Source organism: Homo sapiens, chromosome Y, assembly GCF_000001405.40.
Source record: "Homo sapiens chromosome Y, GRCh38.p14 Primary Assembly".
NCBI lineage: Eukaryota > Metazoa > Chordata > Mammalia > Primates > Hominidae > Homo > Homo sapiens.
The window spans coordinates 22,364,189-22,425,136 of NC_000024.10; the positions used below are offsets into that span (position 1 = coordinate 22,364,189).

At 38.4% G+C, this 60,948-nt stretch overlaps 1 protein-coding gene and 2 pseudogenes across 4 annotated transcripts; 2 read left to right on the forward strand and 1 right to left on the reverse strand.

Annotated features, from left to right (window-relative positions):
• RBMY2VP (RNA binding motif protein Y-linked family 2 member V, pseudogene) lies at nt 17,378–23,908 on the forward strand (annotated as a pseudogene).
• Nucleotides 30,386–38,632, reverse strand: TSPY21P (testis specific protein Y-linked 21, pseudogene; annotated as a pseudogene).
• Nucleotides 39,222–60,682, forward strand: RBMY1J (RNA binding motif protein Y-linked family 1 member J). Of its 4 annotated transcripts, XM_047442739.1 has the most exons (13): nt 39,222–39,394; nt 41,256–41,368; nt 41,837–41,940; nt 44,964–45,141; nt 47,057–47,209; nt 49,220–49,334; nt 50,290–50,400; nt 50,841–50,951; nt 51,386–51,496; nt 52,420–52,530; nt 52,617–52,705; nt 56,439–56,585; nt 59,179–60,682. In XM_047442739.1, exons 2-13 carry the CDS (start codon nt 41,260–41,262, stop codon nt 59,187–59,189), a joined length of 1,350 nt encoding a protein of 449 aa, XP_047298695.1. In that variant the 5' UTR covers nt 39,222–39,394; nt 41,256–41,259; the 3' UTR covers nt 59,190–60,682. The 4 variants fall into 4 exon arrangements, with proteins under 4 accessions (XP_047298695.1, NP_001006117.2, XP_011529802.1 ...); NM_001006117.4 differs by lacking the exons at nt 56,439–56,585; nt 59,179–60,682 and adding an exon at nt 53,117–53,693; XM_011531500.2 differs by lacking the exons at nt 52,420–52,530; nt 56,439–56,585; nt 59,179–60,682 and adding an exon at nt 53,117–53,693.
• The last annotated feature ends 266 nt before the right edge of the window (nt 60,683–60,948 follow it).

The window sequence follows — 60,948 nt, forward strand, 5'->3', positions numbered from 1 at the left end:
GCATATATTCATACTTTCCATGGCAAATTTCTGCTTTCCTGTTGCTTGTTTCCTGTTAGGGGCCAATGGAATGCTCAGACATGCGAAACAAGGAAGGTCTTGAAATGTGTTTGGCAATTGAACTTATCCTTTGGCCTTCCTGCTCTTCTTTACAAGTAGAAAATAACTTAGCTGCAGGTTTAAAGAGAACACATCAGACTCTACTGAGACAAAACCAAGTCCAACTAAGCTTAGAAGAGTAAAAAAATCCCTCTTTATCTGCAATTACAAAGGCAAAAAATACATGCTTACTAGAAAATGCCACCAAGTTTCGTTAAGGGTAATTATGCAGCATTATTGATACACTAACTTTTATACTCTTTACCTAAAAAAAAAATAGTTTTGCCAAGCAAGCATTTGGTACAAAAGTGTTAGACTAAAGCCTATACAGGAAAATTAAAAGTAGGCAATATTAACAAGAACAGTGATGACCTCAGTAGCAATAACAATTAAAACAGAAAATTAAAAGTAACATTAACAAGAACAGGGATGATAACCTCAATAGCAATAACAATTAAAACAGAAGTGTCTTGCTTACATTATCTCATTTTATATAAAAAAGACTCAATTCACATTGTGAATTGGAATGCTTAAAACTTCAGCTTTTTTTATTTTAAACTACCATATTTCCATTTAAATGGAGTCCTGCGTTTTTCATTCAAATTAGTGTAGACATCCATTGATTGTGTTGAGCAGCTCTTACCTATATACGTGGAAATAAATCTTGTCCTAACTTTCAGTTTCTTGAATGAAACAGCCGTAATAACAAAAACAAGATGTCTTCGGCCAGGTGCAGTGACTCATGCCTGTAATCCCAGCACTTTGGGAGGCTGAGGCAGGCAGATCACGATGTCAGGAGATCGAGACCATCCTGGCTAACACGGTGAAACCCCATCTCTACTAAAAATACAAACAATTAGCCAGGTGTGGTGGCAGGCTCCTGTAGTCCCAGCTACACGGGAGGCTGAGGCAGGAGAATGGCGCGAATCCAGGAGGCAGAGCTTACAGTTAGCCAAGACTGCACCACTCCACTCTAGCCTGGGAGACACAGCAAGACTCTGTCTCAAACACAAAACAAATTAAAAAAAAGATGTCCTCATCACTGATGCTATGTATGGCTTTTTGAAAAATCAGTGTTAGTTTATTTTTTGATTGGGCTGTTCTTAGCTCTTCAAACAGGCAATATCTGTTTTAGAGAACATCGATCTTTGTGTCATCCTTTTGCTAGCATATAACATAAAGAGTGGGGGCGGCAGGGAGAGAGAGAGGCAAATAGAGAAACAAGAGAGGGAAACAGAGAAACTGAAAGAGAAGGAAAGAGAGAGAAACAGATTCTTCAAAGCAAGAAATTATTTCTGCATCTTAAAGTAAAATTTACAAGTGAGTTTGAACTAGGGAATGAAAACTTTGGTCCTGTATGTTTAATTAGTTTCTAATTTCTCTGTAATCTCATCGTGAGTCTCCAACAGGAAATAATATTGACCATACATCTGGTACAATTAGGTGCTCACATCTTAGATCATTCTCAAGGGGCTCACTAAATTATTTACTAAGCCTAATGTATTACTAACGGAAGTTAAACTCCACCTCTAGTGTAATTCTAAAATTCAATGAGTAAATAGTGCCCTGTGAACATCACGGTCTTATTACAGATAAGTGAATAAAGTGCCTAGCACAATGTCTGTTAAGTGTGTCCGGAATTGGTGGGTTCTTGGTCTCACTGACTTCGAGAATGAAGTCGCAGACCCTCGTGGTGAGTGTCATAGTTGTTAAAGGCAGCGTGTCCGGAGTTTGTTCCTTCTGATGTTCAGATGTGTTTGGAGTTTCTTCTTTCTGGTGGGTTTGTGGTCTAGCTGGCTTCAGAAGTAAAGCTGCAAACCTTCACACTGAATGTTACAGCTCTTAAGGCAGTGCATCTGGAGTTGTTCGTTCCTCCTGGTGGTTTCGTGTTCTCCATGCCCTTAGGAGAGAAGCTGCAGACCTTTGAAGTGAGTGTTACAACTCATAAAGGCAGTGTCGACCCAAAGAGTTGGCTGCAGCAAGATTCATTGCAAAGACAAAAAAAACACACTTTCCCCCCTCTGGAAAGGGCACTGCTGGTGCCCACAGCCTGCTTTTATTCCATTATCTGGCCCCACCCACATCCTGCTGATTGGTCCATTTTGCAGAGAGCTGATTGGTCCATTTTACAGAGAGCTGATTGGTCCATTTTGACAGGGTGCTGATTGGTGCGTTTACAATCCCTGAGCTAGACACAAAAGTTCTCCAAGTCCCCACTAGGTTAGCTAGACACAGAGCACTGACTGGTTCATATACAAACCTTGAGCTAGACACAGGGTGCTGATTGTTGTATTTGCAAACCTTCAGCTAGACACAGAGTGCTGATTGGTGTATTTACAATCCCTTAGCTAGACATAAAAGTTCTCCAAGTCCCCACTAGATTAGCTAGACACAAGAGCACTGATTGGTGCATTTACAAACCTTGAGCTAGACACAGGGTGCTGACTGGTGTGTTTACAAACCTTGAGCTAGACAGAGTGCTGACTGGTGTATTTACAATCCCTTAGGTAGACATAAATGTTCTCCAAGTCCCCACCAGATTAGCTAAATACAGAGTCCTGACTGGTGAATTTACAAACCTTGAAGTAAACACAGAGTGCTGATTGGGATATCTACAATCCCTTAGCTAGACATAAAGGTTCTTCAAGTCCTCACCATATTACCTAGATATAGAGTGCTGATTGGTGCATTTACAAACCTTGAGCTAGACACAGGGTGCTGATTGGTGCATAGACAATTCTCCAGCTAGACATAAAAGTTCTCCAAGCCTACACTAGACTCAGGCACCCAGCTGGCTTCACCTAGTGGATCCCACACCCGGCCGCAAGTGGAGCTGCCTGCCAGTCCCCTGTGTGCCTGCACTCCTCAGCCCTTGGGCGGTAGATGGGACCAGCTGCCATGGCGCAGGGAGCGGCGCTTGTGGTGCTCATTTGGGAGGCTTGGGCAGCTCAGGAGCCCACAGCGGGGCCAGGGGAGGCTCAGACATAGCGGGCTGCAGGTCCGGAGCCCTGCCTTGCAGGGAGGCAGCTGAGGCCCAGCGAGAATTCCAGCGCAGAGCTGGTTGGCTGGCACTGCTGGGGGACCTGGTGAACCCTCCGCAGCTGCTGGCCCAGGTGCTAAACCCAGCTGCTGGCCTGGGGCCAGCAGCACCGGCCAGCCCCTCTGACTGCAGGGTCTGCCAAGCCCACGCCGACCCAGAACTCCTGCTGGCCTGCAAGGGCGGCGCACAGCCCCAGTTCCCACAGGCGCCTCTCCCGCCACACCTACCTGCAAGCTGAGGGAGCCAGCTCCGGCCTTGGCCAGCCCAGAGAGGTACTCCCACAGTGCAGCGGCCGGCTGAAGGGCTCTTGAAGTGCAGCCAGAGTGGGCGTGGAGGCCAAGGAAGCACCTAGAGCGAGGGCTGCGAGAGCTGCCAGCACGCTGTCACCTCTCATAGGGTAATACTGTATCACCTTACCCTACTCCATTTAAAGCAATAAGGGTTTACATCATATTCCACACAAGGAAAAAATTTTTAAATGCTTCATTTTCCTTAAGGTAAACCACAATGACAACAACAACAACAACCAAAACAGACTCATTCTGTCTAGTTCTAGTCCAAAAATTAAATAAAACCCTGAGCTTTTCTGTAAGTTACTGACTCCCTAACAAAAATAACTTTATCTTGGCCTTTGAAATGTTGATATATAGAAATGGGAGAATATCATCTAATTTGGCAATTCAAAGAAGTTATTGTCTATCATGAACATTACAAATTTGATAAATTAAATATCTAGCCATTTTTTTAATTTTAGAGCAAGTTCTGTTAAAATCTGAACTCCAATTAATAATTTTCTGCAAATGAATTTATTTTCTTTTCTAAATGACTTAGTCTCCGAGTCTACCTTTGACATTTGATTTCCAGCAAATTCCCACAAACTTTTATATTACTGTTATTAATTATGCAGACATTTTCATTGTTCATAAATATGCTTAGATTCAAATATATACTCTCTATGATAAACTTTTAAGCTGCAATTATTCTGGTGACTTTAGCAGAGCCAGGAGACACTAAACAAACAATTTACTTCAGTTATTTTTGCTATATAAATAGTGATGCATGTTTCCTCCAAGGTTCAACTGAGCATTCAACTGAGTATTCTTATGACTACTCCATGAAGAAACGATATGATCACATGAAAACAAACCCAGCTGAAACATGTGGGAAACACTAATTTTGAATATATGATTATCATTTATTGCATATTTATTCACTAAGCACTGTCTTGATAAATACTGTAAAATACATCAAACAGCCTTAATAGACTGACCTACAGGAGTGGCTAATCACTCCCCATAGGTAGCCCCTTCTTACCTGGACACACTGTTTGTTCTGGATATGCTAACCACTTTAAAGACGTTGATGATTCTAAACACTCATTCAGGTACCAGCGCATGATCTGTTAGGAACTGGCTGCACAGCAAGAGGTGAGTGGCTGGCAGGCCAGCAAAGCTTCATCTGTATTTACAGCCACTCCTCATCGCTTGCATTACTGCCTTAGCCCCACCTCCTGTCAGATCAGAAGTAACATTAGATTATCATACCCCGTGGTGAACTGTCTATGCGAGGGATCTAGATTGTGCACTCTTATGATTATCTAATGCCTGATGATCTGTCACTGTCTGCCATCACCCCGGGATGGAAAACAAGTTCAGGCCTCCCACGGATTCTACATTATGGTGAGTTATATAATTGTTTAATTATATATTACAATGTTGTAATAATAGAAATAACAGTACACAATAAATGTAATGTGCTTGAATCATCCTGAAACCATCACCTCCCCACCCATTATCTGTGGAAAAATTGTCTTCCATGAAACCAGTCCCTGGTGCCAGAAAGTTTGGGAATGTCCACCCCAGACCAACCACTACAGATAAAACATAACGACTGAGATAAATGAGCCACCTGAGAAACTAAAAAATCTAAAAACCTGAACCAATCTGCACAAAAGACTATTCTCACAACATCCCAGGAGAATTTCACCTGCCCTACATTCTTACAGGGATGAAAGGGCCCATCCAAGTAGAAATGTCAAACAATTTCTAAGTAGGTTACCACTATCTTTTGTGTACATAAAACGTGTACATGTTCTTAAGGTTTACTTCAGCATTGTTTCACATTAATAAATCCAGTGAGTACTCAAGCACCCTCTGACCTGGTAAAAATGCTACCTTTTAACTTATCAATGTTGTTGCTAACTAATGAAGGATAAGTAATAATTGTTTATAAAATTTTAATACTTGTCTTAGTGTTTCTTTATTTAATCTTTTAAAAATTCAGTCAGCTAATGTTTATAATGTGTACTATTAATATGTCCTCTTTTTGGAACATCATAAAAAGAAAACTGCACATAAGAATGCTTTCACTACTATGGTTTTCATAAGGATAAACTTGGACAGAAACTATTTGTACATTCTAAAGCATATATTTAGTAAAATAATATGCTATCACCAAAAATTTTATTACTGAACTAATTAAGTGTTGTATCTAAGATGAATGGGATTATCTGAAATTATTACTTAAATAAATAGAATGCATTCATGTTTTAGTATGAACTTTAGTATGCCAATTTTCTAAATAGTTCAGTTAATGTTCCTCGTTCCTCATTCTGTTCCACAGTTTGTTGAGCATGTACTGCACATTTGGAAATTGGAGATCGATAGGTTGATGCACAATATATGAAAACTACCTTATCTGATATAAAAAATATGTATTTTTATGTCAAACACAAGCATGATATGAAAGCATACTTTTAATGACACTTTTAAAGTCTAAACTCTCCTTAAACTGACATTCATTCAAATTTCTCGATAAGCTTACACACAAAATTTTTATCCTAGCATTCCTTGTTTTCTATACTATTCTGCAATTAAAATATTTCATTGCAAAATCTACTCAATATTTTATTTTCCTCTGAATTATTTTCTTCATACCAGAGAAAATAAAGTAATGTAAGGAAAAGGTGCAGAAGATTAGAGAGAAAGTGTGACATGAGCTGAGCCCTGAAAGGAGAATAAAACTCCAACGAATTGCAGAAGGGACTTGACTTTCAGGCAAAGGAACTTAGAACCGATTTCATGGTAACCTCAGAACGTTCATATTTTCTCTTTCTGTCTTACTTTCTTCTGTGCAAGTCCTTCCTTAGTTTCCAGGTTTGGAAACATTGCTTACATTGTTACTTTGATTCAGAGGTCATCAAAAAATTTTAAAATGACTTTTCATCCAGCGGTTAAGAGATGGAATATGAACAAGAACCTAGCAAGGATTGTTTTATTTTATTTCATTTTATTTTTTCCCACTTAAATAAAGCTAAGTGAAATACTTCATGTTTAAGATATTCTCCTCTTTCCTGGGGCAAAATGAAGCTTTAAAGTTCAGAGGCAAGTAGAAAATCAAGCATCACTTCCCCTCTGACTACAGACAAAAGAAAACAAACCTTGCAGCCAGGATAGCAGGAGTCTGACTGGGCAAAACCACAATCAAAGCTGCTCTGTAGGTCAGCCAGCAATGCATCTCAAGTGGTAATCTGGGAGCATGCCAACACCATAATGCTTTCAACTCTAGTTAGCAAATACCCACTTCTAAGATAAAATCTGTCATCTATGAGTAACCATCAGGGCCATAATATTGTCAAACCCAAAGTAAAATATCTTTTCTTATCCTACTCCCATTATAAATTAGACATGTTTTGTAAATAAATACTGTTTAACATTATCTAGTTTTTAACCAAATACAAAAGTTTTATAGGTTCAAAAGTTATGTGTATTCTGAGGTAGGTATATTAATAGGAAATATATCATGATACGCTGTTCACCTTTTCAAAGGTAAAATGAATATATAATTACAGAACCATATATTAATCTTTCAGAGCCATACAGAGAAATGCAGACACCTACAACTAAACCCATGACAAATATAAATAAATGAAAAAAGGAAGAAAAATCACAGACTGTAGTGATATGATAAGAGTCATAGTTGTTATCTTTTTCTTTCATGTTTGTAAAAACATAATAATTGTTGAGTACCTGAATATGTGATGCTAATTCCCTTAATTACATGGTACTAAATATTTTCTTACAGGGTTTTTATAGCCTTTAGTTGAGACAAAATTAAGTTTAGCCAATGCAAATTGTTTTAAGGGAGAATTTATTTAGCAAATACTACTCTGGAATGGTAGGAAAACTTTTTTTTTAATTATAATTTGTTTACTTTGATCAATATTAAAACTAGTGGAAATTTTGAATAAAGACAATTCCTGTGAAAAAAGAAAACAGCTCAGTGTGTATTATATCTAAAATGCTACTAGCTTGCTTCTCCTTCTAAAAGAAATAAATTTTAATCATGACAAAGAATTTTTAAATATACTCTTAAGAAGTACAAAAATGATGTTGAGAAAACTGCCTAGCCATATGCAGAAAACTGAAACTGGATACCTTCCTTACACCATTTACAAAAATCAACTCAAGATGGATCAAAGACTTAAATGTAAGACTTAGGACCATTAAAATCCTAGAAGAAAATCTGGGCAATACTATTCAGGACATAGGCATGGGCAAAGAATTCATGTCCAAAACACCAAAAGCAATGGCAACAAAAGACAAAATTGACAAATGGAATCTAATTAAACTAGAGAGCTACTGAAAAGCAAAAGCAACTATCTTCAGAGTGAAGAGCCAACCTATAGAATGGCGGAAAATTTTTGCACTCTATCCATCTGACAAAGGGCTGATATCTAGAATATACAAAGAACTTAAACCAATTTACAAGAATAAAACAAACAACCCCATCAAAAAATGGGCAAAGGATATGAACAGTCACTACTCGAAGAAATTTATGCAGCCAACAGACATATGAAAAAATGCTCATCATCACTGGTCATTAGAGAAATGCAAATCAAAACCAAAATGAGATACCATCTCACTCCAGTTTTAATGGCAATCATTAAAAAGTCAGGAAACAACAGATCCTGGAGAGCCTGTGGAAAAATAAGAATGCTTTTATGATCTCGGTGGGAGTGTAAATTAGTTCAACCATTGTGGAAGACAGTGTGGTGATTCCTCAAAGATCTAGAACTGGAAATACCATTTGACCCAGCAACCTCATTACTGGGCATCTACCAAAGGATTATAAATCATTCTACAATAAAGACACATGCACACGTATGTTTATTGTGGCACTATTCACAGTAGCAAAGACTTGGACTCCCGAAAAAGAAGGTGAAGAAAGGAACCGCGCGGTAAACTCAGTGAGTAATCATTAAGTCATTGATTTGCACTCAAGGTCACCAAGCTCTGGGGGAAGTTGGTTCAAGCTGAGTTTTCATTATGGAACAACAGTTATCAGCACCTGAGAAACAGTATATAAAATATTAAAACAGTTACTTAAGGCTAGCAGAGATTCCGTTTCCCAGGTTCAATTAAGGAAATTAATGTAAACTGTGGTCTCATGTAATCCATGGTCCCAGAAGAAGGAACACTAGACGCAGAACTCTGGGAACAAGTAGGGAGAAATCTTAAACAATATTATGCACAGGGGCATCAGGTCCCAGCATCAGCTTTAACACGGTGGATTTTACTAAGAACGGCTTTAGTCCCATTATACACAGAAGAGCCTAAAAAGGAGAAGGAGGGAGAAACATCACCTGCCTTCTCACCACCTTTTCCTCAGTACCACTATCACTGGGCCAAAATAGCAAAGAGGAAACGGAGGGTTTGCTTGAGCCCCCTCTTACTATAAGTAGAAAAAAAGGTACAAAATATAATTCAGCTATGGGACCTTGTCTTAAACAAGCAGCATTAGAAGGAGAGCTCTTAGCCTGTCCAGTAATGCAGACCGACATGGTCATCAAGTGCATGAACCCATTTGCTTTCACACTTACAAAGAACTAAGAAAAAGCATTAAATAAAACAGAGCCGCTAGACCATTTACAAAAGGAATGATTGAGGTCTTAGCCGACCACTTCTGTATGGCCCAATGGGACTGGTCAACGCTGGCTAAAGCAACTCTGGAGCCTAACCCATACCTCCTCTGGAAGGCAGAATATGATGAGCTGTGCAAACAACAAGCCAACCAGAATCAGGTGGCCTGGAAAAATATAAGAGTGGATAAGCTGCAGTGGAGGTGTCCTCATGCTGATGTACAACAACTAAATTTTGATCCCCAGGCCTATCCTCAAGTGTCTTTGTGTGCTTTCAGAGCTTGGGACTGAATTCCCAAGAGCAGAGTTCAGCAGGGACCTTTTGTAAATGTTTGACAAGGGCCTCAGGAGCCATTTGTTGAGTTTATGGATTGGTTAACTCTGGCAATTAAGAGGTAAATTAGTCACACCCAGCCCACTCCTGTCTTATTGTTGCAATTGCCTTTTGAAAATGCTAATGTGGATTGCCAGCAGGCAATGCAGGCAAACAAAGGAAAGGCAAGCACCTTCAGGGAGCTGATGTAAGTGTGTCACCTGGTAGGAACTGAGACAAACAAGGCCAGAATATTAGCTATGGCATTAACACCTCCTAAAGTGAAAAGGGAGAGAAACCAAAATTGTTTCCTATGTGGAGTGAAAGGTCATGTGAAGAGGCAAGGCCCTGATAGTGATCTGAAACTCTCTTCTTCATGGCTGTCTTTCTTTACAGGAAACACATTTCGTTGCATGTAGGTTGGATATCTATTCTTCCTGACTCTCCTGCTAGTAGAAATTATTTTCTGCCTCACTGGGCTTAAGTCAGGAAATCCTGACTTCCTGATATCCCTTAGTAGGGAATTATTTTCTTACTTCATAGGATAAAATGTTTTTTGTTTTGCTTTGTTTTCCCAGTAGGGATTATTCCCTAACTCTGTGAGCTTAAAGTGTCTTTTTTCACTATCACCTCTTGGTAGGAATTGTTCCCTGACTCCTGGAGTGAAAGTCTCTTCTACCTTTTCTGCCCTTACCTAGTAGGGGTTATTCTCTGACTCTGTGCTAAATGTCATATCTCTTCGTTGTTGTTTTATTAGTGATTAATCCCAGGCTTTATGGAATAGAAGTATCTTTTTAGTTTATATCTTATCTGAATAGAAATTATTCCCTGATTTCTGGGCTAGTACTCTTTTTTCTGGCTATTTTACTTCAATGGGAGGTATTCCGTACCTTCTGGGGTAGAAAATTCTTCTTATCTTCTTCTTAATCTTGTTTTTCTGATTGAAGACTTTTCCCTGGACTCCTGGTTTGGAAATTTCTGGCCTTCTTTCCTTAGCAGGAAAAAAAAAATCCTGCCTCTATTTCCTGTGTAGAAATTTCCTGACTCCTGGAGTAAAAACCTGTTTTTCCTGGCTCTGTTTCATAAGAGAAATTATTTTCCTGATTGGACATCATGTCTTTCCAGACCTATTCCTTGAGTAAAATTTATTATCTCACTTCTTGCTTTGAAAGACATTCCTTCTGGCTCTCTTACCAAATGGAATTTATTCCCTGGCACCTGAGCTGGCACTTATTAGCTTCCTTTTCTGACTCTCTGGCTAGATATCTCTTCTTTCTGGTCTCTTTGCTAATGGGTAAAATTTTCTGACTACTTGATTGTCTCTCTCTCCTAAGTGAGAATAATTCTCATGTGATTCTGAGCTCAAAGTCACTTCTTGGTTCTCTGTCCTAAATTAATATTATTCTCTGAATCTTTGGACTGAACTTCTTTCTTTTCCTTTGTTCTTTTCTCTGAGGTAAATACTAAATGAGCTCTGTGATAAAAGACTGTTTTTCTATGTCTTTTCATGATTGAGGATTATTTCCTGGCTCGCTGGGATAGAAGTTTGTCATCCCTCACTCTTTTTCCTGATGTGAAATTTTTATCTGATGTTTAGGCTCAAATTTCTTCTTTCTGACTCTATTTCCTGATGGAGATTATACTCTGACTTCATTTAAAATCCTTCCTACTTGCTCTTTAAAAAAAATAATGATTATTGTAACTTTCCTAGGTAAAAGTTCCTTCTTATGGGCTCTGTCTTTCCCGAGTGGCATTTATTCTGAATGTGCAGAAAGTACTTTCCTCCTAGTGTTTCCCTTACTAGGGATTACTGTCTGACTCCAGGAAATGGACATTTTCTTATTTTGTTTTGTTTTTCTTAACTTTTTTTCCCTTATTACAGTTTATTCCAATTTTCTGGGGATTATTTCCTGATAAATTAGTTGGAAATTTCATATTTCTGACTCTTTTTCTTTATTGGGTATTATTCCCTGTCTCCTAGGGTGACATTTTCTTTTCCCAGGTTACCGTTTTTCTTATGATTATTCCCTGACTCCCTGGGGTTACAAGTCTCTCTTGCCTTTCTCTCTAATCTGACTGGAAATTGTTTCCTGATTTCTACGTCTGGAACTCTTTTTTTGTCAGCTTTGCTTCATGTTTGAGATTGTTCCTTTAGGTTCTATGTTGTATACCCTTCTTCCCAAGAGGGGCTCATTCTCTGACTTTGTTGGCTTGAATTGTCCTCTTTGGTGTCTATTCTCAAGTAAGATTTTTTCCCTGATTCTCTATGCTAAAGATGTTTTTTCCTTGCTACTTTCTGAGTGGGGTTTTCCTCGATGCCATTGGCTGGGTTCTCTCTTTTCTAGTCTCTTTCCTGAATAGAGATTATTTCCTGATTCCCCATGTTGGAGATCTTTTTGCTTAATGGGAATTTTCCCATCTTTCCAGACTGTCAGGAAGTTTATCTCTATCTTTGCCTATCTCTCTCTCTCTCTCTCTCTCTCTCTCTTTCTATCTTGCTGTCTCTATCTCTAATCTCCATTGAATCTCTTTGATACCTCTCTATTCTTTATTTGGATTCTTGCCTCTCCCATGGAAGTCTCATAGCCAACTAAAACCCATCTTCTTGAACCTTTGTGGACTTTAGGCTTTGCTAACTCTACATCCTTGTTGTTGGCATGCATTTTTCAAGGATAATTTGGAACTTAATGATCTTTCAGAAACTTAACATCTTCCTATGCTGGTGCCTCTTTGACATCTTCCTTCTTATTACTCATGTTTCTTGTTTCTCCTCTCATCACCTTCAATCTTCCCTTTACCTTCCTTGAATCCTTTGACACATCCTCCTTCCAACCTCTCATAATCCATTCTTCTACCTACCCCTAAACAAACCTTTCCCTTCCTATTTCAGCCTTTCAACTCTGTACAGCCAACAGAAATTTAGGCCTACTAAATCAGAGGCTCTTGAGGGACTTGAGTATCTTCCCCAGCCTCCAAAAAGTTATTGGCCTGAAGTTGAAATGAAAAATGGCTAATGAATTAGAAGAGATTGAGTATTTTATCTACCCAGCCTTTGGAGACACCCAGACTGCAACTAGATGTATTCTATGCCTAAAATGTAGTCCTCTGGCTCAACAGATTAAATATTAGGGCAAAATAATATCATAAAAGTCTTCTTCACCAATACAAACAAAAGGTATTAGATCTCCTACTGATTATACAACCTTGTCTCATTTCCCAGAAGAACAATTTAGATACAACATAAAATGGATATAACCAGTGAGTTTTATATTACTCTATTGTCTCATTCATAACTAAATTTTAGGAGAGCTATAAAATATGTTTGCCTCTATATTTTATGCAAATATGCTATGTGTGTGATATATTTCTAACTCTGGATGTTATTACCAAGTTAATTTTTAATATCATTTAAAAAGGTGCTATTCAAATTGGCTTAGAGATAAATGAGCACTATTGTGAATTACATACTCCTAATAATCCTAGAAATATGTATTCAAGTTCACATGACTCATGCAAATATTTAACTAAGATTACTTTAAAATTCTTTAATACAGACAACTACATATTATGAATTGTTGTTATTATTAAGTATAAAAAGACATTTGTGGGCCAGACATGATGGCTCATACCTTTAATCCCAGCACTTTGGGAGGCCGAGGCAGGTGGATCATCTGGGGTCAGGAGTTTCCCAGCCTGGACAAAATTATGAAACCCCATCTCTACTAGAAATACAAAAATTAGCCAGGAATGGTGATACACAACTGTAATCCCAGCTACTCAGGAGGCCAAGTCAGGAGAACTGCTTGAACCAGGGAGGCAAGGGTTGCAGTGAGCCAAGATCATGCCACTGCAGTCCAGCCTGGGCGGCGGAGCGAGATTCAGTCTCAAAAAAAAAAAAAGAATACGTTTGTCATTTGTGTCCTTCTCTTGGATTTACTAATTTACTAGTTAAGCTGTGTTATGTTCACTGGACATTTAAGATTTTATAAATATCTATATGGCAATAGAGTCATTTCTGAGGTAGTAAGAATGTATTCTCCTTTCAACAGAACCTAATTGGAACCTGGTTTTATTACAAAGCCTTGTCTGAAATATCAAATACATTTAAGAATGATTTGCAGAAAATCAGAGATAACCAGGCAACTTTAAGAACTAAAGTTGACTGTGGAGAAAATACTTAGACAGCCCTCTTGGAACATCAGCCTGGTAATTGGTTAGAGCTCCTAGCTTAAGAGGTGAGAAAGACAGGTCACTTCTGGGCAAGCTCTGGAACCTCACGATACTTGGGGACTTTGAGAGGAAAGGTATTCAACCAAGTGTATAGGTTCTGAAAGGGAAGCCTGGTGGCAAGTTCCTGGCTTAGTTCCTAGTCTCAAAGCTTTAAAAATTCTAATCTGAAACTAATTATATAAAGTTCTCACCTAGTAAACTGGAAAGGCCTCTGTGGCCAGACATGGTGGAAGACACCTGTAATCCCAGCACATTCAGAGGCAGAGGTGGGAGAATCACTTGAGCCCAGAAGTTCAAGGCTAGCCTAGGCACGTGGTAAAACCCCATCTCCAAAATCAAACAAGCAAACAAACAACATACAAAATTAGCCAAGCATGATGGTTTGCACCTGTGGTCTCAGCTACTCAGGAGGATGAGGTGGGAGGATCACTTGGGCCCATGAGTTTGAGACTACAGTGAGCTGGACATTGTCTCAAATTTAAAAAATAAATTATATATATAATAAATTTTATATTATATATAAAATAATAGATAACTTATTTATATTATAATTTATATCATTCATTTATATAAAGTTAAATATAAATATAAATTTATAAAATATAAATAAAATAAATATATTTATATAAATTTATTTATATGCATTTAATTTTTTACATATAATTTATAATTATACCTTTGTGGTCAATGACAGTTCTTAATGCACTTAGGTAAAAAATGAGGACAAATCTAGTCAGACCAGACTTATCTGGTGAACAAGAGTCAAGAGAAGTAACTTCAGAGAGAATTTTGTTTCAATGCAAAACTAAAACACACCCCCATGTGAGTTGTCTTACGTATTTTATTAGTCTACAACTTCAATTCTCATTTCATTCAATGTATAGCTACAAGTTTCTAAACTAAAATTTCAACACTGGGTCCCCCTTTCATGATTTAGCATCACTGAAAACCAAAACTGCCCAATTGTCCCCAAACCTTGTAAGCTGAAAGTGGATGACTACATATGAACAATCTGAAAAATCATTTTCATGCCTTTAATACCTGATGCCAACACTGGAGGCATTAAAAACTGCAAACCAAAGAATTAATTAAATCATCACTGCTATCCTCACTCCACCATCTAAAAAATACTTTAAGCTGAACATGTGGAAGTGTCAATTGGCTTCCCTCTGGAAGGGGAAAAGGGACTTTGATGGGAAGTAATCAGGTCAGGAAGGCAGCACCCTCATAAATGCCATTAGCAACCTCCTAAAAGGCTATAGAGTTCCCAACTCACTTCTATAATGTATAGACTCAGCAAGAGGGTTGTTTAAAATCCAGGAAGTGGCTGGGTGAGGTGACTCATGCCTGTAGTCCCGGCACTTTGGGAGGCAGAGACAGGCAAATCAGAAGGTCAGGAGATCGAGTCTATCCTGACTAAAATGGTGAAATCTTGTCTCTACTAAAATACAAAAAACTGTTGTGGGGTGGGGGGAGGGGGGAGGGATAGCATTAGGTGATATACCTAATGCTAAATATGAGTTAATGGGTGCAGCACACCAACATGGCACATGTATACATATGTAACAAACCTGCACATTGTGCACATGTACCCTAAAACTTAAAGTATAAAAAAAAAAGCCAGGCATGGTGGTGCACACCTGTCACCCCAGCTACTCATGAGGCTGATGCAGGAGAATCACTTGAACCCTGGAGGCAGAGGTTGCAGTGAGCCGAGATAGTGCCACCGCACTCCAGCCTGTTGACAGAGATTCCATCTCAAAAATAAATAAATAAAAATAAAACCCAGGAAGGGACCCCTTACCTGAACACTGTATTTGCTGATGCCTTGACCTTGGGCTTCTCAGCCTCTGGGATTACAAGAAAGGTTTGTTATAAACCACCAAGTCCAGGTATTTTCTCATAGTAATGCCTGTGGACAAAGATGGTAAAAAAAAATTAACCTATTATTCATTCAAAAGCATTATGTTCCTATGAAAAATGATGCAATAAGGCTTTCGCTCTTGTTACATAAAGGGTTTTCAGCATTTATTCTAACTTCTGAAACAGAATCCCTGTTCCAAGATTGATAAATTATATATTGCTGGTTACTCTTCTGTTTCCCATACCTTTTAATCATTATGACAGAATGTTTCATGCAGATAATTCGGGTTAAAAAAGCCTAGGGACAGAGTATCATAGACACCTTCTCCTTTTTTTATTTTTTTTATCAGTGTCTCGCTTTGTCACACAGGCTAAAATGCAGTGGTGTAAACAGACTCACTGCAGCCTGGAACTCATGGGCTCAAGCAATCCTCCCGCCTCAGCCCCCAAGGATCTGGGACTACACTGATGCACTACCACATCCAGCAATTTTTTGTCTATTTTATACAGACAAGATTTCTCCATGTTGCCCAGGCTGGCCTCAAACTCCTGAGTTGAAGCGATATGCCCACCTCAGCCACCCAAAATGCTGGGATTACAGACCTAAGCCATCACACCTGGATAGGCAGTATTTCTCCTGTTGCTGCTGTGAAGATACACAAGCCCAGGGAGTTGTATCTTTTCACTTAATCCTCACAATCCTATATTATAGGTGAATGTTAACACAATTTCATAACGTAAATAACTCACTTGAAAAATCAAAGTTAGTAACTTCTCACTTTAAAATTATTTGCCACCTTACCCTATAAAAATTATGATCTTGTCAAAATTTTCTCATAAAGATATGTCCTCTTTACAGATTAGTCTGTTAATTTTAAGAATTATGGACTGTAAAGTTCTGGATCTTCATATATTTCATTTATTTAGCTTGTATGTTCAGGAAAATTAATTGGTTTACTTATTTGGGTCCAAATCTTTCCAGTTTTATCATTAGATGATATATTAAACTGTTAAGCAATTGCCTATCTGAAACTTTATGATGTTGTTTCATGTTTTATATGCTTCACTTTCCAAAAAACCATGAGATTTAAAGCATTTCTATTCATATCTTCACTTAAATTTGATAGTAGGAGCCTGTTGGCTCATGCCTGTAATCCTAGCACTTTGGGAGGCCAAGGAGGGTGAATCAGGATTTTAAGACTTGTCTGGCCAGCTGTCTGTACTAAAAATGCAAAATTTAGCCAGCTTTGGTAGCACACAGCTGTAAACCCACTTACTCATGATGCTGAGGCAGGAGAATAGCTTGAACCCAGAAAGTTGTGGTCACAGTGAGCCAAGATCCAGGCACTGCACCCCAGCTTGGGAAACAAAAGCTAGACTCCATCCAAAACAAAAAACAAAAAACCTGATCAAATCCCAAGCCTTCTAGATAATTTCTATTTGCAAGAACTTATTGCTAAGCCATTACTTACAACAACCATTGTCAAATATTATAGGAAATAATTAACATGAGTACCTCCCACATAAAACACTTATTTTCCACTATTTAAAACTAGGAAGACTTAATTTCATTAAACTATATACTTAGGAAACGTAGCTGGTTCCGTTTTTATTTAGGTTGAAAAAAATGTTTCATCACCATTATCCCCCTTCAGTCACAGAATGCTTCAAGAAAAATGTTATGGATGTCTTAAACTTTAATATAAAACATATCTAATTATTTCTTTTGACCCACATGATTCCTCTGAATGATAAACAATTTATGGTGAGGCAGACAGTTTTTTAGTCTTTCTGAAGAGTTCTCAAACTTTTAAAGCTTGTAAGTTTTTAAAGAGAAACACAGCCAAATTAGAAAAGGTGTGCAGCTTGCAAGGGAGATGTAACCTATGCCTACTTTTGTATCTATTTATATGCAAAGCTACAAAGAAAATTTTTGACAAAAAACACAGTTTAATTTCCTATTTAATTTGCTTTTAAGCATGTGTAGCAATAAAATCAGGCATTAGGCATTACATGTATAATTTTAATCTGAAAATTTTAATACAGCCATATCATCTAAACAGATAGTTTTCAAATAACACTAACAATTATGAAATTACTTTGAAAAAAGTTCCTTTTCATCTTAATACCTCAAAAAATTCATGGAGGAAGTTAAGATCTACCTCTCCCTCCAAAATCAACATTTTGTTTTAGTGGTACTCATGTAATGATGTAGAAATGACATTTTAATTTTTGATTTGCAAGCAAGGATTGTATGCAATAACTACTATTTTTCTTTTCTTTATTTTTTTCTTTTTATTTTGTGAGACCATTTTGCTTTGTTGCCCAGGCTGGAGTGCAGTGCTGAAAAAGCACATGGAACAAATAATCATAATCAGTTATTCAGAAAATACATTTCAAACCAAAATGAAATACCATACTTCACACATACTGGAATGGAAATAAATTTTAAATAGCAGGAAATATCAAGTGTTTGAGAGCATGTAGATAATTTGGAACCCTGACACAATGCTAGCTGCAATGGACAATGATGCAGCTGCTATGGAGAAATGTGGTTGTTCCTCAAGAAAACAAAGTTATCATAGGACCAAGCAATTCCACTCATATATACCGAGAGTTGAATAAGTATACCCAAACACATATGTATATATGGAAATATGGTAGTGGAAACAACCCAAACAAAATAATGAGTTAGCAGCTTGTGTAAATGAACCTTCATGGCATCATGCAAACAAAAGGAGACAGTTATAAAATGTCCTGTGGTGTTTGGGCCCATTAACATGAAATGCCCAGAACAGCTAAGTTCAGAGGCAGAAAACAGATTGTTGTTTACTAGTGGCTGACAGAAGGGAGAAAGTGAAAGGAACTGCTTAACTGGTAGTGGAGTTGTAGTTTGGAGTGATGAAAATGTTTTGGAACTAGTTGGAGGTAGCTGTTGCACAACACAGAATATATTAAATGCCAATTAACTATTTACCTTTAAATGTTAAAGTTTGTTATGTGAATTTCATCACCACAACAGAAGTCAACTATTTTTCCATTTTTTCTTAACCTATCCTTAGTTGCATAACCCTCATCTCTTAATGACACATGGTCATTTCTCCAGGAAGAGACTGACTCTGCGTGGAGGACCTCCAGAATTCTCTCATCCACATGACATGGGACATTTAATGTTAAAATAATTAAATATTATATAAAGAACACAAAATCTGAAACACAATTTTTTCTTCTCTGAAACAACTTTTAAAAATTATTTCTTGAATCACTCCATTCTTCTTTCTCTAAATTACTAGACATTCATGACAACTTCAATATTTCTTATGGCTTTGGATAATCCCATGGCTCCACAAGGCCAGTTCTTCTAACAAAGCTGAAGGCAGACATTAATTCTTTGGTAAAAGTTCACTTTAATTGTTAATAACCAGTTAGTTACTATTTTTTCTTTTTATATGAATTACTGATGACTACTAATGATAACAGGCAAAACCTGTAAAACCATCAAACTCTCCACTGAATATAAAGTTTACATATATTGTCCTTTCTCAGCTGAAGAAGGTTATCCCGTGTTGTTCAATCCATCTCACAAGCACCAATATTGCTACCTTTGAACTACTGCATGCCAAAATTCTACATAAAAGTGCTCCTTTATCTCTAAGTGATTGGCTGTATCTTAAATGTTGACAAATTAAAATGTACTAGTGCAGCTCTTCTAATGATGTCCAATATTTATTTTTACTGCAATTAGCAATAGTCTTAAAGGGATAATTACAATATTGTAACTCTTTCAAAAATAGAAAACTTCCTCCTTTGACATACTCTTCACATGCTAATTCATAGAAGTCAGTCTTTCACCTATGATGTGTTTGCTGGCTAGTCTTCTAATGGAAATGTGCTGGCTTGTGTATTCTGAAATCAATAAATACTTAACTTCACTGATACTCTACATGAGAAATGTAAAATTGAAAACGGCAGTTTTCAATTTCCTCCATATTATGATGGAGGGCTAGGTAAGGATTTTAACTTGTTCTGTTTAAATTTCTTTACTAAGATCTGTTACTTTATGGTCTTGTTTTCTTCTGTTCACTCTGAAATCTCACACTTCTCTTTCTCAAAAATATTACTTCTATTCAATCCTACTGTTCACCTAATGCTGCTTAGAACTAAATTCTCTCCTGAAATAACTGAAGTCCTACACTAAGTATCTTGTGTTAAGGTTTTAACATCCCTGTACCATCTTAACAATTGTACACCCCCTCCATATATTTACACTCTCCATACATTAATTTACACCATATCTTAATTTACATCCCCCATATATTTCACAACTCTGCACTTTTGTGGTATGCTCTTAACTTAAAAATGCTGGACTCCTTCAAGTTTACCTATCAAGCCTTAATTTTATTATTCATTATTATTTAAGCCCAGTGATTGCTTATCTGCAAAATGCTCCTTTTGTTCTTGTGTATCCTCACATAACCAGTAAGAATGCCTTGCACGTAAGTATTACTAAGGTCTCAGAACCTGGATGGCCAGGCGCAGTGGCTCACATTGTGAGCCAATGTGGAAGGCTGAGGCAGCTGGACTGCTTGAGCCCAGGGCTTTAATGTCCTCTATGACAATGCAATGAGATCGTGTCTCTACAAAAATATAGAAAAAAGGGAAACAGATTTAGCTATGTGTGGTGGTGTATGCCTGTAGTCACAGCAACGCAGGAGGCTAAAAGAGGACAATTACTTGAGCCCAGGAATTTGAGGCCGTAGTGAGCTGTCATCTCATCGATGCACTCTGGCCTGGTGAGAGCAAGACTTCAACCCAAAAAGAAACTGAACAAACAATTTTTAGATTGACCCACTGGAGGACCACTACCAAGTGACCTAGGTAATGGAAGAATTCATTAGATTACGAAGCCTACCATCAAAGAATACTGCCAGGAATTTTAAGAAAAATTAAATGGAATTCTCTAGAAAACACAGGATTAAAACTAATGTTTGTTCACAGTGTGAATCCCAGCACTTTGGGAGGCTGAGGTGGGCAGATGATGAGGTCAAGAGATCAAGACCATCCTGGGCAACATGGTGAAACCCCATCTCTACTAAAAATAAAAAAATTAACTGAGCCTCATGGCGTGCAACTGTAGTCCCAGATACATGGGAGGTTGAGGCAGGAGAATGGCTTGGACCCAGGAGGCGGAAGTTGCAGCGAGCTGAGATCACGTCGCTGCACTCCAGCCTGGTGACAGAAGAAAATCTAAAAAATAACAAAGAATCATTTTATATTGGTGTGACAGAGAGATTTGGGATAAATGCAGAGTGAAGAGAAAGCAAAAATCTATCAGTTAAATATATAAATACAATCTACATAAAGAAAAAATATATTTGGAGAAAAATGATAAATTACTGTTCATATAATTCTACTATAAAAAAAGTGTTTCAAAACATATCATAAGGGTACACCAAATTCCATTCAAAGAAACTCATTTATTTACAAAATCAAAAAATGACACCTCAGAAAAATACATTATCTGTAAAATTTGTATCATAATATACAATTCCTAAAAATCCATTATGAAGTATTAATTTTTAGCTTAGTCTATGCTCAATTTTAATAACCTTTAAGAATTGCATATTAAATAATAAAAAATATTTTCTTATATCTACAAAAAATGTAGATATATTCTAATGCCTTGGTGGTGTTACAGGTAAGAAAATGCATATTCTCATACATGGCAGAGTAGTATTAATCTTCACCCTCAAGATAATTTGAGAAAAAAATACTATGAAGCTATGTACCTTAAAATGGAGCAAACACTGCAATTTCGACTTGAGAAAGCATATCCAATGACTTGCACATCCGGTTATTAAACTGATCTCCTGACCTTGTGATCCACCTGCTTCAGCCTCCCAAAGTGCTGGGATTACAGGTGTGATTGCCTTACTCATTTCTTATCTTGCCTTAGAAGTGTCCCTAATAAATGACTCTTAATATAGTACTTCATGTTATTTCTCAGAAATGCTTAAATGTCCTAATTAATTTCATAATAACTTTCTTCACTTTAATCTTTTCTATAGGCAAAGGTGATTTTAGAAGAAATGTCAGCAAAAATTGTATTTAAAACTTACATTGCTTTGTTATTTGGGGGAAGAACTTAAATCCTTTCCAAGATCTCTTGCACTCACATTTCTGGGCCCAAAACATGTTTCCCAGGTTTGTGCATGACTGCTTCCTTCCTACTATTCAGAGGTCAGCCAAACTTTCTTAACCTGTTCATTGCCCCTGAAACCTCTAAGTACTTCCTTTATTTCCCTTCTTAACTTTTGTGTGCATATTACATTTATATTTATTCTTACACAGTAAGATATGTTGGATGAAGTAATTTAGAAGTAACATCCACAGAAATCACCTGTTCTTGTGCTTGAAAACTATGGGGGAAAAAGAAATTATCATAGATTATTATACATAAGTCAAAATTATTTCCACACCTACAAAACCATGAGCCAAACGCAACTTTCAGTTTCTCCAAAAACTTAAAATATGAAAGCATAACCTGAATAAAAAGGCACCTCTGCTATATACCAGGAAATGTGCTAGATGTAACAGAAACAAAAGCAACTAGGAAAACTTAAATATGCACTAAAGACAATTTAACAATCAACAGATTAATACATGGTACAGTGAGGCCAAAATACCCACAATATACAGTGAAGATGAAAATGTAAAATCTAAGCTGTTTTTGGAGCATGAATTGCTATTTGTGAGATGTACGCCGGGAAGAATAACTCTCGAGAAGTCCAAAAAAGCATATTGGTGATAGCATAAAGAGTATTGGGAACTAAAAAGAGATTTGGATAATGTTATATAAAAAAATTCCAAAGTATCCAGAATGCAATGATTTTGATGGTAATATGAAGGAATTAAGCAGGTAATAGAACGACACAAAAGTTTAAAGCTGTAATAAACACAGGATCCCTAGAATTTAAGATTCAGTAAGACAGAGATCATTAGTTGGATCAACACAAGTGCTCAAACACACTGGAAAAATGAATAATTAGGTACTCATGTTACATAAATCACTATGGTGACAGGATAAAAATGTTTTAAGGAGGAAAAGAGCAAGGATGGGGCAAAAATGCCAGTCATTCTGTTACTCAACTTCAATATTCTCATATTATTTTCTACTTTCAAGTACGTAACACTTCCTCAATGTAAAGATCTTGTTGAAATATACTTTCTCAAGAATGTGTTTTCAGAAAATGTGAAAAAATCTTTCCTTCTTGTGAGTCTGTCTAGATGTCTCTCTATAGAAGATTCCCATCTTGTAAGTCTATCTAGCTGTCTACCCATAGTTTGTCTATGCTATAGAAGTATTTCCATGAATTGGAAGTAATTCCATTAATAGCATTTGATAGATACTGACTTATTTCTCTCATTTTTGTGAGGGTTTCTCCTAAGTTTTAAAGCTGCTTGAAAGCTTTGAAAATCTATTTACACTTGTATTGAAATACTAACATACAAATATGATTACCATATATTAATTTATGTAAGGTTTATTCCAATATCCTTCCAACTACACTTGTACTTAATATGGCAAAAAGAAGAGGATAGCTAAAGCATTTCAGATCATATGACATTATGCTATCTTCAAAAGTTTAGTAATACTAAAAAGACCTTGAAATGCTGTTAAGTGAAGAACAGTTAGGATATTATTAATAAGGAACTGTTAACATTTCCATTCATATCTTTGACAACATTTTTAGCATCTGCAGCTTTCTCAAAATAAATGCAAAGCATCTGAACTTGCTGGTTTCCCAATCATTTATCAGAAGAACAAAAATATATGAAAATATTTTACATTTATCTAATGGACTCACTGTAGTACTAACAAACCCAAAAAATGCATTTCACATCATTACTATGATTCTTTTAATACTAAGTCACCTCTATAGTCAGCCTATTTTATTCCAATTTGTTCCATGCGTCCACAACACATTTACTTTTGCTCATTTTCATTTTTCAGTAGTAGGTGACATTTACCACAGACCCTTCACCTGCTGCTATGAGAATTTTCCCAATATCAAATAGAAATCCAAAAATAACAGTTTAAAAACAAATAAATATTTTATATATCCAGTAAATACATTAAGTATATATTTACTTTAAAAAATATATATAACCAACATGTATATGTAGATACATATATATACACACACACATATATATATAACAGTTGCCTTCCAATATGAGACCATAATTCCCAAATACTGCTTTAAGTGTCTTTAACTGGTGTCTAAACGGAGGCCACCAATGAAAGGCTTGCCAGGCCTATCTGCTTCTACCATTTTGCTGTAAATGGTAACAAAAAATCTATATTTAGATAATAAATAAGCCAAAAAGATAAAATTTTATTACATATTGTGTTGAAAACTCAAGTGAAATTTCCTTGCAGAGGCTGACATCTTTTTAGATTTTCTTACTTCAAATATGTAAAATTTGTAACATGCACAGTGAAAGGGGCACTGACTTCATGGACAAGTGCTGCATTTTAATATGTACCTGACAAAAACTTGTTTGTAAAAATGAGAGGAGAAAAGCTACTCTAATTTTCTTAAGCTGCAATACGCAGGATACTCCATTTAAATAGTTTTATTTGAAAACTATGTATATATACTGTACAGTGTGTTTTGTGGATTTTTTTCTTGATATGTAATTTTTCTGTTGCCAAAGTGCACCGCTCACTGCAGCCTCCTCTACCGAACCTCAAGTGATCCTCCCACGTCTCATCTAATGGGTAAGCTACAGGCACTCACTACCAGAGCTAGTAGGCACTTTTTTGTGTCTTTCTTTAATAGACATGGGTTTCCCCGTGGTACCCAACCTAGTCTCAAACTCCTGGGCTCAAGCTATCTTCTGGCCTGGTGCTACCAAGGTGATGAGATTTCAAGGGTGAACCACCACGCCCAGCTTGATATTTTAATAAATGATTAAATCAAGCTAACTAAAATACATGCTTCCTTGGGGGAGAACATTTCAAATGTTTTACATTTTAGTGATTTGAAATATACAATAGATCAGGGATCCCCAAACCCTGGTCTCCAACCGGTATCTGTCTGTGGCCTGTTAGGAACCTGGCTGCAGAACAGGTGGTGAACCTCTGGCACTGCCTGAGCCCCGCCTCCTGTCAGATCAGCGAAGACATTGGGTTCTCACAGGAGTAAGGGCCCTACTGTGAACTGCGCATACGAGGATCTAGGTGGCGCTCTCCCTAGAAGATTGTAATGCCTGAGTGTGACCTGAGGTGGAACAGTTTCATCCAGAATCCATCCTCCCTATTCCCCGCTGGCCTGCCCTGTCCCCCTCGCAGCCCCGCTGTCCCACCACTGCCCCCCGTCACACTGCTCTGGCCTGAAACCCCTTCCTACACTGTACTCCTCCTGGAACGGCCGCCCCCCACCTCCCCAAGGTGTCCACCTCACCACCTTCTCCCCCTACCCACCTCTTTTCTGTGAAAAAATAGCTTCCACTAAACCGGTCCCTGGCGCCAAAATGGCAATAGATTAAAGGGCTCATTATGTTCGCAGACTGGTCTCCAACTCGTGACTTCAAGCCATCCTCACATCTCCTCTTCCCAATGGTAGGAATTACAAGAGTAAGTCAGTGTGGCAAGTTAATAGAATAACTTAAACGCATTTATTTTGTCTCCGTTTTAAGCTATCTATCACCATTTATCTGGATTACACCCACTTATTCGGTTTAAATTATTTACGGTGCCAGACATACATGAAACATGTTTCAAATACTGTCATACAAGGAAGGAGACAATTAAAGGTTTTACGGAAACAAATTTAAACTGAGATTATTTATGGCCCCAGACTTCCTCATACACTAAAGTAATGCAATTTAGGTCAAAATTTCATAATTCCTGTCAAGCAAATCATAAATTTGACATGTGATAAGTAAAACTACAAGGTGTTTTTTTGAGACGGAGTCTCGCTCGGTCGCCCAGGCTGGAGTGCAGTGGCACGATCTGGGCTCACTGCAAGCCCCGCCTCACGCCATTCTCCTGCCTCAGCCTCCCAAGTAGCTGGGACTACAGGCACCCACCACCACGCCCGGCTAATTTTTTGTATGTTTAGTAGAGACGGGGTTTCACTCTGATCTCGATCTCCTGACCTCAAGATCCGCCCACCTCGGCCTCCCAAGGTGCTGGGATTACAAGCATGAGCCACCGCGCCAGGCCAAAGTACAAGTTTTTAATCACAGTGGTTAAGTATATTGCCTATATATTTGAATTAGGACCACATTCACAGAGAAAAACCGCTTTAACAAAAAGTGCACATGAGAAAAATGGCGCCCTAGCTCCATCTCCCACAACTTGCCCACATGTCGGGCACGTCCGATAGTAAAGGGAAGAATACTCAAGAAAAAGCAGCGAGTTTAACGAAAGTAAGTTTCGTAGTAAGTAAAGCAGTAAAGAGTCCTCTCCCTACTGTTTCCTCCCATAATTCAACACCCACACATTGAAAACCCATCGCCTTTTATAGAAAAAATCCAAAAACTTCGTGGTCTTCGTACTCCTGCCAAGAAATCAGTTATACCCATAAACATAAATCCACACATAATAACAATTATAACCTTTCTTAACATTTGCCAAAAAAAGCCTGAGAAAAATGGTCTGAATTAACACATTTCCTCTATTCGCAGGAGATGATGTAGACATTAATTCTTTCACCTGAGATACAAACATGTCCTCTCTGCTTAAAATTAAGAATTTTTTGCCTAATTTTCCTGATTTTCTGAGAAACTGCCTGCGCGCCACCCTCTGTCACCACGAGCTGAAGGAACAGTTGAGGCTAGTGGCGTACCCAGCTATAAAACTTAGAAACACGGATATACCACCACTGTGAGAGCCGCAAAGGAAGTAGGCAAAGAGAAGCATAACATAAATAAAAGGAAGAGTGGCCCAAGAAATTTTGAATTAAAAAAAAAAAAGAAAAGGAAAATTTTTTATGTAATTCAATTATTTAAATGTAATATATAATTTAATTATACTTTTAGCTATTTTTAAATGAACAGTTAAATTATTTTTTAATATAGTCACCCTGTTGTGCTAGCAAAAACTACATCTTCTTTATTCTATTTTTTATACTGATTAACCATGTACCCTGCCCCTCCACCTTCCAACTCCTGATTATCCTTCCCCGCCTCTTGCAACCATCCATCTACATTCTATCACTATGAGTTCAATTGTTTTAAGTTTTAGCTCCCACAGGTAAGTGAGAACATGCAATGTTTGTCTTTCTGTGCATGGCTTATTTCACTTAACATAATGACCTCCAGTTCCATCCATATTGTTGCAAATGACAAGATCTCATTTTTCTATGGCTGAATAGTACCCTCTTGCATATATGTACCACATTTTCTTCATCCATTATTCTGTTGATAGACACTTAGTTTCCTTCCAAATCTTGGCTATTGTGAGTGGTGCTACAATAAACATGGGAGTGCAGATATCTCTTCAATATACCGATTTCCTTTCTTTTAGGTATGTATTTAGAAACGGGAGTGCTGGATCATATGGTAGCTCTATTTTTACTTTTTTGAGGGACTTCCAAACTGTTTTCCATAGTGATTGTACTAACTTCCATTCCCTCCAACAGTGTGTGAGGGTTCCATATTCGCCACACCCTCACCACCATTTGCTATTGCCTGTCTTTTGAATAAAAGCAATTTTAACTGTAGTGAGAGGATATCTCATTATAGTTTTGATTTGCATTTATCTGATGATCAATGATATTGAGCACCTTTTCAGATACCTGTTTGCCACTTGTATGTCTTCTTTCCAGAAATGTGTGTTCAGTTTTTTCATATATATATGTATATATACATATGAAAACATATATATATATATTTATTATATTTTAAGTTCTAGGGTACTTGTGCACAACCTGCAGGTTTGTTACATATGTATACATGTGCCATGTTGGTGTGCTGCACCCATTAACTCATCATTTACATTAGGTATATCTCCTAATGCTATCCCTCCCCCTTCCCCCCACCCCACAACAGGACCCTGTGTGTGATGTTCCCCTTCCTGTGTCCATGTGTTCTCATTGTTCAATTCCCACCTATGAGTGAGAATGTGCATTTTTTTTGTCCTTGAGATAGTTTGCTGAGAATGATGGTTTCCAGCTTCATCCATGTCCCTACAAAGGACATGAACTCATTTTTTATGGCTGCATAGTATTTCATGGTGTATATGTGACAGATTTTCTTAATCCAGTCTATCATTGTTGGACATTTGGCTTGGTTCCAAGTCTTTGCTATTGTGAGTGGTGCCGCAATAAACATATGTGTGCATGTGTCTTTATAGCAGCATGAATTATATTCCTTTGGGTATATACCGAGTACTGGGATGGCTGGGCCAAATGGTGTTTCTAGTTCTAGATCCCTGAGGAATCGCCACACTGACTTCCACAATGGTTGAACTAGTTTACAGTCCCACCAACAGTGTAAAAGTGTTCCTATTTCTCCACATCCTCTCCAGCAGCTGTTGTTTCCTGACTTTTTAATGATTGACATTCTGACTGGTGTGAGATGATATTTCGTTGTGGTTTTGATTTGCATTCCTCTGATGGCCAGTGATGATGAGCATTTTTTCATGTGTCTTTTGGCTGCATAAATGTCTTCTTATGAGAAGTGTCTGTACATATCATTCACCCACTTTTTGATGGAATTGTTTTTTTCTTGTAAATTTGTTTGAGTTCTTTGTACATTCTGCAGCCCAAAATCTCCTTAAGCTGATAAGCAACTTCAGCAAAGTCTCAGGATACAAAATCAATGTGCAAAAACCCCAAGCATTCTTATAAACCAATAAAAGACCAACAGAGAGCTAATTCATGAATGAACTCCCATTCACAATTGCTTCAAAGAGAATAAAATACCTAGGAATCCAACTTACAAGGGAAGTGAAGGACCTCTTCAAGGAGAACTACAAACCACTACTCAATGAAATAAAAGAGGACACAAACAAATGGAAGAACATTCCATGCTCAAGGATAGGAAGAATCAATATCATGAAATAGTGTCCAAGGTAATTTATAGATTCAATGCCATCCCCATCAAGCTACCAATGACTTTCTTCACAGAATTGGAAAAAAACACTTTAAAGTTCATATGGAACCAAAAAAGAGCCCGCATTGCCAAGACAATGCTAAATCAAAAGAGCAAAACTGGAGACATCACGCCACCTGACTTCAAACTATACTATACTACAAGGCTACAGTAACCAAAACAGCATGGTACTGCTACCAAAACAGAGATATAGACCAATGGAACAGAAAAGAGCCCTCAGAAATAATACCACTAATCTACAACCATCTGATCTTTGACCAACCTGACAAAAACAAGAAATGGGGAAAGGATTCCCTATTTAATAAATGGTGCTGGGAAAACTGGCTAGCCATATGTAGGAAGCTGAAACTGGATCCCTTCCTTACACTTTATACAAAAATTAATTCAAGATGGATTAAAGACTTAAATGTTAGACCTAAAACCATAAAAACCACAGAAGAAAACCTAGGCAATACCATTCAGGACATAGGCACGGGCAAGGACTTCATGTCTAAAACACCAAAAGCAATGGCAACAAAAGCCAAAATTGACAAATGGGATCTAATTAAACTAAAGGGCTTCTGCACAGCAAAAGAAACTACCATCAGAGTGAACAGGCAACCTACAGAATAGGAGAAAATTTTTGCAATCTACTCATCTGACAAAGGAAAAAAATTTAAAATGCCAAAATATGTTCTATATAATTTTCATTTTTTACTTTTTTGAGTTGTGGTAGTCTGATCAACCTTAAAAAAGTATTTTTATTATGAAATAGTCATCCATATTTCATCCCCCTCTCAAATATTAGCAATAAGCTCACTCTACATGGTGTCTGCTTATTTCATAAAATAATGCACAAAGGAGAAAAGCAATAACTGAATTTTAAAGAAATCTATAAGAAACAAGCAATAATAAGTAAAATAACATCAAAAGAAAGCAAGAAAAATAAGTCAATTAGGAATGTAAAGTTTTGTCATCTTAATCTTGTATCTTCCCTTTTTGGTTGTAATATAATATTTGAACAGCTTATTTTATTTGCTTATGAGATAAATGTAGTGATTTGACCCAAACTTCCAAAATTAACAGAAACAATATACACACATAGGCGGTTTCTCTGTCCTCAGTTTGTGTATAATAAATAACATCCTTAATTAACAGAGCTCTAGTAAAATAAATACCATTTATATTCCTGAAAAAAATATTTTATTAACTGACAGACTATAGTGTCCATTAAGTTATTCTCCCCCATCTATTACATTCTATGAATTTTGCGGCAAAATAAAAATGTAACATAAGAAAATAGGTTTAAATATCTACACAATGCAACCCAAACTTATTTTTCTGAGTTTGTCTATAAATTGTGCATATCAGAATTGTAAAGAACAGTTCTTAAAAAAATGCTTATTATAAGCCACTTTTTAAGTGCTTTATATTAATTTTAACAAATTAAAGTCTATACATTCTATACTCACACTTATGAACTGCTTAGTTCATAAACTATACCATACCAATATAGAGCTGTTTGTGTCTGCATAATATTTTAATTTATCTTTTCAATGTTTTCTTTTCTGATGAATATCCTAACAGTAAAAACATCATCTGAAGGTAAAGATATTTTATGTTATGTATATTTTAGAAAAAGTTTCTTAAATTATGGTTACCATCTCTTGGTATTATTAGTTTCTTTGTTACAAAACCCACAGTAGCATTCTATTCTAAATATGTGTACGTTTTTTATTATTCAAGAGAGGAAACTATTTTCTTTCCAAACATGCTTCTCTTTCATCCCAGTGTCTTCTTCATTACCCAACCTTCATAAGGAATCAATTAGGTAGCCAACAATCATATAGTTGTATAAATTTCTCCTGTTCCAGACTTTCCTCCGAGCATAGAGGAAAGACTAGGGGTCGAAAATGTAGTGGCTGCTTCAGGAAGATCAACCTAGGTCCTAGAGGTACCTTGGGAGCTAGGTAGGGTATGGCATGGTCAGTGCTGACAGTCTGAGCTTGGGCAGAATCCCGAAGATGACTAAGCCCCACTTGGACCATTCTATTCTAAAATACGTGTACATGAAGAAAATAGAACAATGATTAAAATACATAAACAAATGAGCCTGGGCATGGTGGCTCACACCTGGAAGCCCAGCATTTTGGGAGGCTGGTGCAGGCGGATCACAGGAGTACGAATCCAGCCTGGCAAATATGGTGAAACTAGTCTCGACTAAAAATACAAACATTAGCAGGACATAGTGGCATATGCCTGTAATCCCAGCTCCTCGGAAGGCTAAGGCAGGGGAATCGTGTGAAGCTGGAGGGAGAGGTTTCAGTGAGCCAAGATTTTGCCACTTCACTCCAGCCTGGATGACGGAGTGAGACTCCATCTGGAAACAAACAAACACACACATACGCCCCAAAAACTAATGAATAAAAAAAATCTGTATTAGAAAAAGTGCTCACAGGCTAACTCCCATATCTAACAGAAAAAAAAAATCCTTGAAAATGAAAGTTCTGGAAGGGGCAAATAAGAAAACAAATTTAACACCTCACATGTAAACATACTTTAAAGATACTAATTAGAAAATTAGTATCTGTTCTCAGATACTAATAAGTAAGATATTACTTATTATACTATATTACTTATATACTAGTAAGTAAGATATTACTACTAAGTAAGATATTAGCAAAACATACTTTAAAGATACTAATTAGAAAGCACTGGGCCGGGCGCGGTGGCTCACGCCTGTAATCCCAGCACTTTGGGAGGCCGAGGCGGGTGGATCATGAGGTCAGGAGATCGAGACCATCCTGGCTAACATGGTGAAACCCCGTCTCTACTAAAAATACAAAAAATTAGCCGGGCGCGGTGGCGGGCGCCTGTAGTCCCAGCTACTCGGGAGGCTGAGGCAGAAGAATGGCGTGAACCCGGGAAGCGGAGCTTGCAGTGAGCCGAGATTGCGCCACTGCAGTCCGCAGTCCAGCGAGACTCCGTCTCAAAAAAAAAAAAAAAAAAAAGCACTGAAGTGCTCAATTCTATCTTTTTAATAGAACTTGCATTTAAATAGTCATTTCAATAAAATCCTTTACTCTTACAGTAAGAACCAATTATTAAATGTTGATTACCTAGCTCCTGGATGGTTTTCTAAGTATTTCAGAACTGTTGTTTTAGTAATAACCACTTAGCATACTTGTGAGAATTACTGGTTCTACAGGTCTCATTTCAGATGATTGGACCGGGATTTTGAAGGAAAATAGCTAGAAGTATCTGGGTATATATTTTATGACCCACGTAATTATTTGAGGATGCTTGTGAAACTCTGGTCTGACAAATAAGATACAGTAAAACAACAACAACAAAAACAACAAAACCAAAAACAGAACCAAAAAAAAGACCCCAAAAATAAGCCACACGTGAAGAACATCAAGCCAGGAGTCAGGAACAAATACTTTATCTTTTCCTAACTTCAGGATTCTCAATTTGTATGCCCCTATCTTCTTTTTCATTCTTGGTAAATACTACTCCAACTATCCAACACTTCAGAGTACTAATTAACCTGTTAGTTTGAAATTCAGCAAAATATATGAAACCTATTTCTGAACATTTTCTTTAGGATCCTATTTCTAGCTATACACCTGTGTCAGTTATGCTATACATGACTATAAGATAGCAGTATTTAACAAAAATATTTGACCACTGAGGCAAAATTATCTTCTGTAAATGATCCACTGCTACTAAGATTACGTTGACAATTTGGATATTGTACTGACATTTTGAATTTCATATATTCGAGGAAGATTGGAAAGCATCTTCAGATGTCATTGTCTATAATGATAAGAGTTAATGCTCATATTAACTTCCAAATTTTTCTATGTTAAAGCAGGTGTGCAGGTATTGCATGAACAGGTAGGCCACTGAAGCATAACTGTGGTTAAAGCTGTAAAAGTTTTGGCGAAATTGCACATAACAAGATCTCCACAGAAAATTTAGATTTTGGCTCAGCTAGGAGATGTTGAAGAAAATTACATTTCTTATTCTTAATGATTCCCCAGCTGGATCTTAAAGGGAGATAGCATGATATTGTGGAAAGAGGTAGTTTTGTAATTTGAAATTAGACTTTAAGAAAAGATGATGATTTTGAGACTCAAATTTCAGATGTATGAAGTGGGGTCTAAAATATCTAGTACCTGTGTTTGTAGTTATAAAGATCATATAATAACAATTTATTTTATTTGGCTTGTACTTTTCCGTAAAACAAAGACATCATTTAACTGTGTTACTATAGGTTTGTGTGGGCATTTTAAAGGAACATTTCTCTTGTGATAAATAACATAGTAATACTGACAGAGAATGATTCTTACTCCAACATTGACATTGCAGAGCTCCAGCTGTTCTCTAGAGAAACTGGCGTGAATTGAAGAAAAAACAGTGGATGATTGAAGGTAACTTATGAGCCAGTCTTTATTTACTAAGACTATGTAATTCTCAGAGGGGACATACAACCTGTGAAGAGTTGGATATGAATGATGGAGACTCATTGAGAAGCGGCTGCCTCAAGGATCATCCTCTACATTTCTAGCTTGAAATACAGAGTATTTGGTGCTGTGAATTTCTGAAATAGTGGAATACTGTAGGAGGAAACATGTTTTGGGGATGAAATGAAGGTCTGGTTTGGTATGTGGAGATGTAAGGCATGCAGTTGGATATGCCAAGTGTGAAGGTAGAACAAAGATCTGGCCTGAAGTTGGGAATTTCTTAATGGTAAGCATAGAAAGGGTGTTTTAGCCTTGAGAAAACTCAAGAGGATCCATGACTAAAATCTGCACAACTTCAACACCTGTAGATTTAGTAAAGATGCCAACAAAATACACACCAAGTTCGTATTAAAATTAATGAGAAAAGACAAACGACTTAGTGAGAGGCATTCGGGCAACTAGCATTTAGCTAGATATTAGCTAGGAAATTTGGGAAAAAATGAAATGTCTAAAGAATCTTTGATCAGGTTTCCAAATATACAAAATAAAAACCACTTACATGTTAGAAGACAATATCAAAATGATATTATGTTAATGGTACTATTTAATGCTAATAGACAAAAGTGAAAATTATTGTGAATTAAATCAATAGACAATATATTTTCTATCACTGTCTTTTCTTCTCAATTTGTGTGTTGTTTTAATTCACTAAGCAATGACTCCTCTTAATTCCACTACTTTTTATTTAACACTGCATTTTTTTTCATATGTGCAATATTACACTGTCCAATAGAGAGGAAATGCAGAATTTGGGCTGTTATATCAGAAATACCTTAGTTTTTCAGCTTTGAGCTTCTGGAGTGTGGTTAATTTAAATATTCTCATCAGGCCTCGATTTTTCTAATTTCTGTAATCACTTCTCCAAAATAAACAATGTCTGAAACTGATGACTACAGTGAAATTAAAATTATGCTGGCTTTTAAGATAATTATGTTTATGTAAATTTGAGGCTTTCTTTGGGGGGTGTGGGGTGGTGGAGACAAATCTTTGCTCTTGTGACCCAGGCTGTAGTGCAGTGGCATGATCTTGGCTCACTGCAACCTCCGCCTCTCCGGTTCAACCGATTCTCCTGCCTCAGCCTCCCAAATAGCTAGGATTACAGGAACATGCCACCACACCCAGCTAATTTTTGAATATTTAGTAGAGATGGGGTTTCACCATGTTGACCAGGTTGGTCTTGAACTTCTGACATCTGGTAATCCACCAGGCTTGGCCTCCCAAAGTGTGGGGATTACAGGCGTGAGCCACCCCACCTGGCCTTCAAATTATATTTTCATACCCACTCACTTCCACAATTTTTTGGACCCATCTAGACATTTTTAGTGCATTGCTTTAAAGTGAATAAACTGCATAAACTGTGTGGGAGCATATCTTTGGGGTTATCTGCATGTGCTCTTCAGGGGGCGGGGGCCGGAAATGGTATTAGAGTTCTTGAAGAATTTATGAAAGAGAGAATGACAATACTATACAAGGTTTAACCTATTCACAATACTGTATTTACTGAATAAAAACATTACTTTTAAAATTCTACTATTGACTAAATAAATAAAATACATTCTTTCAATCACTCTAAAATATGTGTACATGAAGAGAATAGAACAAGGCTTCAAATACGTAAACAAATAAATGAGGCCGGGCATGGTGGCTCACGATGTAAACCCAGCAGTTTGGCAGGCAGAAGTGGGTGAATCACTTGAGGTCAGGAGTTGGAGACCAGCCTGGCAAATATGGTGAAACCCAGTCTTGATGAAAAATACAAAAATTAGCTGGGCATGGTGGCATGCACCGGTAATCCCAGCTCCTCAGAAGGCTGAGGCAGGGTAATGGCTTGAAGCCAGGAGGCAGAGGTTGAGGTTGAGCCAAGATCCTACCACTTCACTCCAGGCTGGGTGGCAGAGCAATGCTCCTCAAAACACACACAGACACCCCAAAAAAACTAAAAAATGAAAATAAAAATTTTGTACTCATAAACTCACATATCTAACAGAAAAAAAGTACTTTAAAACGAAGTTTCCACAAAAGGCAAATAACAAAACAAATTTATCACCTTACATATAAAATTAAAATAATAAACTGAAGAGAACTATAAGGGAAAAAATTCAAAATTTACAAGTAAGTACTGTAAAAGAAGCTGAAAGTCACTCAAAACTTTTCCGGATTCTATGTCTCTACATAGAATCTATGATCATACAAACATGATCATAAAATTTCCCAGGGGCAGAACAATCAAAATGTATCTTAAAACTCAATAAACACTTCAAGTCTCACATAAGAATTGTAATGGAAAATGGATGCGTCTGCAGTATTTCTATACAAATCTGAACAAACACTATTTCTTTGTCCTCATTGTTTCACTATTCCAAGAAAATAACTTCCACATTAATATTAGGGGATGTGACAAAGCAGATCTTCATCATGATAAGTAACACTCGGTGTCCACACCACTACTCAGGTGGGCCTTAATTCTCAGCCAGGTTTCCTCCCTGGACACACAATGAAGGGCTCATTCATTTTGCCATCTCTTCACATTTCCTCCTCTGTGAGCCCAGTGTGGTTTTCCAGATTCCCTGAGTAGTGGCCTCTCTTGTCTGGTGGGGCAGGGTGGGGCAGCGCAGTGTGAGTGATGATGGCGGAGGGCAGAAAGCATCTCAGGGAAGCCTGGGATCATTGTAACAAAAAATGATGGGCCTGGGACAGCCCATCAGGGAGGACGTAGAGAGGGGCCTTGGGAGGATATCTGCGTGGAGGGTGAGAGGGCCCTGGTTGAGCCCAAACTGAGCCCCAAGTGGTAGCCGGCCTCAGGCCTCAGCCGGTGAGGGATGATGAGACAGCTACCACTTGAGCCTTGCTTCTCACCCACTGACCTTAGACACTTATTCCTCTTAGGCGGCTGAAGGTGCCCCAATCCCAAAATGTGGGTGTTAAAGTTCTTTGATGGCCATTTCTCCGCCAGCCCATGGATGGCGTGGGATCGCTCACTGCAGTCACCTCCCTGAGGCTTGGATTCTCCATGTGGGGCACAACTCCAGGAATCAAAGGTCTCTCAGTCCCCAGCCCTAGACTGTTCACCTGGCCTCCTCTCTGTTCACTCTCTAATGGCCTCCCTCCCTGGAGAAGTACTGCAGGGGATTGAGCTACAGGTTCTGGCTGATGATCTGGGGGCCTGCAGAAGTGGGTACAGGTTAGTTCAGGTCATGGCTCAAAGCCAGTTCCCCAGAGGCCAAGGAATGACCAGCAAGATCCTTTCCCATGATGCCCTACCTGGCGCTCACCTCAGCAATCCTGCCAGAACCTGGGCAGTCATGGTCAGCCAACCAGCTGAAGAAGGTCAGGTAGGAGCTGTACGGCCTGCAGCTGGAGGCTTGACCTTCATGATCCCACAACCACTAGACTGCAGTGGAATGAGACATCCCGTATCCTGCAGAGAGAGGAGTCAGGAAGGTTCATGCCAGACCTACCCTCCCACACACCAGCTCCCCTACCATGCTGGGAGGCGCTCCTTACCGAGGATGCCAAGGCAGTACTCCTGAATGATCACTTCATTGTGGAAGTAGAGACTGTGATAAAAGGAAAACTTCATCCTGCTGCCGGTACCCGGAAGAGTTGCTTTCCTCCCCTTACCTGGCCAAGAAGGAGAAAGAGGACGTACTCAAAGGAGCATTTCATGTAGCTGGGGTGAGGTGACCTGTTAGCTGGGGTGAAGCATGTGTTTCTCCTTCCCAACTCTCTCATTGAGACACCCCCGGGTCCCAGGGGTACCTCAACCTGACCCAGACACCAGACCCCTCCCGAAGACTCAGGCTCCTTAGCCTGACCTGCAAATCCATCACGTACGTAGCTTAGCAGGACTTCATCATCATTTGTGATCCCGGCCAACATCTCGGTGTGCCGCACAATCTGCCTCTGGTCAAGGAGCCGCCGGATGATTGGGTGGGCGTGCAAGGAAACACCCTGCAACTTTGCAAGAGCACGGAGAGTGTGGGGCAGGGCACCTTCCCTTCCAGGTCCTCTGTCTCTGTCTGGCGTGGAGGGCACCATCAGAGCTGTGGTGGTCTTGGTGGTGGGTGGAGGCAGGCCCAGACAACCTGCTCTGACCAGGGACTGGCACTGAAGAAGTGGGCAGGGGGTTGGGGGCGGGGTGTTGTTGTGTGAGGCGACTACTTGCTCGGCGTTTCTGAGCTGCAGGAGGCCCTCCTGTGCTGGGTGCTGGACAGGCTCTGCTGCTGTCTGGGTGTGCGGTCTCTCCTTCTCCTGGTCTCCCTGAGGGGTGCACGTGTCCACCCCAGGCAACCGCTGTGGGTAGAAGTAGCTACGGGGCTGTGCCTGGCTCTCCCCGTGGAGCTCGAGTGGTTTCAAGGGAGCTTATATATACTCAGGGCCTAAACATCTTTGGGTGCAGCGCTGGCAGAGGGAAGAAATTGTGTCTGGGGAGATAGTGCCTGCCTTGCATAGGACAGCAGCCCCGTGCACAGTGACACCGAGTCTTGAGCACCTTGTGTTTCTGGGGTAAGCTTGCTGGACACAGGCAAGGGGAGCAGGGAAGTTCCGTGGCTGGCATGGGCATGCAGACTCCCCTTCCTCCAGGGACTTTCCCGGTGAATCGTATCCTTCAACTTTCTGCTGTTATGATGGGTCCTTGGCGCTGCTATTCTCCCTGGTGAGTGCTGTGCTTGGCTTCCTGTCCCTACCACATGCCCTCAGGGCACATGCAATTAAGCTGCCCTCCTATCTGCATGAGCCTGTTCTCAGTTCCCCTTGTTGTCCCCCATGCCCTGAATCCTGGCTGACCGCCAGTGCCTACCACCTTGTTTCCCCCCACCTCCGCTCCCGGGAGCTCCGCGCCCATCCCCTGCTGCCAACCATCCCGAATTGGCAGCTGCAAGGATATGGCTCTGGCCCAGAAGCCGGGGATGCCCTGTGGCCTGGGACATTCACGTAGCCGAGCTCCAAGTGAAGGACGTCCAGCGAGTCTGTTGCTGGCCGGGGCGTACTGGGGCCAGGGCCAGGCTGTGCCTGCAGGTCCTCCTGCTGTGGCTCCACATTGGCCTTCCTCCTTGGCCACCACCTCCATCTCTGCAATGATGTCATCCCCCACTAGCATGCCTCTCCCCGCAGGGTTGTCTTCCTGCTCTGTGCACAGACCATCCTCTCCTGCACAGCCTCCAGCCTTAACATGGTGCCCTCCTTGAGGCTCCAACAGAGCAAAGCCTGTGCCTCCCACCCCACCCCCCCGGCACCCGTCAACTCTGGGGGCAACTCCAGGAGAGGCCTGCGGGCCTTGCCCTGCTGAGAACCACATCCTACACCTATGTGGAACAGGGTTCCTGGGGGGCCCCACAGGGCCCTTAGCCTGTCACACTCACACTGGGGCTCAGCTACCCAGCAGGGTTAGCTGCGCACGGCAGCCCTGGAGTCGGATGCCAAGGCCCTGGCTTCCAGAGCCCCGCTAGCAGGCACACGGCCACCACTGCACTTGTGAGAGCCTCTGCACCAGCAAAGCAGTGCACACGGATCACTGCATTGGCGACCATGGCGGTAGGCCTCCCGTGTGCCCAGGGCACAGGATGAGAAGTCCTTTGGAATGCCCCTGTGAGTACAGCATCCTCAGGGAGGAACCATGGAACTCGGAGTATGTATTTGCCTAGACCTGACAGAATCCTTGCAGGGTTTCAGCTTCTGGTGCAGATGAATTCCACCTCAGCAACGTACCAGTCGACTTTAGTCCCACGCACCCGCCCTGCCCCAATCCCCCCAAGCCACCGCTGCTGCCCTCGCCCCTGCAGCAGCGCTGGTCCCTCTCTCTCCCCTCTGGATCTGCAATATTCGGTACCATCAGCCTAGCCTGCCTAATGAAGTGAGATGTTTCATGTGTTCCCTGTGGGTTAGTTAATGTCTTGCCACACTCAGGATGCCAGTTAGGGTGTAGGTCTTCCATGCCCACAATTGCAAAGGGCTCACAGTTCGCGTGTGCCTTAATCCACCGCGGCCCGCCACGCGGCACAAGCGTGGTCTCGGAAGAGTTACCGCGAGATGATGGAGCCGCAGGCCTGCTGGGGCGGAGCGGCCTCAGGACACGCCCACAGCCTTTGCAGTAACTGGCTGACGCCCACCGCCTTCGCAATGATTGGCCGCTGGAGGTAGGCGGGATTTCCGGGCACGGCTTCCGGCGTCCTTCCCTCTCAGGGTAGCTCCAGCTGTCCCTCCCGCAGTTGGCCCTGTGGTGTTCCGAAGCCGGTTACGTACGCCTGAGGGCCAGGCGAACCTCAGGCTCTTTGTCCTACTAAAAAGCGCAGGTATTTTCTGTTTCTCTGGACAGCTGGGTCTCTCGGCAAGAATAGAAAGCGAAGGTTTGGGATTTTGTCTATAAAAGGGGATGGGTTTTCTATGTGTGGGTGTTGAATTACGGGAGGAGTCAGTGGGGAAAGAACTCCTCAGTGCTATTAAGAGACTCACTTTCGTTAAACTCATTGATTTTTCCTGAGGATTCTACCTTTAACTGCCTAATGTGTCCGACTAGTTGTGGGAGATGGTGCTAAGCCGCCATTGGTTTTCATGTGCACTTTTTATTAAAGCGGGTTTTCTCTGTGAATGTGGTGATAATTCAGAATACAGGCAATACACTTAACCACTGCGATTAAAAAGTCACACTTTTAGTTAGCACGTGTCGCGTGTCTGATTTGCTTGGAAGAATTATCAAATTTTGACATAAATTGTGTTACTTTAGTGTATGTAGAAATATGGGGCCACAAATAATCTGAGTTTCAGTTTGCCTCTGTAAAGCCTGTGATTGTCTCCTTCGTTGTATGACAGTATTTGAAACGTTTCATGTGTCTTTGGCACCGTAAATAGTTTAAACCGAATAAGTGGGTGTAATCGAGACAAATGGAGTTAGATAGCCGAAAACTGGAACAAAATAGATGCGCTTAAGTTATTCTGTTAACCTGGCACACTGCCTTACTCCTGTAGTCCTAGCATTTTGGGAAGTGGAGGTCGGAGGATGGCTTGAAGTCAGGAGTTTGAGACCAGCCTGGGTAACGTACTGGACTCTTTCATTGCTATTTTCGCATCAGGGACTGGTTTAGTGGAAGTCAGTTTTTCCTCAGACAAAGGTTGCGCAGGGGAAGAAGGCGGCGAGGTGGACAGGTTTGGGAGTGGGGGCTGGCGGCAGGCCTCCGAGGGGCACGTGGTGGGGCGGGTCTTCCGGTAGGAGCAATGTGACAGAGGCCAGGTGGGGCAGTGAGGCTGTCACGGGGACAGGGAGGGCCAGCGAGGGAGTAGGGAGGATGGTTTCCGGATAAAACTGTACCACCTCAGGTCATCCTCAGGCGTTACATTCTCCACAGACAGGTATTGCAGGTCATCCTCCGGCATCACATTCAGGCCACAGATAGGTACGGGTTGAAGGCTAGGGTTTGGGGATCTTTGACCTATTGTATATTTCAAATCACTAAAAGATGGTAAAATATTTAAAATATTCTCCTCCTAGAACATTTTAAGTAGCTTGATTTAATCTCTTATCCAAATATCATGCTGAGTGTGGTGAGTCACCCTTGAAATCCCATCACTTTGGTAGTCCCAAGCCGGCAGAACACTTGAGCCGAAGATTTGGAGACTAGCTTGGGCACTATGGGGAAACCCTTGTCTATTTTTAAAAATACAAAAAATTGCCCAGCTGTGGTAGAAAGCGCCTGTAGTACTAGCTACTTGGGAAGCTGAGATGTAGGAAGATCAGTTGAGGCTGGGTGGAAGAGCCTGCAGTGAGCAGTTCACTTTGGCGACAGGAGACAGACATCTCAAGAAAGAAAATATGCAAAACATCACACCGTACCTCATAAATAGATTCTTTTCAAATAAAATTATTTAAATGGGGACATTCTTCATATTGCAACTGAGGAAAATTACAATAGCTTTTCTTATCTAATTTTTAGAAATGAGATTTTTGTCAGGTACATACTAAAATGCAGCATTTGTCCATGAAGTTAGTGCCCCTTTGCTCTGAGTGTTACAAATTTTACATATATAAAGTAAGAAATACTAAAAAGATGTCAGCCTCAGGAAGGGAATTTTACTTGGGTTTTCAGCACAGTATGTAATAAAATTTTATCTTTTTAGCTTATTTATATCTAAATATAGATAATTTTTTACCATTTACAGCACAATGGTAGAAGCAGATCATCCTGGCAAGCTTTTCATTGGTGGCCTCAATAGAGAAACCAATGAGAAGATGCTTAAAGCAGTATTTGGGAAACATGGTCCCATATCAGAAGGTAACTCTTAAAACCGTGTGTGTGTGTGTGTGTGTGTGTGTGTGTGTGTGTGTGTATTTTCACATGTATATTTCAATAGGTATGTTTAAAATATGTATGTTATATATATATGTTTTGAAAAAATATATTTTTTCAAAGTTCATTGTATACCTACATTAAAATGCCTTATGCATTTTAAACTCTTATTTTGTAGTATCTGTTTGATATTTGGAAAATTCTCATAGTAGTAGGTTAAGGTTCTATGGAAAGGATAACCTACTACTTAGAAAGGAAAATGAGGGAAAGTAAATGTGCTGTGGAGTTCCGAAACAAACTGGAATAAACTAGACTGACTGTAGGGGTGATTGAGTATCGAGAACCATAATAGTGATGTGAAATGCAATTATTTTTTAGCTTGATGTAACCTTTAGATGGTGAGTACCTTGATGAGTCCATTATATGAATGTAAAATGTTTTCATATATTTTAGTTCTTTTGATAAAGGATCGAACCAGCAAATCCAGAGGCTTTGCATTTATTACTTTTGAGAACCCTGCAGATGCTAAGAATGCTGCGAAAGATATGAATGGAACGGTAAGAGTCCCTTATTACTAATATTCTAACTCTGTTCTTCAATTAACAATATTTCTAGGTCTTTTTAATATTGCTAAACTTTTGAAGATAGTAGAATGACATATGAAGCCATCCTCTTTTTTGTGCCATATACGTGCAAGTGTAGTTGGAAGGGTATTGGAATTAACATTATATAAATTAATATTTGGTAACCTTTTTCTATGTTTGTATTTCGATATGAGTGCACATAGATTTTAAAAGGTTTTGAAGAGCTTTAAAACTTATAAGGAACCCTCATGTAAATGAAAGTAATAAGTCAATATTTATTAAATGCTATTAATTGAAGTACATCCAATTCATGGAAATACTTTTAGAGCGTAGACAAACTGGATAGACATCTAGACAGATGCACAAGAAGGAAAGACTCTTTCCTTCTTGAAGAATATATTTTATGAAAATATATTCTTGCGAAAGTGTATTTAAATAAGACCTTTACATTTACGGAAAGGTTAAGTAGTTGAAAATAGAAAATAATATGAGAACATTGAAGTCAGATAACAGAAGAAGTAACTGGCATTCTTGGCTCCATGCTTGCTTTTTCTCCTAAGGACATTTCTTTCCTGTCACCAGAGTGATTTATGTAACATGAATAGCTAATTACTCATTTCCCCAGTGTGTTTGAGGACTTGTTTTGATTGAACCAATGGTCTCTTGTCCTGTTGAGTCTTAAATCTAGAGATTGTGTGTTTACTTAAGCTTTAAACTTCTGTGTAATGATATTAATTATTGAATTCCTTTACATTGTAGTCAAGAGCATTCCATTCTGTGCTCTTTAGTGTTTTTTGCTTTATAACATTATCCCAATCATGCCGGGCATGGTGGCTCATGCGTGTAATCCCAGCGCTTTGGGTGGCCAAGGCGGGCAGATCACAAGGTCAGGAGAAAGAAACCATAATGGCCAACATGGTGAAACCCTGTCGCTACTAAAATACAAAAAAAAAAATTAGCTGCATCTGGTTGTGTGTGCCTGTAGTTCCAGCTAGTCAGTAGGCTGAGGCAGGGGAATCGGTTAAACCCAAGGAGGCAGAGGTTGCAGTGAGCCGAGATCACGCCGATGCACTCCAGCCTGGCAACAGAGCAAGAATCCGTCTCAAAAAAACAAAAAATAAATAAAATAAATAAATAAATAACGTTATCCCAATCTGTTTTTAGGTCCTGTTAGTCTTCACGCTATTCCCAAAGTGCTTTTTTAGACTTCTTGAGAATTATCCTTCCCTGTGTATGCCTCATAAATAAAATTTATGCTTCAAAAACCACTTAGATTTCATAATTTTCTTCCTCATTGCGTATTGTAGGTATTTTCTACTTGCTGTACTATGTATTAATCTATTGATCGTGAAATTGTATATAGTGCATATTTAAGTCTTGCTAGTTGCTTTTCTTTCTGTTACATCTAGCACACTTCCTGTCACATAGCAGAAAGTACATTTTTATTCACCCTTATAAATTAGTATTTCAAGCTGTGGTAGAAACCGAGAGTTGCTTTTGGTTCATGGCTTTGTGGTAGGTATGGAGATAATTTTGACTTCTGTATAGGAATCTATGATAATTTCTTTTTTCCCTCTAGTTTTCAAGCAAAAGGGCAGATAATTTGTGTAAAGTTTTTGTTCGTTTGTTTGTTTTTTAAGATGGAGACTCGCTGTGTGCCCTAGGCTGGATTGCAGTGGGGCCATCTTGGCTTACTGCAACCTCCGCCTCCCGGGTTCAAGCGATTCTCCTGCCTCAGCCTCCCAGTACCAGGGGCTACAGAGGCGCGCCACCACGCCCAGCTAATTTTGTACTTTGAGTAGGGATGGGGTTTCACCCTGTTAGCCAGGGTGAGCTCTATCTCTTCACCTCATGATCCACCCGCCTTGGCCTCCCAAAGTATTGGGATTACCGGTGTGAGCCACCGCGCCCAGCCAACGTTATTTCTAAATTACTTCATCTCACGTATTTTATTGTGTTAAAATAACTATGAATGTTGTATGCACATTAATGTTAAGATGGCCAATAAAGGAGGTTCTTTGAGTTTTCAGGGGGAATTAACAGTTAAGGAATTTTGGCTGACTTCAGAACACTGGGAAGGAAGCAGCCGTGGGCAAATCTGGGGAAAATATTTTGAGCCCAGAAATAACAAAAGAAGTTTCAAGGTAGGAACAACGGGCGATGTGGCTGCAAGCGGTCTTGTTCAGGGATTTAAGTCCTTCCTCCAAATAACAAAAGCCATGTAATTTTTAAATCGCGTTATTAGCTGAACTGTTTTCAAAAATTGCTGTGGCCTGTAGAAAAGATTACAGTGAAAAATGTTATTATGAAATTAATTAGGATAGTTAAGCATTTCTGAGAAATTACCTGAAGTACTATATTAAGATTCGTTTTTTAGGGGCACGTCTAAGGCAATGTAAGAAATGAGTAAGGCAAGAAAACTTAATGAGATCAAACAAGGATCACATTTACAGAAACATTTTTAGAGTCAATATAGAATTGTAAATCATATGGGGACATTTTATGGAAGTGTTAGCAAATCCAACAAGAAACAACTCATAATGAGTAATGTGCCTAATCACTCTGAAAAAGTAAGCTCATTTTTTTTTTAAATGACACGAGTTTCATTGGGACACTGCAACTTTCAAATCAGTGATGTGACTACAAAGATGAAGTGGATTATATATTGTAAAAAACAGATGTGCCACATTCTTCCACAGAATGTGTGATGGGTCAAACTTTTTTTTTATGTTTGAGTTTTTTTTTTTTTTAATGATGGAGAAGTTTTCAAGGAATTTGAATAATAGAATTTGTGTTTGATCCCTTAATGGAAGGCATGTGCTCAGTAACTATCTCAAATTTGGCATTGCGAAAGATGTGTTCATTTTAGAAGAAAAAAAAAGTTTCCTTTTGGGAGAAAATACCTCAAATTGAACTACAGTTGATGTAAAAATGTTTGTAAAATGTGCTTACGTTAAATGTGCCAGTGTTATTGATAGTACCCTTAATACTTCTAGTCTTTGCATGGAAAAGCAATAAAAGTAGAACAAGCCAAGAAACCATCTTTTCAAAGTGGTGGTAGGCGGAGACCACCAGCTTCTTCGAGAAACAGAAGCCCTTCAGGAAGTCTGAGATCTGCAAGAGGAAGCAGTGGAGGAACAAGAGGGTGGCTTCCCTCACATGAAGGGCACCTGGGTAATGTTTTAAAATATAAAGATGGAACCATAGGACTGAAAGAAAATAAGTTTGACGATATTGAAATTTCTTAATTTTTTTCTTTCCTGTATGAAGAGAAAATTAGCTTATTGATAATAAGCAAACTTATTTCTAAGTACTATAAAGGTGTATTATAAGAATGATTGAACTAATATCTAAAATTTGTTTAACAATTATAATAAGTTTGCACTGAAGTAACACACATTTGAAACTGAGTTGTGTTTGTGAATGCTGATTGCCTGTACTCAACCGGTTTTCTGCAGAACTCATTTATATTCATTATACTTTAGAGTTTTCTACTTTAGGGCCCAGAACTTCGTGTCAGTTGTATTATCAAAGTACGATGTAATATTTAAAATTTTCCAACAGGAAGAAGTAACTGAATACTGAAGATTGATTTTGCAGTATTTGTTTTCTTGTGTCTACATGTGGAAACATCTATGCAAATGTATTGCTTTGTAATTTTGATACAGAGAGTTTGTACATTGGCCTGCCGTAAAGCATTTTCAATTTAAGAAATGTAGAACTTTAATTTCTGAAAAGAGTCTGTGACTCTGGAAAGATCTAAAAACCACTGCTTCACAGATATGTATGAATCTTTCTTTGCTGGAGGCTGAGTCACTGAAAATGATATTTATGAGTGATTTACTTAATAGAAATGAGGGGTCCATCTTTACATATAAAAGAAAAACAAACCATATATTTAAAAAAAAGGAAAAAGAAAAAACTATTGGATGGGCTGTGCGAGGTGGCTCACGCCTGTCACCTCAGCACCTGGGGAGTACAGGGGAGGTGGACCACGAGGTCAGGAGTTCCAGACCAGCCTGGCCAACATGGTGAAACCCTGTCTCTCCTAAAGATACAAAAAAATTTGCCTGGGCCTGGTGGCGTGCACCTGTAATCCCAGCTACTCAGGAGGCTGAGGCAGGAGAATCACAGGAACCTGGGAGGCAAAAGCTGCAGTGAGCCAAGGTTATGCCATGGCACTCCAGCCTGCGTGATAGGGCAAGAGTGCATCTGAATAAATAAATAAATAAACCTGTTGGTTAACTTGTATTATCTATTAACCAACCTTCAAAACTCTAACAATTAGCTTGGAGTTTTAATAACCAGACATGTAATTAATTGGAGATTGTTTTCAAGTTGAAATTGCAGTGTTTGCTCCATTTTAAGATGCGTAGCTTCACGGCTGTTTTGCCTCCACTGATCTTGAGGGTGAGCTTCAATTATACTCTGCCACGGACGAGAATGTATACATAAATTCTAACCTGTAACACCACCTGGCAATTGGCATATATCTACGTTTTTGTAGATGTATAAAAATATGTTTATATTACCGAATATGCAATTCTTAAAGACTGTTAAAATTCAGCATAGTCTCATCTGAAAATTAGTGTCTCATAAGGGAATTTTAAGAATTCTATATTGTGTTAACAAATTTTAGAGACAATGTATTTTCCTGATATGTGATTTCTTGGTATTGGAAATATTTGAGTTTCTTTGAATGGAAATTAGTTTATCTTTATGATGTGCTTTGAAAATTTTTCCTCATTACAGAATGATATAAACAGTCATTTATCATTTTTCTTTTAATATTTTTATGTATATTATATTTGGATATTTTAGTGATAGATTTCTGCCCCCGTTCACTCCCCATTTTCCCACATCTCTCCTTCATACCGATATATTATGATACTTGAGTTTCTTTCTAGATTTTCTAAATGAACTTTTAATGCTTGAAGTGTACTAATACCTTGTAGGAATGCTAATTTTATTAGTTTAGACAAAATGTGAATTTGTTATAAAATGTAGAAAATATTTGTAAACAACTAAAACTTAGCCATTTAAGAAACAGTGACGTCAGTTAACTAAAAAGATTTTGTTTGAAATACAGATGATGGTGGATACACTCCTGATCTCAAGATGAGTTATTCTAGGGGACTCATTCCAGTTAAAAGAGGTCCATCTTCAAGAAGTGGAGGTCCTCCTCCGAAAAAATCTGCTCCTTCTGCTGTGGCAAGAAGCAATAGTTGGATGGGAAGCCAAGGTAAATGCTGCCTGACAGAAAGACCGTAGTTTTTGTATGACTAAAAATGAGCCGTTTTACCTGAATGCTTAGCTTTAAGTTCATTGAACAAAAGAGAAGTGACACATACGTGAGCATAATTACTGATTGATAGCTTTTATTATAGTTTCTATCTCACTAGGTACATTTCAGATTTATGTTGAAGAAATACTTGAGCTTCTCATTGCAGATCAAAGAAGTGATTAGAGTGAGGCCAACGTTCCTTTTAATCCTGTGTTGGCTAGAAAATTCCCCTTAATTTTTCTAAAAGTTCCTAGCAGTATTCTTTGATGGTAGGCTTCTTGATCTAATTAATTCTTCCATTTCCTAAGTCCCCTGGTGTCCCATTCTAAAAATTGCTTGTTCGGTGACTTTGCTGGGTTGGAGTCTTGCTCTTACTAGGTGAGAGTGCACTATGTGAGATGACGGCTTACTGTAGCCTCAAATTTGTGAGATGACGGCTTACTATAGCCTCAAATTCCTGGGCTCAAGCAATTCTGCTGTTTCAGCCTCCCGAGTTTGTGCAACTACAGGCATGCAGCAGCACACCTAGCTACATTTTTTTCCCTATGTTTTTGTAGAGAGAGGATCTGACTACATTGTCAAAACTGATGTTAAAGCCCGGGGCTCAAGCGGTCCAGCTGCCTCAGCCTTCCACACTCACTCACAGTGTGAGCCGCTAAGCCTGGCCATCCAGCTTCTGAGACCTCAGTAATGCGTATGTGCAAGGCATACTCACTGCGTGCATGAAGATTCAAAAGAACTACAAGAGCATTTAGCAGACAAGGAGTCATTGGGCTTAAATATGATTTAAAAATAAATTTAAGGCTCGAGAGGTAGACACGTAGGAGTCCAAAATTCTTAAATTAAGTGGATATCACAGAAATGCAGAGTTGTGAAATATAGGTGTATGTAAATCAGTAATTGAGATTGTACCGGGATGTTTAAACATTAACACAAGATCCTTAGTGTAAGATTTGAAATTATTTGAGGAGAGAATTTAGAACTAAGCAACATGAGGTGAGCGGTAGGGTTGAATGCAAGTAATACTTTTGAGAAGAATTGTAAGACTGCAGACTGAACAGAAGAAAATAAGACAATAAATAAAAGTTCTTAGCAAGGAAGTTTAAGCAGAGCAAATTAAAATTCTTTCTTAGTCCTCCATCCGCATATGGAGGAAGTTAAAAACTGCCATTTTCAATTTTACATTTCATACGTAGAGTATCGGTGAAGGGAGGTATTTATTGGCTTCAGGATACCCAAGCCAACACATTTCCATTGGAAAATTAGCCAGTGAAGGTATCATATGTGAAACACTGACCTCTAAGGAATAGCAAGTGAAGAATATATTAGAGGAGAAACTTTCTATTTTGAAACAGCAACAATGTTGTAATGACCCCTTGCATAGCATTGCTTTCTTTGCAGTAAAAGCAAATCTTGACCATCATTAGAAAATCTTCACTAATACATTTTAATTTGTCAACATTTAAGATAGAGCCAACCAGCTAAAGAACTTTTATGTAAACATTTAGCATATAGTCATTTAAAGGTAGCTGTATTTATGTGTGTGTGAGATGGACTGAATGATATTGGAAAATCTACCTTCTTTGGCTGAGAAAGGACAATGTATGTAAACTTTAAAATCAGTGAAGAGTTTGATGGTTTTACGTGTTTTCCCTGTGTCACTCACAGTCATCAGTAATTTATATGGAAAGGAAAATAATAACTAAGTAGTTATTAACCATTACAAATGAACTTTTACCTAAGCATTAATGTTTGCCTTCAGCTTCATTAGAAGAACTGGCCTTGTGGGAGCCATGGGATTATCCAAAGCCATGAGAAATATTCACAGTGTCATGTCTGTCTAGTAATTTAGGAAACAAAGAATGGAGTCATAGAAGAAATAATTTTAAAAAGTTGTTTGAGAGAAGAGAAAATAGCGTTTCAGATTTGGTGTTCTTTACATAATGTTCCATCATTTGAATGTTAAAGGTCCCATGTCACAAAGAAGAGAGAATTATGGAGTTCCTCCACGCAGAGCGACAATATCTTCCTGGAGAAATGATCGCATGTCAACAAGACATGATGGTTATGCAACTAACGATGGGTAAAGGAAAAATTAAAAAGCACAGTTGATTTTTTTTTCCTGTGGTGATGAAATTCACATAACAAAATTAAATATTATAAGGTGAACAGTTAAGTGGTGTTTGATACATTCTGTGCCATGCAACAACTACCTCCATCGAGTTCCAGAACATTTTCATCACTCCAAATTAAAACTCCTACTACCAGTTAAGCAGTCCCTCCCGTTTTCTCCTTTTCCTCAGCTGCTAGATAACACCAGTCAGTGTTCTGCCTCTGAACTTACCTGTTGTGGGTATTTAACGTTAATGTGCTCAAACACTACATGACTTTTTGTATTTGTCTCCTCTCCTTTTGCATGATGTCCTGAAGGTTCATTTACATCATAGCACTTCACTCCTTCCACAAGCTATTAACCCATTATTTTATCTGCATTGTTTCCACCCGAGTATTTCTACGCACCAATATTCGTTTGAGTATGCTTATTCGGTTCTGGGTGTATATGAGTGGAATTGCATGGTCCTATGATAATGATGTTTGTTTTCTTGAGGAACCACCACATTTCTCCATAGTAGCTGCATCATTTCCCGTTCCAACCTAGCATTGTATCAGCATTCCAATTTATCTACATCCTCTCAAACACTTGTTATTTCCTGCTGTTTGAAATTTATTGCCATTCAAATGTGTGTTTGAAATATGATATCCCATTTTGGACTTGAAATGCATTTTCTGCACCCATTAACTCATCATGCACATGTATCCTAGAACTTAAAGTATAATGAAACAAAAAGAAATGCATTTTCTGAATCGCTGAATATGAGTATCAGTCCCGTGTGCTTTTTGGGCATTTGCCGATTTTATTTGGAGAAATATCTGTTTAGATGTTTGGCCTTTTAATTTTGTTTAAGTTGTAAGTTAGTCATGTATTGGATACTAGAAGTTGAAAATTTAAAATTTGTTGCTTAAACTTATGCACACAGAAATCATCCAAGTTGCCAAGAAACGAGGGATTATGCTCCACCATCTAGAGGCTATGCATACCGTGATAATGGTCATTCTAATCGGGATGAACATTCCTCTAGAGGATATAGGTACTGTAACTTTTTCTGGATTTGTGAAATAGATTTCTTAAATTGCTCATTCCAACTAACGTTCTGTCAGGGCTCCAATTTATCTACATCCTCTCAAACACTTGTTATTTCCTGCTTTTGAAAATTTATTGCCCTTCCAGTGTGTGCGTATGAAATATGATATCTCATTTTGGATTTGAAATGCATTTTCTGCACCCATTAACTCATCATGCACATGGACCCTAGAACTTAAAGTATAATAAAAAAAAAAGAAATGCGTCTTCTGAATCACTGAATATGAGTATCTGTCCCATGTGCATCTTGGGCATTTGCCCATTTTATTTGGAGAAATATCCATTGAGATGTTTGGCCTTTTAATTTTGTTTAAGTTGTAAGTTAGTCATATATCGGATACTAGAAGTTGAAAATTTAAAATTTGTTGCTTAAACTTATGCATACAGAAATCATCGAAGTTCCCGAGAAACTAGGGATTATGCTCCACCATCTAGAGGCCATGCATACCGTGATTATGGTCATTCTCGTCGGGATGAAAGTTATTCTAGAGGATACAGGTACTGTAACTTTTTGTGGATTTGTCAAATAGATTTCTTAAATTGTTCATTCCAACTAACATTGTATCAGGGCTCCAATTTATCTACATCCTCTCCAACACTTGTTATTTCCTGCTTTTGAAAATTTATTGCCATTCATCTGTGTGTGAAATATGATATCCCATTTTGGATTTGAAATGCATTTTCTGCACCCATTAACTCATCATGCACATGGACCCTAGAACTTAAAGTATAATAAAAAAAAGAAATGCATTTTCTGAATCACTGAATATGAGTATCTGTCCCATGTGCTTTTTGGGCGTTTGCCCATTTTATTTGGAGAAATATCTATTTAGATGTTTGGCCTTTTAATTTTGTTTAAGTTGTAAGTTAGTCATATATCGGATACTACAAGTTGAAAATTTAAAATTTGTTGCTTAAACTTATGCATACAGAAATCATCGAAGTTCCCGAGAAACTAGGGAGTATGCTCCACCATCTAGAGGCCATGGATACCGTGATTATGGTCATTCTCGTCGACATGAAAGTTATTCTAGAGGATATAGGTACTGTAATTTTTCTGGATTTGTCAAATAGATTTCTTAAATTGTTCATTCCAACTAACATTGTATCAGGGCTCCAATTTATCTACATCCTCTCAAACACTTGTTATTTCCTGCTTTTGAAAATCTATTGCCATTCATCTGTGTGTGTGAAATATGATATCTCATTTTGGATTTGAAATGCATTTTCTGCACCCATTAACTCATCATGCACATGTATGCTAGAACTTAAAGTATAATAAAACAAAAAGAAATGCATTTTCTGAATCACTGAATATGAGTATCTGTCACTTGTCCTTTTTGGGCATTTGCCTATTTTATTTGGAGAAATACCTATTTAGATGTTTGGCCTTTTAATTTAAAGTTGTAAGTTAGTCATGTATTCGATACTAGAAGATGAAAATTTAAAATTTGTTGCTTAAACTTATGCACACACAAATCATCCAAGTTCCCGAGAAACTAGGGATTATGCTCCACCATCTAGAGGCTAGGCATACTGAGACTATGGTCATTCTAGGCAGGATGAACATTCCTCTAGAGGATATAGATACTGTAACTTTTTCTGGATTTATCAAATAGATTTCTTAAATTGTTCATTCCAACTAACATTGTATCAGGGCTGCAATTTATCTACATCCTCTCAAACACTTGTTATTTCCTGCTTTTGTAAGTTTTTTGCCCTTCCAGTGTGTGTGTGTGTGAAGTGTGGAAGCTCCTTTTTTATTTGAAATGCATTTCCTGAATCACTGATTATGAGTATCTGTTTCATGTGCTTTTTGGGCATTTGGGCATTTTGGGCATTTGGGCTCTGTGGGCATTTTATTTAGATGTTTGGCAATTTAATTGTGTTTAAGTTGTAATGTAGTTATGTTTTGGATACTAGAAGGTGACAATTTAAAATTCCTTGCTTCAACTCGTGCACGCAGAAATCATCCAAGTTCCCGAGAAACCAGGGATTATGCTCCACCACATAGAGACTATGCATACCGTGATTATGGTCATTCTAGTTGGGATGAACATTCCTCTAGAGGATATAGGTACTAACATGTTATCTGGATTTATCAAATGGATTTCTTAAATTGTTCATTCTGAAATTGAAAAGACTTTTTTTTTTTCAATTTAGTTATCATGATGGCTACGGTGAGGCCCTTGGTAGAGATCATTCTGAACATCTAAGTGGAAGTTCTTATAGAGATGCACTTCAGAGATACGGTAAGGGTCCAGGATGGATTTGTAAATTACAGAATTTTATTTAATAGACCAGATTGTTATTTTAATGAAATTCTAAGGAAAATTGTAAAGGGCATATGCAACATGTTTAAATATTGAGTATTCTTAACAGTATAAAGCCTAGGGAATGATATGAAGGTGAGAACTTCAGTTAACGTTAAGAAAATGTGACTGAGCATTTACTTTAGAATTAAGTTTGTTAAGCTGCAAAATACTACTCTTACACTTCTCTTAAATAAAACCTTCTGACTATTAAAGACTTGATTAATATCCTGTCAACAAAGGCGGAGGAAAGCAGATATTTCCAAATAGTACTTTAACTAATTCATGCTTTAATGATAGCAGTAAAAATGTTTAAATGTAGTCCCACATATTATTTTACCAACCCTGCAGGGACCTCTCATGGTGCACCACCTGCAAGAGGGCCTCGGATGTCTTATGGTGGAAGCACCTGCCACGCATATAGTAATACACGAGATAGATATGGCAGAAGTTGGGAGAGTTACTCGAGCTGTGGTGATTTTCATTATTGTGATCGTGAGCATGTTTGCAGAAAAGACCAAAGGAATCCGCCTTCTCTGGGTAGGGTGCTCCCTGATCCTCGTGAAGCATATGGTAGCTCAAGTTATGTGGCATCTATAGTAGATGGTGGGGAGAGTCGATCTGAAAAAGGAGACTCGAGCAGATATTAAAGCAAGCATTGAAAATAATAGTTATTGCATACCAATCCTTGTTTGCAAATCAAAAATTGAAATGTTATTTCTGCATTGTTACCTGCATATTACTGAAAGAAACATGTTGGTTTTGTGGAGAGAGGTAGATACTAACTTCCTCCATGAATTTTTTGAGGTATTCAAAGGAAAAGGAATTGTTTTCAAAGTAATTTCATACTTGTTGATGCTATTTGAAAAGTGTTTAGATGTAATATCTACCTTAAAATTTTCACAATAAAATTTTACATGTACTGCAAGATGCCTGGTGTTATTGTTAGCCGCGCATGCTTAAAGCAAATTCAATAGGAGAGTAAATTGTGTAGTCTGTTGTACATTTTCCTTTGTTTGTTTGAACATAGGTACAAAATTAGGGATGTGTTATGTCGCCCTTGCAAGCTGCTCAAGTTTTCTAATTAGGCTGTTTCTCTTTAAAAACTAACAAGGTTAAAATGTTGGAGAAGTCTTCAGAAAGACTACAAAACCGTCTGCCTCACCATAAAACGTTTATTTTTTAGAGGAATAGTACAGGTCAAAGGAAATCATTAGATGTATTGATACTAAAGTTTAAGACATCCGGAACATTCTATGTGAAGCATTCTGTGACTGAAGAGGATAACGGTAATGAAAACTTTTTTTTTTCACCTAAATCAGAAGTGAACCAGCTAAGTTTCTCAGGCGCGTAGCATAATGAATTTAAATGTTCGTAGTTTGAATAGTGGAAAGTAAGTGTTTTGTCTTGTGAGGTTCCCACGTTAATTTTTTCTTGAATATTTTGACAGTGGATGTTGTAAGTAATGGTTTAGTAATATGTTCTTACAGATAGGAATAATCTAGAGTGGTTGGGATAGTATCAGTTTTTTTTGAGATGAAGTGTACAGCTTTGTCGCCGAGGCTGGGGTGCAGTGGCTCTGTCTTGGCTTATGGCAACCGCTGCCTTCTGGATCCAAGCTATTCTCCTGCCTCAGCATCCTGAGTAACTGGTATTAGATATGTGTGCCGCACAGCGGGGCCAATTTTTGTATTTTTAGTGCAGACAGCGTTTCACCTTGTTTGCCAGGCTGTTCTTAAAATCCTGATCCACCCTCCTCAGACTCCCGAAGTGCTAAGATTATAGGCATGTGCCACCACTGTCAGCCTATCGTATTTAATTGATAATATGAATGGAAACGCTTTAAACCTCATACTTAGGGGAAAGTGAAGTGTATAAAACATAAACAACAGCATAAAGTTTCCGACGGGATTGCTTAAAGTTTTAAGACATCACTGAATGATACAAATATTTAGACCGAAATAACTAAATGAATTAATTTTCCTGATTATACAAACTAAAGAAATGAAATACATCAAGTTCCAGAAGTTTTGCAGTCCATAATTCTTACAATTGACAGACTAATCTGCAAGGAGGAAGTATTTTCTTGAAAAATTTTGACACAATCATCAATTTTTACAGGGTAAGGGTACAAATAATTTTAAAGGGAGAAGTTACCAACTTTGATTTTCAAGTGAGTTATTCATGTTATGGAGTGTTTTCATTCACCTGTAGCATTGTGAGGATGAAGTGAAAAGATAAATCTCCCGAGTCTTGTGTATCTTACTGTCCATGTGTGACGGCTCAGGTCTCTAATTCTAACACTTGGGGAGGCCGAGGCTTGCAGAGCACTTTAGGACAGGAGTTGAAGACCAGGCTGGCCAACACCATGAAACCCCATCTCTACCAAAAATACAAAAATTAGCCGGGCATGGTGGTGCCTGCCTGTAGTACGTTGCAGTTAATTGGGAGGCTCAGGCAGGACAGTGGTTTGAACCTGGGAGCCTGATGCTGCGGTGAGCCGATATTGCACCATGCACTCTAGCCTGGGTGACAGAGTGCGACTCCAACACAAAAATAATTATATCAATGAACAAATATATACATAATAAATAGGGTATCCTTCAGTTCAAGCACTTACCGATTCTTTTTTCTTTTTTAGAGACAAGGTCTCACACTGTTGTCCAGCCTAGACTGCAGTGGCACCATCATAGCTCACTGCAGCTTTGAACACGGGCTTGAAATGTGCAAGCCTTCCATTTCAGCCTCCCAAGTAGCTGGAATTACAGACACACACCAACCACCGTGCCCAGCTTTTGTGTTTGTGTGTGTGTGGTAGGGACAATGCTTTGGATATATTGTTCAGGCTGGTCTCAAACTCCCAGACCGAAATAATCCTCCTTCCCTGGCTTCCCAAAGTGTTGTGATTATAGCCGTGAGCCACTGAGTCTGGCATATCTTTTCTCATTATGAGCGACATTCCACCTCACTGAGTCTGGCGTATCTTTTCTTGGTATCAGCGACATTCCACCTTCGCTCTATTAATTATTTTGAGATGTACAATAAATCATTATTAAGTGTAGTCATCCTGTGCCACTGAACACTAGATATTATTCCTTCTAAGCAAGTATAATTTAACCCACCCCCATCCCCTCTTTGATCCCTCGCTTACCAGTTCACATTACTTGTATCAAAATATCACATGTATGCCAAAAGTATCTACAACTGTTAGGTACAAATTTTCATTCCCTTCCTCCTTCCCTCCCTTCCTTTCTTCCTTCCTGTCTTTCTTTCTTTTTGTCTCTGTATCTTTTTCTCTCACTGATTTTTTTTTTTTTTAAGAAAGAATCCTGCCCTGTCACCTAGGCTGGAGTGCAGTGGCGTGATCTCAGCTCACTGCTCCCTCCTTATCACGGGTTCAAGCAATTGTCCAGTCACACCCTCCTAAGCAGCTGCGACTGCAATCATGTGACACCAATCCTGGCAAATATTTTGTATTTTCAGTAGAGACCAGGTTTCACAATATTTGCTCAGGCTGGTCTTGAATTCCTTTCCTTTAGTGATCCACCCACATCAGCCTCTCAAAATGCTGGGATCCAGGCATGAGCCACAGTGCCCACCCAGTGGTATGCATTTCTCTCTCCCGTGATCTCTCCTATTTTATTATTTTATTCTCTTTTTATTTCTGAGACAGCGTCTCGCTCTGGTGCCCAGGCTGGAGCACAGTGGTGTGATCTCACTTTACTGCAAACTCCATCACCAGGGTTCAATGGATTCTCCTGCATCAGCCTTCCAAGTAGCTGGGATAACATCCACGGGCCACCAAGCTTGGCTAGCTTTGGTATGATACTAGACGTGGCATCTTGTCATGTCTAATTTCGTATCTGTTTTAAAGCTCGATTGATAAGCAATATTGACTTCCTGGAATGTTTTATGTTTACAAAACAATTATAGTACTACTATTTAGCCTCCTCAGATAAAATATGGTAACACACAAAGCATACACACACAGACAAAGACACAGTCAGTGATCAAAAAAAATCAGTGTAGGCCACGACCTAAATGAAAGGTGAGCTGCTGCAGTTGCCTAGAATTAAAGCAGACCAGAGTTGACCCATACCAGGCTGAGAGATGTGAACAGAGGCTTTCCAACAACTCTATCAGATACATGTTAGATTATTCTCCAGCCATAGCGAAGGGACATTAAAGATCTGTTGTGCTTAGAAGAGTCTCGATGATTTGACTTTTCCAGGGTATTAGCATTCATGATGTTGGCCTTTACAGCTCTCTGCAATGAAGTCAGTAGACAACACAGTTTTTCTAGGAGTCTAAAGTGCTTTTCAGAATTATCTAAAACTTAGTGGCTTAAAACCATAATTATAATTTACTAACTGTCAGTCTCTGCAATCGCCCTCAGTCTCTCAGCCAAATGAATGTGGTTCAGGGGCACTCAGGAGTTTACAATCTAGTGACGGCTCAGGATGGGGACATTGTCAGGTGTCTTCTCATCTCCCTGGTGCCATAGCTAGCATAACTCAAATTGTGGGGCTGGACTGCTGAGATTCTTGGGCATCTCCTTCTATTTCTATGCATCTCTCCATGGGATGTCCCTACTGCATAGTGTTATCAGGGTGTTAGACTTCATAATGTCCTGGTCCATGGCTTCCAAGGGGTTTGTCCCCATGAGAGCAGGAGACTTAGGCAGAGCTGTATCACCTTGTCTAACCTAGGCCAGAGGTGGCCCAGTATCCAGAAAATGCTTTCACTGTTTTCTATTAATTAGAAGCAAGTACTGTGTTCAGTTACATCAGGAATAATTTCAAATTGGTTTGTGAAGAATTTCAAAGTGTATTTTAGACCACTACTGTGGCCATGCCTAATAATTACTTATTTTTTTAAGTGCTGGATGGGTTTTACCCAACGTAATAGCTGATACAGACTTTTAACCTTGAAACCTTTATGTAATAGCTCCAAACATTTGGTTATATGTTGAAATAACTCTCAAGCAAAAATTGATTTTGAAATTAGAGCTACAAATCTATAAAACAAATGAGATAATGTCATAAATATCTGCATGAAATGCTTATAAAGAGATCAGCCTTAAAAATATTATGAAGTCTAATATGCCACTCTTTTACTATTTCTATGGCTATTACTTGGACAGGAGGACAAGGACTCAGGGGTCTGCTGGTCAGTCTCTGGACCTTGAAACAGTGGCTGGGGCCCCAGGAGTAACACTTCGGGCCATACCATGTAGTGAGGATGAGGAGTCCACCTGGGTTAAGGGGAGTGTCACTATATATATCGCTATATGAATATATATATATATATGTACACACACATATATAAAACACTATATCAGAAACTCAGTAGTCATAGTAAAATCAAAAAATAATCATAGTCAATTTGATCTCATACCTAGACTGAAATATGAAACTTCAAAAGAAAAGAAAGTTAAGAACTTTGGGCTTGTCAAAATTTTCCTACATAGATACAATTATTGGTGACTTTCTTTCACTAGAAAACATAAACAAACATCCATGTTTTGTATATGTGTAAATGAAAATATTTTTATTTCTATCAGTTGTGACATGCAAGCAAGTAATAAAGTGAAAGTACAATAATAAATCATAAAATTATATAAGGACATTTCTGTGTCAAAAAATTCCATTGAGACTATTAATTTTATAAAACCATAGAGAATGCTTCATGAAACTACATTAAATAGTACTTTTTAGTATTTCACTTAATTTTAAAAGTCAACAAATTAAAGGAAATTCTGAATCATTATTTCTTACCAATATCATTATTCTACTCAACAAATTCTTTTGAGATTAAATATTTTAAATAAAACATTAAAAACAAATTGTATTCACTGATACCAGCTTTTGATGAAATAATACTTCTGTATTTGTAATCATGTGAAATATATCTTTCTCCTCACAATGGATCTTTTATAACACCAGTGTTATTATTTTCTCTGATAAAAACCCTGTGATACCTCAGGGCTTTACTGTGTCCATACATTACATGCCTCCAGAGAGTAGGCTTCAAACAGATGGAAAAATTATATTTGTGACAAAATTCTAGGAAAGGGAATGATAAAATGGGAGAATAATTTCTAAATTTCTAACTGTTCATCAATGGATTTGGATATATTTAGATATAGACAAATATATGCACACTGCAAGTTTGCACATGTGTATATAAATTTATATGAGATACCCATAACGTGTGGGTTGTATAATCTTTTAATTAATTCTCAATTTTACATGTGGAAAACTTGATTAAGTGTTTACCCTCATCAAATACTCAGTTTGAAGTACTATACTCAATTTGATGTAAAGCCAGCAAAATCTCTGCCAACATTCATTTCAATTAATCCAATAATGTTAACTGTTGATAACTTCATTCTCCTTGTCCCCTGTTAACAGCTGAAAGTTGATTCTCACCCTAATTCAGCAATCAGGGTGTCATCCTCAAGAGACTATCACCTTGCTTTGGATTGTGACCTCTGACTCCACCACTTTCATCCTATAGCAGTCCTACCTTTGTGTATTTAATCAACTTTGTACATGGTTAAAAAAATAAAAGTGCAGTGAAATGTCAGGCCATGCTGTGAAATGTTCCAGTGTTTCTATATCTCAAATTGACCTTTCATGTTATAGAAGATAAGAAAAACAATTCATTTCTTAGTATTCAGTCCAATGCACCCTTTCTTATTAATATGCCAAACCTGTCCCTTCAAGGCACTGACATCCAAGCACAGCTAGACGTATCAAAATTTATTCTCAACAATAACCATTATGTTAATAACTGTTGCCCAGATCTGGACCCTGCCTGTGAAATCTTTGGTTAGAAGTTGCTATAATGGCTCAAGCTAGGGGAATGACTATTTTTTTTGGCATAATTACTGCTGTCATCTTACTGAAAAAATATCACATTAGATGACAGCTTTTAGTTAGATCAATTCTGTTGATTCATTTTTAATGTCTATCATTTATGATATTGCACAAGTAAAGATCTTTGATAACTTAAATGGTTAACTGAGAAATGACTAAAATAACTCACAGCAATTCAAACATTCATTTACTTACTAGAAGTGCCATACATCATTAACTTCAGATGAAAACAAAGTTGGGAAATTGTGAGTGCTAAATTGCTTACTAAAGTATGTATTTCAGGGTATTTTATAAAACTATCCATGCCACGTATGATGCTTCACCAGCAAGGATAAAGCTTTAGCCTATATAAAAAATAGTCTTTGGTTCTTAATACATCTGTACATTTGTCTCCATAGCCTCAAAACAAGTCACCCATGTACTTGACTTTCAGCTGAGTTGACTACCAGTTATTAGGATTTAAGCAAACAGAATAAAGATTTCAAAATCTGGTGACCAAATATGAGAAATCACACTCTCACCATAAGTAATAATTATTCTCAAGTGCCACTGCAAATGCAAAACTGAAAGAAGAAATTAAGTCTAATATATTGCAATATTCTAAAATCTAAAATTTCCTCTTTGAGGTCTGGTTGTTCATGCCTGGAATTGCAGCTCTCTGGGAGGCTTAGAAGGGAGGACTGCTTCAAACCCAGAGTTTGACAGCAGCATAGGCAACACAGCAAGAACCATTTTTAAAATGTAACTAAATATTTAATTAGTTAAATTGGGCATGATGGCACACATCTGTTGTTCCACTTAGGAGTTCACAGTTGTAGTTTGCTGTTATCACACACTGCATTTCAGCCTGGGCCATGAGGCAAGACTTTGTCTCTACAAAATAATTCAATATAAAAAACAAAATAAATTAAAATAAAAACACTTTCAGGTGTTTTTTGGAAGTTTGTATAATTGCTCTAAAAGTAGAGACATTGTTTAAAGTTGAGCAGTCAATGGGGGAGTGGAGAGTGATTGTTTATATTGTTTTCCAGAAATTAGGATGAATGTATTATAATGTTATATATAAATATCTAATAACCTTTTGTGCAATAAATGTTGACAAATGTCAAGCCATTGTGTTTATAGACTTTTCCTTCAAAATATTCATAGTTTAATTGGAGAATGAAGAAAACAGCCATAATTGGAATGTACTCTGGCAAGTGTTACAATATATACAATTTAGTAACTTAGTTGCAGAGGAAGGAAGTTCTTAACTGCGTTAACAGGGGTGTGGAGAACCTTAGGGAAGGAACAATTGATCGC

Excerpts from the sequence above, each read along its gene's own strand:
- RBMY1J (NM_001006117.4), top strand. The coding sequence starts at position 41,260 with ATGGTAGAAGCAGATCATCCTGGCAAGCTTTTCATTGGTGGCCTCAAT. Across the intron at positions 41,941-44,963 it reads CGAAAGATATGAATGGAACG|TCTTTGCATGGAAAAGCAAT; the intron begins GTAAGAGTCCCT and ends TAATACTTCTAG. Across the intron at positions 50,952-51,385 it reads AGTTATTCTAGAGGATACAG|AAATCATCGAAGTTCCCGAG; the intron begins GTACTGTAACTT and ends TTATGCATACAG.